This window comes from Nothobranchius furzeri, chromosome 13 (assembly GCF_043380555.1).
Source record: "Nothobranchius furzeri strain GRZ-AD chromosome 13, NfurGRZ-RIMD1, whole genome shotgun sequence".
NCBI lineage: Eukaryota > Metazoa > Chordata > Actinopteri > Cyprinodontiformes > Nothobranchiidae > Nothobranchius > Nothobranchius furzeri.
In genome coordinates this window covers 51,944,310-52,016,174 of record NC_091753.1, presented here as the reverse complement: position 1 = coordinate 52,016,174, position 71,865 = coordinate 51,944,310, and the positions used below count along the sequence as shown (strand labels likewise).

The 71,865-nt window shown below is 43.0% G+C and overlaps 3 protein-coding genes across 3 annotated transcripts in view; 1 reads left to right on the top strand and 2 right to left on the bottom strand.

The window, feature by feature from the left end:
• Positions 1 to 8,310, bottom strand: part of igsf10 (immunoglobulin superfamily, member 10) — a 12,127-nt gene extending 3,817 nt beyond the window's left edge. The window contains exons 1-7 of the mRNA XM_015955394.3: positions 8,114 to 8,310; positions 7,290 to 7,570; positions 5,362 to 5,491; positions 4,810 to 5,200; positions 3,766 to 4,527; positions 1,901 to 3,637; positions 232 to 1,788 (exon numbers count right to left, since the gene is read on the bottom strand). Coding sequence (XP_015810880.1) covers positions 232 to 1,788; positions 1,901 to 3,637; positions 3,766 to 4,527; positions 4,810 to 5,200; positions 5,362 to 5,491; positions 7,290 to 7,492 — 4,780 coding nt within the window. The 5' untranslated portion in view covers positions 7,493 to 7,570; positions 8,114 to 8,310. The remainder of the gene's footprint in view (positions 1 to 231; positions 1,789 to 1,900; positions 3,638 to 3,765; positions 4,528 to 4,809; positions 5,201 to 5,361; positions 5,492 to 7,289; positions 7,571 to 8,113) is intronic.
• Positions 8,311 to 37,910: 29,600 nt separating this feature from the next.
• aadac (arylacetamide deacetylase) lies at positions 37,911 to 46,518 on the top strand. The gene is made up of 5 exons (XM_015951064.3): positions 37,911 to 38,226; positions 39,494 to 39,722; positions 40,102 to 40,171; positions 41,973 to 42,144; positions 45,667 to 46,518. The coding sequence occupies exons 1-5, from the start codon at positions 38,086 to 38,088 to the stop codon at positions 46,291 to 46,293; spliced, it is 1,239 nt and encodes a 412-aa protein (XP_015806550.1). The 5' UTR covers positions 37,911 to 38,085; the 3' UTR covers positions 46,294 to 46,518.
• A 13,696-nt stretch (positions 46,519 to 60,214) lies between these two features.
• LOC107380644 (succinate receptor 1) lies at positions 60,215 to 65,258 on the bottom strand. The gene is made up of 7 exons (XM_070543264.1): positions 65,235 to 65,258; positions 64,430 to 64,514; positions 64,279 to 64,339; positions 62,011 to 62,067; positions 61,907 to 61,912; positions 61,400 to 61,497; positions 60,215 to 61,222 (listed from the first exon to the last, which is right to left on the bottom strand). The coding sequence occupies exons 1-7, from the start codon at positions 65,256 to 65,258 to the stop codon at positions 60,294 to 60,296; spliced, it is 1,260 nt and encodes a 419-aa protein (XP_070399365.1). The 3' UTR covers positions 60,215 to 60,293.
• Between the last annotated feature and the right edge of the window lie 6,607 nt (positions 65,259 to 71,865).

Sequence of the window (71,865 nt, the reverse complement as noted above, 5' to 3'; positions counted from 1 at the left end):
GTCATGAATAAACCATCTTGCAAAAGTGTTAAATTGACCACTTTAATGTCATTTCTTGTGAAAATGTGTTCATTTTCCTGCAACTGTGCGTATTCGACGAGTTTGCCAAATTCAAAAGCCCAATCACACCTTAAAAATGTTTTTAAGACTGATTTTATTTATTTATTTCACCAAAAGACTTATTTTCATTTATTTAAAAAATGTAACTCAAAAGTATGACATTTACGTTACCTGTGGTTGAAGAGAAGCGTTTCCAGGTAACAACAGGACTTGGATTTCCAACAGCCTCACACGGCAGGAAAGCATCTGAATTTGATAAAACAGTGAAGCTAGCTGCATTTCCCCCAACTATCCTTGGCTTGCTTGGCATGGGCTGTGCGGTGGGGTTCAGCTGAGCAGTACTGGTAGTTGTAGATATCATTTCAGCAAGATGATAATAAGTAGGGGAATTAGTTTTCTGGATGTCTTTGCTGTATGAAGAGTGAACACCATGCCGTTGCCCTTCTGTGAAAATGGTAATTGTGTCAAAGTTAATGGGTTTATCGACGCTGCTTCTGCCGGCACTACTTTCTGCAGTAGGTCTGACTCTCCTTGCTGGTGATCTGTGAGGTATGCCACCATTGCTGCTATGCATTGGTGGTTTAATGTTGCTGTGTAATCTGGTCTGAGAAGTTGTATGAGGCAGTTTTGTGGTACCTGGCATCAATGTTGTAACAGATGAGATAATAAATGGAGTATCAGGAAATAAATCACTAGAAGTCCAACCATTTTTGCCATACAAGTCAGTCTCTTTTGTTTGCTCCGTGGAAGCAGGTTCTGTGGTTATGTCCGTTTTTCTGGGTGGCATGATTCTTGGTTTGTAAAACGAAACAGCCTGTTGTGGTGGCGCTTCTTCAATTGTATTCTCCTTTGTGGTAACCTCTACAGTTGAAGCCACATTTGCCTTTGAATTTACTTGAGTAAATTCAGGTTTCCTGAAGGGCCTCCTTCCCCGAAAAGGCCTCCTTCTTCGCTCCTGTTGTCTTCTGGTACCAAGCCTCTGTGAAATTATAAGCACATTCTCAGAAACCCCCCCAGAGCCAGAGGATAAGACTTCATCAGGATCAACTGAATGTGGTTTGACAGTAGGTGGCGAAGGCAAGGAGGGTAATCCTGGTGGCGATTCAGAAGTGGCGGTAAATCTGTTAGGATTAGATGAACTTGTAGTAGTTACAGGATGGTAGTTAGGACTCCTCGTTGGAAGCTCAAAATCTGCCGATGCTAAGCCTTCAAAGTCATCATCTAATGAACTCTCTTTGCTCTGCGTGATTATGAATGGTGGCAGAGTATCATGTTTGGGATGTTTTATCGTGCTGGTGGTGTGCATGGCAGCAGGGGTTGTGGTCCGTAATCTAGTTAAAGGTGTCGTGGAGGTTTTCAGTGGAGTTTGTGGTTTCTTTAGTCTGCTTAGTATCTTTTCTTGTTCTCCTCTTCCGAATAACCTATTCCATGGAATCCTTCCACGAATCACCTTTGATGTTGTCGTAGTGGCTGTTGTGCTGGTAATTGGTCGTGCTTTCTTGGTGGCAAAAGGTGGATTGATTTCAGGGGCATCAGCAGACGTTATGTACTCATTGGAATCATCTGAGCTTGACTCAGTATGGCTGAAGGTGGCTTTTGCAGTGGTAGAAACATGTGGGGCAGGAGTTTCCGTGTTCTGTGTTTTGCTCATAGATGGACTGGAAAAAGCTGTTGGAGTAATGAGCTGCACATTAGTGGTCGCCATCTCCCTTTTGTCTTTGGCGCATTCTAAGAAAAGATGAGAACAGGCACAGATTAATAAATCACAAATAGAGCAATAAATATTAGAAATATGTAGCTCAAACCTAAAAATGTATGACACCAGAGCAAGCTGTCTTACCTGTGGTTAAGTAAACCTGATATGGCAAAGAAGTGTTGTCTCCTTTCTTCATAGTGGAGTGTCTAAATCTATTGATGAATGACTGGATGTCAGTGATCCGGTTGGGTTTAACGATTCTCCTGCGACTGTGCAAGATCCTCCTGCCGCCTCTTCCTTTGCCATCCTTGTGTGGAATTATTCGGATCTGTTGTTGTGACAGAATGGTGGATCCTGCCGAAAGCTGTGGGGATTTTATCGTCTGAGTTGTGTGGAAGGTGATCTCATCCTCTTGCTTCTCTGCAGTGGTGATAGCTGTAAACGTAGTTCGGCTTTTTGGATCCGTGTGGATGAAAAGCTCCACTGGGCCATCGCTTATTGGCGTGACGTTGGGGTCTGTCGTGATGGTTTGTGTCGACCCTGTCTCTGCAGGGAGTTTGCCTGAAAAGCTGAGTTGAGTTTCTTGTTCACTGTCTGTCGTACTAAACTTAAGAGTGACCAGATCAATGTCTAGGGTTGACTGAATGGATTCTTCAAGTCCACGATACTCAACCTGACCTGGCAAATGTACAACTATCTGCTCTTTTGACGTGGAATCAGACTGCATGTATGCTTCTGTTGTTGGCGAGTTTGCATTCTCCTTCATGTTACTTGAATAAATGTCATGACTGAATGAATTTGCCATGTCGGCAAACGTTTGTGCCTTTGTTGTTACTGAAATCTCATCCTCTCTTGTCTTTGTCCTTGTTATTATCATGGCACTTGGTTTAACTTCCCATGACACGACACTGAGATGGTTCTCTTTAAGCCCCTCGCCAGAGCCGATTTCATCATTTAAAATTATTACTGGGTTTTCATGCTTTACCCTCTCACTCATTGAGCTCATCTTTAATATTGATGCTCCATGTGCTTTTTTCATGAATTCAGCGAATTTCTGTGGGTCTACTTTCCTGGAGGCTTTATCAAGCCCCCTGCTACTCCACATATGTCTGCTGTGAACCCCCCCTCTTCTCTGTCCCAGTCTACCTTGGGAATTTCCTCGACCCTGTGATCTCAACCTTGGGAAACGACGATCTGACGTGATAGTCCTGGATTTCTGACTGGTTTTCACATTGGGACTTGGGGAGGTGAGCTCACTGAGGTTGACTGTATGCTCTGCTGGGCTAGAATCTGTCTTGACCTCCGTTACCATCCCTGATCCCTCATTGTCCAAAGTTGTGGTGGATTCAAGGTTTTCTTCAGAAAGTATCACCTGAGAAACAAGCAGGTCAACTCCCAGGTAATTAGCAACCAAACACCTATAAAACCCTCTATCCCTCACTGTTAATCCCTGAATCAACAGTGTGCCATTCTTCTGCACTTGTCTATGTCCTACAGACTTGTCCAGTACTGAATGGTCAGGGAGAACCCATGAAATTGAGACCTCAGGACTTCCAAAGGAGCCACAGTCAAAAATAAGATTTTCACCAAGTGACTTTGAGAGCCGAAGACCGTTAACCTCGGACTCTTCCACATCAGGAGAAAGAACTGTCACCCGAAATATGAGAATATCCGCATCCAGGTAGTTTGTGGCGATGCACCAGTAGAGGCCGGTGTCAGAAATATCGGCACCTCGAAGAGTCAGCATCCCTTCAGCAGAAATTATAATCCGCCGGTCTTCACTTGAGTAAGGAGCTCGGACTTTGCTTCCATCTGGTAAAATCCACTCCAGGAGAGGTTTAGGCTCACCCTGGATTTGACAGCTCAATTGTGCCACACCACCTATGTCAAAAAGTATTTTGTTTAACAGAAATTAAGGTATTCGGATTACAATTACAAGATTTGAAATAAAAAAATGAATACTTTAAAAATGTACAAACTAACCAAATAGCGAAGGATTTTGCTCCCACCTGTAATGACAGTGTGTTCAGTCTTGGTTTGATTGTCTCGTTTAATCATCGTCCAGGAATAGTGGTCCTTTTTAGATGGTTTACTCTCAACTTGTAGGTTGACCACAGACTGGTACTTAATATGCAGAGCCGAATAGGTGGTAGTAGTACGGTCAAGCTGGAGGCTCACGTCTTCCTGCATTAACCAATCAGGAGAGGCTTTAAATTCAGCCTCGATGTTTGTGGTAAATTCCTTCTCTCCATCCTTTACTTGACTATATCTGTAGATCATTTCAGGTGTTCTGGCCACCATTGAACCTCTTTGTAGCCTCATGGGAGAGTCGCTGTAGGTGGCCAGGATCTGCCACAGCTGTTTAATTTGTTCATAGTCAACGTTACAAACAAAGTATGTTGTTATACCAGATGTAAGCACTGTGACATTTTTCCCCTCTTCCTCTTTAAAGGATTGTGTCAGGTTTTCAAACGCAGTAGGCCTCTGGACCGTACAAGATAAACTGGCATCATTGTGAAACTGGTCAGTCAAACTCATATGTATGGAGCCTAATGGGGCTATAAAGTCATTGGGGGAAACTGGTGTGAATGCCCCCTCTTCCAGGCTTATGTTTTTGTGCTTTAGATGGGGTTCGATCCATGGTTTGATACAAGTAAAGGCGTCGCTTTGGAGCTGGGATAGAGGTCTGCTGTGGTGAGGGGCTGGATTTTCACAAACAGGACACAGCTGGCCTCTTGGATGTCTTCTGTCTCGCTTGCATTTCAGAACACCTGGAAACAGTTATCAAGTGGTGTAGCATTTAGTTGGCTATGGGGAGGAAAAGAACATTTATAGTTTTCACATAAGAGGCCAAACCGAATCAAAACTGAACTGAAAAAGATGTGAAACGGTAAAGATTACTACAGTCATGCAAAATTAGTAAGTTATGCTTTCCTTTCTATAAAAGCAAAGTCAGGAATAAAAGCTGCAAGTCGTGTCTTTTACCTCATGTAAGACAGCATGCATCAAATCAAAGAGCAAAAGGCTTAAAACCACAGATGAAAACCTCTCACCATCATTCTTTTGTACCCACGCCGACAACCACTTCATACGACAATCACACATCCAAGGATTGTCATTGAGGAAGAGGTTCTCTAATTGGCTGCAGCCTGAGAAAATATCTTCTGGCAAAGTCTCGAGGAGATTTTCGGACAGGTGGATGGTTCTTACTGTGGACCATTTGAAAACCTGGCTGTGTCTCATGGTGATGAATGTGTCTGAGTGGAGCTGTTGGAGCTGGTTCCCCTCCAGATGGACCAGTTGCAAGTTGGTCAGGCCGTAGAAAGCCTCTGGGCTGATAAAGTCAATGTGGTTGTGGTCCAAGTGTAGTCTGAGGAGACTGGTGAGGCCTTTAAAAGTCTCTTTCTTGATTCTCTTCAGTCTGTTGTTTGACAGCTTGAGGACCTGTGACAGACCAGTTAAAAGAAAACGAGGCATGCATTGTTTTAGACTCAACCATTCCCTTTATTTCTGTATACAACCATGCACATCCTGTTATTTAAAGTAATATTGTAAAATAGACAATGCAGTATAATTACTTCAATGGGAAAAGGACAGAGTTTTACCTGTAAAGATCTGAGTTCTTTGAAGGATTTGTCTTCAATGCCGTGTATACTGTTGCTATGAACCATGAGCAGTTCCAACTTCTCAAGCTCTGAAAGATCTGTTTCTCTCAAGAAAGTTATACGGTTGTACCTAGCACAAAAAAATCCAACAAAATACAATAAATCAACTTAGTCTCATAATTAACATGTTTGCTAAATATACAAAAATATTCCGACTTCTTAAAAAAGCTACAACACAGATTTTCTGAAGAGGTTTTCGAAATAAAATGTCTTCGGTTAAAGCTGTTATGGCAAATTTAGGAAACAATTTCAACCTAGAACAGCTGACACAACCAAAGTTAAAGGCGTATTGCCAATTCAATACACTGACATTGTCCTTTAGAGAATGTATATTAATATAAATATCTGACATGTGAACGTTTTACTGTGCGACTTCAACCGCTGGTGCATCTAGATTATAATCATTCTGTATTTTAATTCTTTCATAAATAAGTGGTGTAAAGCTACATTATTTTGAAGGAGACGCTTCAGGTAAAGGTCCTGACTTGAACTATCAGCCTGTCTAAGGCTTTACTTCTCTGACAGGCAACAACAGGCAGGACTACACAAAACCACTGTCCTGAGGGTGCATTCGCACTCGTATTAGCTTCATTTCATCAGGGATGTGAGCAGATTTGTAAACGCTGGTTTGTAACATGCATCGACTTGTCAAAACTGAGATGGAAATTGTGGCATCAACAAGTCAACTTCATGCTTTGATGTTGTTCTGCTCAGCAACTGAACAAGGCTCAGTCACAGTGCTGATTGAAATCACCTGATTTAGTTGCTGAACTGAAGAGAAACACGGCATGTGGGGCGACGGTGGCACAGGAGTTAAGTGCTCGCCCCGTAATCGGAAGGTTGCAGGTTCGAGCCCCGCTCAGTCTGTCGCTGTCGTTGTGTCCTTGGGCAAGACACTTAACCCACGTTGCCTGCTGGTGGTGGTCGGAGGGACCGGTAGCACCAGTGCTCGGCAGCCTCGCCTCTGTCAGTGCGCCCCAGGGCAGCTGTGGCTACATTGTAGCTCATCCCCACCAGTGTGAATGTGTGTGAATGGGTGAATGACTGACTGTGTTGTAAAGTGCCTTGAGGGGTTCCAGGACTCTAGAAGGTGCTGTATCAAATACAGGCCATATACCATGGAGATGACTTGTTGATGCCACGATTCCCCATCTCTGGAACTGACAGCCAATCACACCAGCATGTGGCTGCAAATGCATTGGCCCTGTTTCAGATTTGGGTGTTTAAAACTGAAAACTGAAATCATATCAGCATCACTCGTGTGCATTTTCTTTAGTGAGCAGAACAGGTTTAAATCCAAGTGTTTAAATAAATCATCTTACAATTAAATGAAGCCTTTCAGTCTGAAATGGAAGTCTCTCTGTAGCTAGCACACAAAAAAGCCACCCTTTTCTTGATTTTCTCGTGCCTCTACGTGCACAGGGTCTATCATGCTAGCAAACCCTTGCAAAACAAACAGACACGTCTTTTAAAAGCCTCCAGGAGCAGCTTTCTGTAGCATTTACAGAACAAGAAAACACTTGGAGTAGAAATGGGAGGCCAGCCAGAGTGTCAACTTTTCTTTTCCTGCTCTAATCAAATTCTTGATTAGCTTGCCAAGGTAGCAAACAGCCAACGCTAGCGCTTGTTAAATTGCTGCAGAAATGACCGTGAGGCCATGTTATCTAGTAAATCAAATGGTTTTAACATTGTAAACAGGTTACATATAGCCTGGACCAGGTAAGAGATACACAGTAGCCAACAGTACTTTCTTTGTAAAGCCAATGTTATTATTAAGCTACTTATAGACTGTGGTTGAAACCATAGCCTGTATCCTTCCTTATAGTTTGCAGCTGCCTAGTCTACCAAAAGCTGGAAAGAAAACGTACCCGAGATTAATCTTTTCCACAGCTGGAGGGAAGTGGTCAGGTACCGCCGTCAGCTGTCTGAAGGTGCAGTGCACTTCAGTGGGAACATGACAGACGCACGATGTGGGGCATTCGGCACATGACAGCTGCACGACTGTCAGCAACAACAGAGCTGTTAGAAACCACCCCCGCAGGTATGGAGCGCTGCAGCCACACTCACTCATTGTGCACAGAGCATTCGTGTGGATGGGGCTTCAGCAAGGAGATACTACACTTTGACCCGAGCCATTAATGCAACCTGCCTGTGGAGAAAGAATAAACATCACAAAACGATTCCTTAGAAATGAATCGTTGCTGTGCAATTCAAACGTTGAATTTGACATGTTTTAAAGGGAAAGGTACAGAGTCACGACACCTAAACTATTTTAAAGATGTCCACAGCGATTGCTATAAAATCTTGTTTGTGCAAAATGTGAAAACTGTTGCTAGCAGAGCAGTTATTGATTACCAAAACAAACATGTCAGCTGAACTGCTTATTGCAAGTCATCGTTGTGTATTAAGATTTTCATGTGTTTTAAGTGCAAATGTCACAAAGAATAAAATTCTATCTAAAGCTGCAAACATCTGATAATTAGTGCAGAAGAATCAAAAAGTGGCTTGAGAAAAAGAACAAAGTGAAAGTGCTCCGATTTTGGACTCGAGCGCCAAACAGAAGTATGCAAACTTAGTCACCCTCCACTGTGCATCAGCAGAAGAGCAAACACAAACATGAGGCAAGAGCACTCATACAGTCATGCAAAACCTGCGAAAATGCATTAATACTAACGCAAGTAGCTTTCCTCACCACTATTTCACAGCTGCAGAAAATGGGCTTGCAGTGCATGTGTAGTTGCAAAAACCTGAAAGAAAAAGCTATAGTTCCTCATTCAGCTGCAATAGTCCTCCAGCTGGATCTCTTAGACCAGTCCTCTGTGTCTGAAAAGCAGATTTGGGACCAGAGTCACTGCTGTTGATGCCTGCAGCTGAGAGCAGGCTTCGGTCTCCTCCACCCCCAGCAATACGCTGTAACGCAATGCTGAAGCAACTCCAGCTATGAAACACTCAAGGAGTCAAGTTGCATGAAATCCCACTGATGTGACTGACTGCTAAAGGCCAGTAAAGACACCGAATTACTCTTCAGTTGAAGTAACTGAGAACGAAAGTGAAAATGCTGCCAAGACAATAAAGCCAGACCTAAGGCTTAGAAAAAAGTTATTACATAGTTTTATACAGAAGCCTGGATTTACTGAAGGAGTTATCAGATTGCTTCAGAACATTTTGTTCATTATTTGGTTGAAATATTTTTGCACTTTACATGAAAAGTGACTCAATACTTCAGAAACTATATAATCTGATTAAAAACCACACTTTGTTGTGATGAACAAATGTTGCCCTTTTTTCACCGAATGATGACGTTTTTATGTCCTGTTTTGGGTTTTTATGTATCAATTCTACAAATAAAACAAATTTCTTTCCACTTCTTTAAACTAGTTTGTGAAATGGTCTTTGTGTCTTTTCCCTTGCACGGTGCTTGGTTGTGAGATAATGTTTTACACTTTATTTTGGAAAGTATCCATCAAAAAGGAATGCTTAGTTACAATGCATGAAATGGTGCTTTGTTGTTTTCTTTTAGGTCACAGTCCAGGTTGTGAAGCATGGCATGTGTCACTGATGTTTAGTTGCACATCTGGACAACATACCAGCAGATGTTGACCAATTTTTTTCTCTTTTTTCTACCCCTCTCTTTGCCATCAGTTACTGTATAATCCAAATGTTTGCAAAAGGTCACGACAAGCCAATAATAATAATAATAATAATGATGATGATAATAATAATAACAATAACAATAATAAATAATAAATAATAATAATAATAACAATAGTAATAATAATAATAATAATAATAATAATAATAATAATAATAATAATAATAATAATGATAGTAATAATAATAAAGATAATGATGATAATAATAATAATAATAATAATAATAGTAATAATAATAATTAAAAAGAAATAAGTGTATATGAAAAACTCCTGGTTTCTTTAAAAGAACATAAAAACATGTGCTGGGACTGCACCATTACACCATCAGTCACCCCCTTTTACAACATAATGGTCTAATCCTTGTATTTTATACATCAACACAGTTGTACCCTGTGTTGTGTAAGAAAATTAGTTTCTCATCTCCAAACACAGCTGCTTCATTCACAAACGACAAAAACCTGACACTACGTTTGAAGCCATTTGAGAGCCCAAAGAGCATCACTGTACAAGTAATTCAGGGGTCAAAGATTTCAGGACTTAAGACACACTGGGATTTCTCTCTTTACTGTCCATGTTTATATTTAATGCTATTGCTGCCATTAAAGGTGCAATAAGGAAGAATTTTACAGTGAAATAATCACAAAACAGACTAATGTCTCAGTCTTGTTGCACGGAAGGTTACATTAAAAACAGATTTCCCTTTCGCCAAGCTGGGTTAATAGGTATTCATCTTTGGTAACAATTTGCAATAAAGGTCCTTTTATTAATGTTACTTTGTGCAATATTAAGCATTTATAAACTATGACTTAAAGTATTAACAACTACTTCATATTAATTTATTATATTAAAGCTGTTATCCAGAGTTTTTCATGTACTGTGATATAAGCCTGTCCCATAGAGCCCAATGCAATATGAACTGGGCCCGTCAGCACTAACCAATAGCGTTAGCGTACCGCTTACGTACAGACAATAATCACAGAGCATGCTCCAGCGTTTAAGGAGGTACCTCGGTTGATGGAGAGTTGGTGACCTTTCTCGTGGACAAGTCTCTAAAGTATAAGTATATGAAAACACAACATAACATGAGCACAATAATTGTAAAACAATATGTTTTAGCTCTGTTTTATTGGCTAGAGGAGTGCGTTTATGAACAAGAGGTGTTGCTTTCGGCCTTAAATACGGAAAGGTAGGTAGGTCATGATGCGATATGCTTGTCAGCCACTAGATAGTGCTATTAGATAAAAGAAAAAACGCTAATAACGGGATCCATTGTTTATTAATGTTTTATAACGACCTAAGTAACGCTAATAAATGAACCCTTATTGTAAAGTGTTACCTCTTCTTTTAAAAAGGCCAAAGGCGGATTAGTCATTGTTTAAGAACCGTGAGCCAGCAGGTTTGAAAAGTCTGCACTACGCAAGGTAGCTCTATTTATATAGCATGTTCCATACGCAGAAGCAGTTCAACATGCTTTACACTAGCATTTGCAGCAAAGAGCAGCAGAGCTGTGGACAGAATAGAAGACAGTAAACAGGAGTGGCCCAGAAGTTATTTCTTCTACCCCTGAGAGGCCACGGCATCTTTTTGTTTTACTCTGGTATCGTATAAAGAAGGCTAGAGGCTAATGTTGAGCTAACAAGGCTAATGGTGAATTTGAAACACATAGTCAACAACCCTAACCCTAACCCTGTAAAAATATCTCAAGATACTTTTTTCAATCACCAAGAACTCCATGTTACAGTGAAACATGCTTATCTACTTATCGACTTACTGTGTCTGACTTGTCTTTGCTCATCACCTCGAATCTTCGGGCGCTGTAACTGGGAACAGTTGCTGACAACAGACTGGTTTGTTTAGAAACATGGATTGCAGTACCCAGTTATGACCACTGGATGTCAGGCTTACATCATGCACCTTTACCGTTATCCTTTATTTAGCTTCTATAGAACTGCAGACTTGTTCTTTTGGACTCGTCGTCGTCGTCGTTGTCTTCCTCCGCTTATCCGGGTCCAGGTTGCGGGGGCAGCATCCTAATTAGGGAGCTCCAGACCGTCCTCTCCCCGGCCACCTCCACCAGTTCCTCCAGCAGGACCCCAAGGCGTTCCCGGACAAGATTGGAGATGTAACCTCTCCAACGTGTCCTGGGTTGACCCGGGGGCCACCTGCTGGCAGGACATGCCTGAAACACCTCCTCAGAGAGGCGTCCCTAACCCTAACCAGATGCCCAAACCACCTCAACTGACTCCTTTTGATCCGGAGGAGCAGCAGTTCTACTCTGAGTCCCTCCTGAATGCCTAAGCTCCTCACGCTATCTCTAAGGCTGAGCCTGGCCACCCTACGGAGGAAACTCATTTCAGCCACTTGCATTCCCGATCTCGTTCTTTCGGTCATTACCCAAAGCTCATGACCATAGGTGAGGATTGGGACGTGGATCGACCGGTAAATCGAGAGCCTGGCTTTCACGACAGATCGGCTGAGCATCCGCATCACTGCAGATGCCGAACCAATCCACCTGTCGACCTCCCGATCCCTCCTACCCTCACTCGTGAATAAGACCCTGAGCCCTGAGATACTTAAACTCCTCCACTTGAGGTAGGACCTCTCTCCCGACCCGGAGTTGGCAAGCCACCCTTTTCCGGTCGAGAACCATGGTCTCAGATTTGGAGGTGCTGATCCTCATCCCAGCCGCTTCACACTCTGCCGCGAACCTACCCAGCAAGAGCTGAAGGTCAGAGCTGGATGAAGCTAGGAGGACCACATCGTCCGCAAAAAGCAGAGACGAGATTCTCCTGCCACCAAACTCGACACACTCCACACCACGGCTGCACCTAGAAATTCTGTCCATAAAGGTTATGAACAGAACGAGTCCAATGACTTCTTTTGGACTCATTCCACCTATTCTGGTTTCTTCATGTTTAAATAAAGTTTTTTTTTCTACTTTGACCCACCGTGCTACACTTGCCTGAGATGTGTGGTTGCACTGATTTGATGCATTTATAATCTACATAACTTGATTAAAGCTGATTAAACTAAACAGGAAGTTACATTTACATGTTTTCCTCGCTTTGCTTTGTCTGCTCATTTTCTTTAAAAGGGCTCAAGGTCCTTTCTCCCCTTTTGACAGTCCTCACCAAATTTACTTTCTAATTTCTGCACGGGCTAGAGATATTAAGGCTCTGGGCTCATCTTTCACATATTATGCAAACAGGACTTAATTCAATTATGCAGGATTTCTAGCTTAATCTGCAAGCAAAGCAGAGCTTTCCTTTAAGGCAGACACACAACACGGTTAATTATGCCTTGATCCAAGTCACCACTGCAGCAGAGTTAAAGCAGTAAGAGGATTACAGGGGTGGGGGGGAAGATGATGGGGCAAGCGGAGCTTCCAGGAGGTTTTATGAGTATGCGTTTGCATGTGCTGTTACGCGGCCAGCTCAATAATGATTCATTTGTTTGTGAATCTGCTGATCACTACATTTGAATCGGGTCCGTATGTTTTCCAGCCAATGAAACCATTTCCCCTTTTGACTTTAATGTGCTCCATATGAGCTGCTTTGTCTTTGTCAAGAAATATCTTTTGAAATGCTCTTAGAAAAAAAAGGCCTACTGTTTTTTATTTACTTTCTACGAGTATAGTTTTGTTCAGTTCTTTTTCTTCGTATTGCATCAGGAAATGTAAACGGCTCTTTCTTTGATGCTGCTTTCTTCTGAGAAGTGACAGCGAGTGTGGATGTTAAAAATCACAGCTAGCCGGGAGAATCTGAGGAATCTGGAGACGGCTACAGCTCTGGCGTCACTTCCTCACACTCGCTGCTGCTGAGTTATTCCTCTCTGGGAGATGACCGATGGAGTACTTCTGAAAATTATCACCCAGCGTGAGGTCTTCTTTAAGTCCTTGGCTTTTTTCTGATTATATTTAAAAAATGTTTTACTCAGGTTTCAAATAATGAAATGATCGGTAACGCTTCCTTTTACAGTCTCCTAATTACTAAGTACTTACATGGTAACTACATAGTAAGTTAAAGTGTATTATTGTTTCTGAGTTCTTAAACAGTTATTACCATGTAACACAGGTTCAATTCTAGTTTTTATTTCATTAATCATTCCCAGTAAATACTGTTTTACACAATAATTACACGTTTTTACAATTATACACTTTAATTACATAATACTACACTTTAACTTACTATGTAATTACCATGTAAGTACTTAGTAATTAGGGGACTGTAAAAGGAAGCATTACCAATGAGCTATACAGAGGCATGGTCAGCAGTCTACAGCATTTTGTGTCACAAATCTAGAAATAAATAAGCAGACAGAGCCTCTCCATTAAGCATCAGCAGATCATTATCTGCTGTGGCCCCCATTCCCCTGAGCCTGAGATCAGTGGACTCAGTGGTCTCCTTTAAAAAGCAGCTGAAAACCCACCTGTTCAGGCTTTGGTGTGACCTTCATCACCTCCCTCTCCTTATTCTGCTGTTTCTACCAACTCTGCCCATCCCAGGATCCACTGATTTCCGTCTTTCCCATTAATCTTCTCTTTCACTTTCTTTACATTTGTAATCACTATTTCTTTATCTTATTTTAAACACATTTCAATCATTTTCTTGAAGAATTTTTTTATATTAAAATTTTTTGTTTTTTTGAAGTGCCTCGTGATTTTTATCTTGAGAGTCGCTAAAGAAAAGATTGTTTTCCTTTCATCTCAGTGACTCAGAATGAAAACGGAGAGGGAGGGAATATTTGAGGTTTGAGCACATTTGGAATTTGTGAAGAAGAAGGAATTTAAGAATCCAGGCCAAGGAGACAGAAGATGTTTGGTTTCTCTGTGAAGTTTAGAATCAGGGTAAAAGGACCTGATCGGTCCACTTTGATAGCTGAATTTTTTTTTATAGATTTTTCCAGACTAGCTTAGACGGGTAGTTAACTAGGAAACATCTAGTTAATGCCTATTTTTAATTCTAAATTAAATATTCTCTTGGAATTTAGTTAAGGTTCTATCCTGGCACTCGAGTTCTTGTCATCGTCATCTTCCTCCGCTTATCCGGGTCCGGGTCACGGGGGCAGCATCCCAACTAGGGAGCTCCAGACCGTCCTCTCCCCGGCCACCTCCACCAGCTCCTCCGGCAGGACCCCAAGGCGTTCCCGGACCAGATTGGACATGTAACCTCTCCAACGTGTCCTGGTCCAGGACGCTCCGCCCCCAGGCCAGCCTGTCCAGTGGTCAGCACCCAGTCCGGCGGCACCAGCCAAGTCGGCGGCCCCTCCTGCAGCGGCTCCGCCTCCACTCCAGAAGTCGACGCCTCCGGTCCAAAAGTGGAAGGTTCTGGTCCAGAAGTCGACGGTTCTGGTCCAGAAGTCGACGCCCCCGGACCAGAAGTCGACGCCCCCGGACCAGAAGTCAACACCCCCGGACCAGAAGTCGACGCCCCTGGACCAGAAGTCGACAAAGGTCGACGCCCTTTCCAGTCCAGAGGTCGACGCTCTTTCCAGTCCAGAGGTCGACGCTCTTTCCAGTCCAGAGGTTGACGCTCCTTCTTGTCCAGAGGTCGACGCTCCTTCGTGTCCAGAGTTCGACGCTCCTTCGTGTCCAGAGGTCGACGCCCCTTCGTGTCCAGAGGTCGACGCCCCTTCGTGTCCAGAGGTCGACGCCCCTTCGTGTCCAGGGGTTGACGTCCCCTCCAGTCCAGAGGTCGACGTCCCCTCCAGTCCAGAGGTTGGCGTTCCCTCCAGTCCAACGTCTCCGCCGTCTCCAGTCCATTGGTCGATGCCGTCTTCAGTCCCGTGGCCGTCTCCAGTCCATTGGTCGACACCGTCTCCAGTCCATTGGTCAACGCCGTCTCCAGTCCATTGGTCAACGCCGTCTCCAGTCCAGTGGTGAAGCAGGCTCCAGTCCAGTGGTCGACGCCGTCTCCAGTCCCGTGGTTGATGCCGTCTCCAGTCCCGTGGTCGACGATGCCATCTCAAGTCCCGTGGTCGACGATGCCGTCTCCAGCCCAGTGGTCGACGACACCGTCTCCAGTCCATTTGTCGACGCCACCGTCTCCAGTCCATTGGTCGACGCCGTCTCCAATCTATTGAGCGATGCTGCCGTCTCCAGACCATTGGTTGACGCCATCTCCAGTCCATTGGTCGACACCGTCTCCAGTCCAGTGGTCGATGCCATCTCCAGTCCAGTGGTCGACGCAGTCTCCAGTCCTGTGGTCGACGCAGTCTCCAGTCCTGTGGTCGACGCAGTCTCCAGCCCAGTGGTCGACGCCGCCGCCTCCAGCCCAGTGGTCAACGACGTCGCCTCCAGCCCAGTGGTGGTCGACGCCGCCACCTCCAGTGGTCGACGCCATCTCCAGTCCAGTAGTCGACGCAGTCTCCAGTCCCGTGGTCGACGCCGCCTCCAGCCCAGTGGTCAACGACGCCGCCTCCGGCCCAGTGGTCGACGCCGCCGCCTCCAGCCCAGTGGTCGACGCCGCCGCCTCCAGCCCAGTGGTCGACGCCGCCGCCTCCAGCCCAGTGGTCGACGCCGCCGCCTCCAGCCCAGTGGTCGACGCCACCGCCTCCAGCCCAGTGGTCAACGACGCCGCCTCCAGCCCAGTGGTGGTCGACGCCACCGCCTCCAGCCCAGTGGTCAACGACGCCGCCTCCAGCCCAGTGGTGGTCGACACCGCCGCCTCCAGCCCAGTGGTCAACGACGCCGCCTCCAGCCCAGTGGTGGTCGACGCTGCCGCCTCCAGCCCAGCGGTCAAAGACACCGCCTCCAGCCCAGCGGGCGACGCCGCCGCCTCCAGCCCAGTGGGCGACGACCAAAAGTCTAGGACGCCTCCTCCAGCGTCTCTGCCTCCGGTCTCTGCCGTTCCTGCCCTCGCCAGACGAAGGCCCCCAAAAGCCCGTCGTCGCCTCCTCCTCTGCCACAGATGCAGGCCCCCGGACTCTACTGGTCCCTGCCACCTCTCCATCGGTCCCTCTTGGCCCTCCCTCCGGGTCCCCCGCCTCCCACCCTGCTCTGTGTTCCTATGGGCATCTGGAATCCGCCCTTTGATGGGGGGGGGGGGGGGGGGGGGGGGCACTGTCACACCCTGTCCTGTCCCCCCATTCTGTTCAGCCTTGTGTCTCTGTTAATTGCTCCCACCTGCCTCTCGTTTTCCAATCACCCAAGCTCCCAGCCCTCTTGTATTTAAACCCCTTCAGTTCTGTGTCTCTTGCTGGCTCATTGTTCCCATGTCCCGCGTGCATTTGTTATTAAAACCTTTTATGTTACCCAGTTTGTCTACCTGCCTGATTCCTCCCCAGCGTGTGGATCCTTACCTCCGTTCCACTCACCGGCACGTCGTGACATTCACATGTAGTTTATTTATCACGTGTCATGCACAACCACTCCTAGTAAACAAGAGGGAAGTCAAACATTAGGCAAAAACTGCTTTCAGGACAAAAAAGTAATTAATGTCTTACTGTCTGGGATTTATGTAAATTATGTTTGCAGATGTTCCAGTTTTACCTTGTTTAACTTGATCTCAAAACAAAAGCCAAGGATTTCAAACCCTGCAGCCTCTCAGGTAATAGATTTACAGTTATGTTATGTTTTGTTCCTCTTACCAGGTCTTCGCTCATGCACCCCTGCTTTGCTGCTGCCTGGAACGTTTGACTCAGCTTCTGATAACGTGCCAGTTATTCTCACTGCACGAAACAGATAAACAATCAATTATCTTTCAAAAAATGTTTTCTCATTCTCCAGATTTTGCAGAGAGGAGCAATTGTTTTGCTATAAATGTTGATGTCATTGTTTGTCAGTTGCAAAACAGAAAAATACCTTTCATGTTTGTATCTGCGTTGATGTGATTGGTGCACAAGACTTGTGCATGTCTGATCTCATTCTGGTAAACATCACAGAAATACACACTCTCATTTAGGAGATTTGCAAACTTCTTTATTTTTCTCTGTGATTGCAATGAACAGGTCACCATAGCAACCCAATAAAGCACCAATCTGACTAGGACCCAGTCACATGCTCTGAAAAGGCTGGCAGTGAAACAAGTTACAAAACGTTGTCTTTGTTTGTAAGGAAGCTGCTCTGTTGAAGAAGATTTAAAAGGCTATTTTCATTTATTCTGTTTAGAGTGTTTCTCTGCTTCATGCTCAGCAGTTTTCTCAGACATCGTCTGTCTGCATGAAGGAGCTGCTCCGGTTGACTGGTGCATCCCAACCCCTCACCAGTGCTCAAGGAAGCTGCATCATGACCAAAAGAAAAAAGATTTTAGATACAAGCGGCTGAAATGAGCTTCCTCAATAAGATGGGAGATTGCTTCTTCTTCTACCTTGAAACTGATCGACTGAGGTTGGACATATGATCCGAATAACTCTTGAGACATGTCTCCACTACCGGAACTTCAGGGTAACTTTACAGGAACTTCCTGGGATGCGCATGTCTCCGTTGGACCGGGCTGACCGAACGGTCGTTTTCCCGGCCATGTTCAGGAACCTTTGGGGTCAAGGGTAGGGACTCGAAATGGCCCGGTGGAGCAGATGTGCAGAACATCTGGTTAATTCACACTGATTGGTTGTAACTCGGTAGGAAATAAAATCGACAGATGTTGTCCAAAACAACCTGCAGTAGTAAAATTAGAAGAGGTGATTGTGAAGCAAAAAATAAAAAATAAAATAATAAGGCACCAATCGCGCTGCTTCAAAATCGCAGTTACTAAATTCCCATTACTTATGTATTTTTATTTGACGTGACATTAGAAAGGAATTAGAATGTTTGTGATTTAGTTCCTTTACCTACCATGTTTAACTTTATCGTTTGTTGTGATTTGTATTTTATTTTATGTTTTGTGTGTGTGTGTGTGTGTGTGTCCCAGTGAGTCGTGGTGGATGGCTGCTATACTGAGCCAGGATCCGCTGGAGGTTTCTTCCTGTTAAAAGGGAGTTTTCCTCTCCACTGTCGTTAAATGCTTGCTTAGTATGAGGATTGCTGTAAAGACTCTGACACTAGTCAGTGACTCGATGCAACCTGCTGGGTTCCTTATACAGGAAACTGTTTACTGATTGGCTTAATGAACTGACCTGAATTGGAGCGATTATTGTGTGAAATGCCTTAAGACAGCTCTTGTAAATATAATATCGATAGACTTTATCCCTCATTCACACACGTCTGTAATAATCACAGCTGGGTACAGTTTTGGTCTTTTCTCAGCCACGACTCAACCTTAGAGGTGAGCTCAGACATGTTCTTCAGCTCAGTTGGTAATGACTTCCAGACTTTAGCGCCTCTGTGTGAAAAGGATGAAGTTACGTATATCCTCTCAGTCCTGGTAGTGGCTTGGGACTGCCCAGGAGGAGGCAGAGAGTGTCTCTAGGTTGAAAAATGTCAGTTTTCGTGTTACCTCCAGGATCCTACATTGGATGAGTAGATGAAAACCGATGGATATATGAGCTGAAGAAGAAAATGAAGATATTTTCTACTGATTTTTTTTCTCAAATCCCTGATGCTGGGATCTTACTGTAAATCAAATTATCTAATGACTGAAATTGTTTGTCTCCTGGTTGTAAGGATTAGCTGAGTCTGAGTCACTTTCAAAATAAAAGGACACTTAACCCACTGTGCCTGCTGGTGGTGTTCAGAGGGACCGGTGGTGCCATGACAGCTCAGATCTGTGGCTACATTGTAGCTCATCACCAGGGTGTGAATGTGTGTGTGAAAAGATGAATGACCTATTGTGTTGTAAAGCGCCTTGGGGGGTTCCAGAACTCTAGAAGGGGCTGTGTCAAATACAGGCCATTTCATTTTCTCGTTTGAAGGTAATGTGAGGAGAAAAGTGGCCACATGATGTTTAAAAGTGAGAAAAAGACTAAAACTACATTTAAAGCAGGCTATGAGAGCAGCTTGTGATCCGGCTGCTGTAGCCTGACAGTGATATACATTATGTGCTTGTCTTTTTTCCACAGAACGAGTGGTTTCATTGATAGAAAACACAAAGATCTCCTCTGTGAACTCAGTAACTTCCTGTCATGTGATCCACTATAACTCTGACTGACCCCAGCAGCCGCAGCCTTACTAACATGAGCAGCGTTCTGCAGCCAAAACACGTCTTCAAAATTAAGTTACAGAACAAAAGACTGATCATCCAGAGCTATGAAAACTCTTCTTTTACCTTATTTTCCTCCCCAAATAAAAGTCCCTTTTATCATTTGAGTTATAAAGGGCTCAGGTAACGCGACGCATTCATTAGCTCTGTCAGTTGTGCTGTTAGTGGAGAGTATTCTCCCTGTTTGTGTGTCACAGCTCTCTTTTATCTGCACATTAAACTCACTGAAAACACATGTGAGTTGATTCAGCGAAGGGAAATGTCAATAATGAGTAACGGCTTCACCAGTTTGTTAAATAAGAGCCGTGGCGAAGCTGTGTGGGCGTTTCTGCACTGGTGACCTACAATTAAATTAATGTGTGGAAACAGATTAAATCAAAGTGTCTGGGAAGGATTGCTTTATTCAGGATTTTATTGTTATTGAAAATTATATAATTAAAGGGGACATTTTATACAAAACTAACCTTTTGCTTGAGTTTACATGGCTGTGTGGGTCTCTGCTGCCTCGATGAACACTCCAAATGTGAATAAAACCAACATCCATCCGTTTTTCTGTCAGTGTTTGGTTTTAAGAATTATTTTCCTAAAACAAGCTCTTCCAAAAAGCTGCTTGTGATGTCACAAACAGGAAAATTAGAGGACTATGACCTTGCACGTGCAAGACAGAGCAGCTGGTGGAGGTGCAGCAGCTCTATTCTGAACCCGTACTAGATAATGGAGCTTCTCATCTTATAGCAGCTTGAGTGGAAGATGGGTGGGTGTGGCAAGCTACAGCTTGATTTCCTAAAACGACACTAAGCAGCTTTTAACATTTTAACCAATTCTTTAAAAAGAAATGCCCGGTGATTGTGTAGGTAGAAACTTTACTAACTTCACATGGGACTGCACTCTGCAGCCCTCTGCTGACCATTTACCTGCTTTACTGCTGTTAGCTATGCTCTGTGCTGGTAGCTAATGTAAAGGCCAGCTGTAGCTTTTTTAATCAATAAATGCACAAAAAACACAAGAAGAAAAAAATATAGTTTTTTGTTGGCATCATGGCAGAGCCTAGAAGTAAAAGTCAGAGAGTAATGGTTTTGGAGGTGAAGCAAAAAGCTGAAACCAAAGTGAACATTGGTGTGGCCTACTCTAGTTTGAAGAAGCGAACGGAGGCTACTAAATCACTGATGATGACCTGGCTTTGTTGCTACTGGACTTGTAATAATATTTTCATCCAACAGTGTAGAAATTGGAAGTTTGTGGCTTATTTAGTATCAGCTGGCTTGTGTTAGTGTTAGTGCTAGCTACTGCAGGCTACCGTTACATGTGTAATTCCACTTTCAACCAGTAGAGTGGAGACCCTGGAAACTGTTCAGTGTTATTTTAAAGTTGCAGAGCGCTGAAAAGGCTCATTCTGGAAGGTACTGAAAATATCAAGAATGAAACAGCTGAAATGTAGTTATGTTAGAGGGATTTAAAGCAAAGAACTGAAACACGTTTTATGTTGACCAGAGAAGTTTCATAAGTTAGCAAACAAAGATGGTCAAACTAGTGAGCTATAAGGTAGCTGGACCAAGTAAACAGTGACTTACTGCTTTTTTAAACAACAGCAAAAAATAAAAATTAAAATAAATAAAAAACTGAAAAAGAGAGCAGTTTTACCTCAACCAGTTCTTCACTATTCATTTAATCCATCTGGATTATAATTAAATACTAACAAGAAGTGAAACAAGTAGTTTACTCTGTTGCTAAATTCCGCAGGAAATAACCAAAAATGTATACATACATAACTACAATGTAAAACTGATGGATGTTTATAATGTATAAAACAGCATTTGCATTAATTACTATTACATTTTAGAGATTAGATATTTTGAAATGACTGTAATCCACCTTGGAATCAATCCCAGTCTCACTAGCTGTTAGCTTGTCAATCTATATTTCTTCAAACTGAGGTCATTTGAGGGCTGTTGACTCCAGATTAGATCCACAGAAGCCAACTTTAAAAGATCTGAATGGTTGTAAGTCACCAGCTGAACTCTTGTTATAGACGTTAGCTAACATGAAGAACTATGGAATAGCTTGGCAAAGGCTCTCTCTCAAACATTATCAGCTACAAATTTCATGAGTATGATGGACCTGCAACTTGAATGAAGCCTTCAGTGTTCCTCCTAGAATTTAGCATCCATAACGATGAGCATGTCGTGGGGAATTTGATGATGCCAAAGTTGTCAAAATCAAAAATGTGGCTCAGTGATCTCCTTCAGTCCCACGGGAGTCTTCGTTTCATCTGTATCCTCAGAACTGGCCACGGTTTTCCACATCAGGATGCTCCGTGAGCCCAGAAAACAGGAGATTTACGAGGCACAGACGTCTGAAGTGGGAAGAGATGAGTCAAACTGTTGTCCTCCATAACTTTTCCCTCACCTAACCAAAACCATCATCTGCTCTGACTTTCAGCAAACAGGTCGACCCGAGTCACGCCTCTGCACTTTCAACTCTGGAAGTCCAAAAGTTATTAGGAAAGTTCGATAATCTTGTAAAAAATAACTCAGTTTTATCGAAGTGGGGTTCATTTGGGGAAAAAGTCTTTTCGACAATTTTTATTGGGAATTTCTTGTTTTCTTCAGCACATGGGGTTGTAGATCATAATCTTCAAACACTTTCTCACAGTGAGCCAAACATCTGACCTGAGACGCTCCTCATGAGACATTTCTGTTTGGAAGTCTGAGGTGATGAGATGAATGCCGCGGGTTATGCGGGAGTGTCAGTCCAAAGTTTCTGGGAGCACTGAAAGCTGATTCACACACTTTTGATCTTTCACCTCCAGGGGTTAGCAAAACAGAGCTTCGGGGGCTGTGAGTGATTCTCCAGACCAGAAAGTTTGGATGAGACGTGACGATGAGGTAAGACGACATCTGAAGTTCCCAAAGCAGTGAAACAGCTTGTTGAAAGACTGAATAATCCCTGAGATTTTTAGATTTCAGAAACCTAAAGGACATGAAATCCTCCTGAATGACACATTTAATTTAAAAAATAAATGTCTGAACATTTGATGAACCCATGATCAGCATCCTGATTTTCCCCAAATGCTGGGATATTTTAGAAAAATGAATCTAAAACTAAAACCAAGCTTGAAAAATCTTATTGCAACATTGTAAAGTCTATAAAAATGTACTAAACGCAAAGACATTGCCATAGTTGTGGGAATACATTTAAAATATTACATATGAAAAATGTGTTTAGCTAAAACTAAATTCTAGGAGGAAAATGGGAAAGGCTGTGGGTTAATCCAGAATACATGAATGTTAGATTCAAGTGACGAACATCTGTGTTAAATATGTCAACGCGCCTTACCCATCGTGCACATTAGAGGTTCATTAATTCACGTTAACAAATAAAGTTAAACTACAAAACATTTCTGCTCTTTTTTGGACCACAGTGATCTCCCTTAGAATATACATTATAATAAACGCTTCATCTACTTTTACTTTAGTGATCGTTTTTTTATTTTTATTGTACATTGCCTCAGTGATTATTTTCGATCTGGACCATGCTTGTTTTAATTGTTTTGTACCCAAAAAACTTGAGATATGCAGGTTTTGATTGGGAGACTTTGGTGTTGTAGACGTTAATTTGGGACAGAGCGCCATCTGCTGGAGGGACGTTTAATAACTACTAAAAAAGTCAAGAGAACCAACTTTATCCCAAAAGTTAGTATAAAATGTGAATTTCCTATTTTAGCTTTGTTTCTGCTTTGCTATGTGTTCATATAACCTTTGAATAGAATAACAAAAACATTCATATGACTAAAATACACAAGTGACAGGCAGTTTTACATCTAGCTGTTATGTGGAGGGACATCATTTGATCCTCAGACTTTAGTTCAGCCTCTTCAAAGTGAATTGATTTATTCAAATAAGCCATTTGCTGGGCAATTCTGCCTTTATTGGACCCATCCAGCAAACAATCCTTTGGATTTAATAACTAACGGGATCTCCTTCGGCAACAATAACCTGACTTAAGCACTCCCAGTAGATGATGATGCACAATATTAAGGAGGAATGTTACTGAACAGAACTGAACTAGCACTAGCTAACTGACAAGCTTCAGATATATATGAATATAGTCCTGCCATGACCCACAGGGAGAGCTCAGCCGTGGGGCAGGATCATTGGTTGTCTTTCAAAGTGTCTCCACATGCTATTGGACAACAAGCAAAGACATGCTCATCGTTATGGATGCCAGTCACTGGGACAGTCTGCCATACGCTGTAGAAAGAGACACAAATACGTCCTTTTTTAAAATTAAGGACGCAAATACCTCTGCTCTTGACTCGAAGAAAAGCCCACAAAGTTGATGCCAAAGCTGTTTCAAATGAGCTGTGACCGTCTTTGATGTTTGGCTCAGTCAAATGAAACTGATAGGACCTGTGATTGACCCACTAAACAGGTAGGGACCTGTGACTGGCCCACTAAACCGATGGGGTGCTATGATTGTCCAACCAAGATTTCTAGGTTATGAGATTTTAGGTATAAATTTAGATTTTAATTTACACTTCTCCACATCGAGAGGAGCCAGTTGAGGTGACTCTGGCATCTGGCCAGGGTGCCTCCTGGACGCCTGCCCTGGTGAGGTTTTCCAGGCACGTCCAACCGGGAGGAGGCCTAAAGGTAGGCCCAGGACACGGTGGAGGGACTATGTCTCTCACTTGGCCAGGGATTTCCCCGGAGGAGCTGGCCCAAGTGGCTGGGGAGAGGGAAGTCTGGGCCTCTCGCCTTAGGCTACTGCCCCCGCGACCCGACTCCGGAGAAGTGGATGAAAATGGATGGAATGATGGGATGGATGGATGGATTTACACTTCTTGAGATCAATGTTTGTGTGTAGGGATCAACACATTTATGAAGGATTACTAGTTTTTCTTTCTGGACATCTCAACAGCACATCTCTTATTTACTTATTTTCTAGCACTAATTAGCTTTCTGTACTGAACCAGTAGCAAAGGTTCAGGAACCAGCGATGTGTGGTGGTTCATTGGAATAGTGCAGGAGTAATCCCTCTAGTCCAGATCGTCTAACTCTTGCCTCCCTGGAAGGCAGAACAATAAGAGAATATACGACTCACATGTAGACATAGTAATAAACAAGCAAGCTAACAATTTTTGAGATTTTAAGTCGCCACCTCTTTAGTAGTTACATCATCAACGGGCCTTTTGAAAGCACACATCAGTGTTTTCACCCAAAACTCTAAAAGTCTATTATTGATTAAATCAAACTACCGTTTAGGGCATTTGGGTGGAGAAACTCATAAATCATACCTTCTGCACTTTCTCTTGTACACATTGTCAACATGCAGACTTTATCAGAGTTTAACCATCCTTAAGGGCGTAGATTATGTCTTGTGTGGCTGTAGATTGTTAGGGGTTGATGAAACATAAAGAAATCCTGAATGTCCACCAGAGTTTCCACCCAAATCAGAGAAAGTACCATGATCTGTTCTGAACAGACGTTTCTGGTACACGTTGTTCCAGTCAAACATGTAAAGTGAAGTAAACAGCCTTGGGTGTCGTGTCTGGTGATAGCAGAGCGAATCTTCATGTGGTAACGGGGTGAGAGGCCAACCGCCCTTATGACAAAGTGTTGCATAGGCAACAAGTGATAAAGAGCTTATCCTCTGCTGTTTCCTCCAGCCGGTCCCATGATCCGGAGGAGGAATGATACAGATTCCTTCTGGTTCTTTGGTAACAGGACGATCAGATACGGAGATCTGCCGAATGCTAACCTTAAACATTGTTACTGAATCATGGAAGCTCGTGTTTTGAGTGTTCCAAGCAGTGCGTCAAATTAAATGCAGCCCTGTGAGAGTTTGGGGCATTCTTATGACATTCCTAAAAGGTTTTGGAAAGCTGCAGACGCCTGGCTGTGAGTAGCTAAATCTGTTTTATTGGTTTGTTATGAGCTGCTATATTTCATTTGAGAAACAACCTCTCAGAAACCTGAGGCAGAACACGCCGTCCATGTGATTGTTGTTGACTTTGAGAAGATCAGCAAAAGATTATTGAGTTCCATTCAAGAGCCAAGTGTTCCCTTTCTGTTATGTACACAAAACGAGTTTATCAAGCTAAAATAAGCCCACTGGGTTATGAGAGATTATGAGGTTATGAGAGAAAATAAGAGTCTTACTAGAATCAACAAGTCTGTTTTATTAATCCCAAACTGCTGGCTGCAGCACTGGGCTCTGATAACTGCTGTTTCAGATTCATTAAACCCGATAATGAAGCCTTTGAAAGGTTGAAATGAAGAACATTTTATTAAATCCCTTTTATTAATGTGAGTGATTACTTGCTGTGAGCACATCCTCTTACTTCTCCTTTATTACTTTTTCTCATCACTTTTTCTTCTTGAGTTTGATATTTAGGCTTAAACTTCACAAGAACAATGATCAGCCGTAATATTACGACCACTAAACAAAAAAAAACTTCTGAGCTCATGTGTTTTTTTCATACATGCACATGTTACTATCTCACCCAGCAGCAGCAACACAATCCAATACTGGAGAAATTGGAGTGTGTACCCCACATCAGTGGGAATGATGGAGGCAGGTAGGTCAAAGGTGCATGAAGTAGAAACGACTTCCGGTGGTCAAATTTGGGTACTGCAGTCCATGTTTTAAAACAAATCACTCTGATTTGAGCTAGCATGCCAGCTAGCTCAGTGCTATATTTATTTATACTTTTCTGTCAGCTCGAGTGTGCAGTCGCACACAAGCATTGATGGAAAGGTTTTCCCTTCGGACTTCTCCGTCACATGGGGACTGTTGCAAAGCAATTCCCCACCAGGACGACAGAGGGCGTGGCGCTTTTCTGGGTATCCTGCCAAGCATTCGGTCCAAGATGGTAAAATGGCCTGTATTTGATATAGCGCCTTCTAGAGTCCTGGAACCCCCCAAGGCGCTTTACAACACAATCATTCATTCACCCATTCACACACACATTCACACACTGGTGGGGATGAGCTACAATGTAGCCACAGCTGCCCTGGGGCACACTGACAGAGGCGAGACTGTCAAGCACTGGCGCCACCGGTCCCTCCGACCACCACCAGCAGGCAACGTGGGTTAAGTGTCTTGCCCAAGGACACAACGACAGCGACAGACTGAGCGGGGCTTGAACCTGCAACCTTCTGATTACGGGGTGAGCACTTAACTCCTGTGCCATGGTCCATTTACTGTTGTGTTTATATTGTTTTAATGTAATTCAGAGACTTTTTAAAACGGACAAATTTGTCCCTCATTCTCCTCCACCTCTTCATGCGATCAGCACCTCTAAACCCATGTTTCAACCTGTTTTGCATAGCACCTTCTTAGCATTCTACAACCCCCCCCAAGGCACTTCACAACACAATCAGTCATTCACCCATTCACACACTGATGGTGAAGAGCTACAATGTAGCCACAGCTACCCTGGGGTGCACTGACAGGGGCGAGGCCTGCCAAACACAGGCGCCACCGGTCCCTCCAACCACCACCAGCTAGCAAAGCAGGTTTAGTGTCTTGCTCAAAGACACAACAACAGCAAGACAAGAACTGGGATCTAACCTACAGCCTTCCAATCACCGGACAGCCCGCTCTACCTCCTGAGCAACTGCTGCCCTCAGCAGCTTGCTGCGTATCGTTGTACTCCTTGAGTGATGGATGCATAAACATTAGCAATTTTGGACTTTTTACATAAGACGTTCTTCAACCTGTTTCCGTGTCTGCCGCTAAATATCTTTTTATTTGTGGGTGTTTCTCAATGTGAAGGAACCTTGCCTTGATGTCTTGGCCCCACCCCAGTTGCCTAGGAGATACGTCATCAGGAACCACCAAGTCGAGTCGTCTGTTCTTTGTTTGCTAGCCGTTTAGCTAGCTGAACAAAGGTACATGGGAGGTGCCTTGTAGCCTGGCCTTAGTAAAATATTTCCCAGAATACACCGCTGTATTTTCACAAAGATGGCACATCAGGAGCCAGCAGCTACTTATGGGTAAATTTCAAGTTTCAAGAGACATCTAATGTAAGTGTAACTATCGGGCTGAGATCTAAAATGCTTTTTCATATTCAAGCAGTTATCTATTGTTAGTTAGTTGCAACTTCAGTGGCTAGCAGGTAGTAACTTGTTTACAAATTTCATTTAACCAATTTTTACACAATTTAAAAACTAAAAGGCACATTTATATACATATATAAATGTGCCTTTTATACATATATATTTATACATATATATATATATATATATATACTTTTATATATTTATAATATATATATTTATATATTTATATACATATATATGTAATATATTTATACATATATATTTATATACATATATAAATGTGCCTTATATATATATAAACGTATACATTTAAATTGAAACTTATACATATAAAATATAACGTTACCTCAAGTGGAGGAGTTTAAGTATCTCGGGGTCTTGTTCACAAGTGAGGAGAGGAGGGATCGGGAGTTCGACAGGCGGATTGGTTAGGCGTCTGCAGTGATGCGGACGCTGAGCCGATCTGACATGGCGAAGAGGGAGCTGAGCCAGAAAGCCAGGCTCTCGATTTACCGGTCGATCTACGTCCCAATCCTCACCTATGGTCATGAGCTTTGGGTAATGACCGAAAGAACGAGATCGCGGATACAAGCGGCCGAAATGAGTTTCCTCCGTAGGGTGGCCGGGCTCAGCCTTAAAGATAGGATGAGGAGCTTGGACATTCGGGAGGGACTCGGAGTAGAACCGCTGCTCCTCCGGATCGAAAGGAGTCAGTTGAGGTGGTTTGGGCATCTGGTCAGGATGCCTCCTGGACGCCTCCCTGGGGAGGTGTTTCGGGCACATCCTGCCGGCAGGAGGCCCCCGGGTCGACCCAGGACACGTTGGAGAGGTTACATCTCCAATCTCGTCCGGGAACACCTTGGGATCCTGCCGGAGGAGCTGGTGGAGGTGGCCGGGGAGAGGACGGTCTGGAGCTCCCTAGTTGGGATGCTGGCCCCGCGACCCGGACCCGGATAAGTGGAGGAAGACGACGAAGCTGTGGTCATGTGATGTAAGTCTGTTCCATTTTACCGTTTTCTTTGACCAAGGAAGGACAGTGTCCTCGTAAGCAAGGCGCCTGGCCTCACAAGACATCGCCTTGCAAGGCCAGGCGCCTTGACACTGAGAAACATCCTAAATCAGGCTTAAGTTACTTTTAGCATTGCTAGCTCAACGTTAGCCACTAAGACTCTTTACCTGATGTTAAGAGCACAACAAAATGATGCCTTGGCTTCATAGGGTCTAAAAAATACACAACAGTCCTACTTTCAATTAACGCACATATGTAATGCATCTTTCCAATAGAGATTGTAATCATTTATGTACGCAATAACGCATTATTTAGCATTTCACTTGGACATTTTTGGATAGAGGCCTTTCTCTGCCTTCTTTTCTAAATTCCCACACAGCAATGTGGTAATTCCGCACTGGTGCGGATCAAGGATTCAAAAAGGCCGGAAATCTAGTTCAATGTACCCTTCCTTCCAACATGATTGAGACAGTTGACTGTGTTGTGATTGTTTTACAGTACAGTTCTTCCATATTTCCTCTTTAATGAACAGACATAGGAGTGTGGGAAACATGAACATACAAAAACAGAATGGGACTGATCGCAGATCACCACAAGAAATTAGAAAACTCAAACTCCAGGTGAGAACATCGTAAATCGGGCAAATGGCCCACTATGCCACAAAAACCTGATGCTGACCTTTTCATTTCCATTCTACTGCAGGTCTAATCGTGTAGTAAAGATAATATCACAGAAACCCGCGGTCACCTCCGAGATATAATTTATTTTCATTCACTGCGTTTCCTCTACAGACATATACTGTATGTGTGTGTGTGTGTGTGTGTGTGTGTTGTCCCCATTAAGAAAATAACTTAATAAGCATAATAATACACACATGAATGAACTTTATTGATTAGCAGATTTAATAATGCACTATTAAACTGAACTACTTCTGACCCAAACTCATGTTTGGATCTTTACAATCTGGTTTGTTTATTAGCTGTTATGGTTGTAAAATGCATTCTTTATTTTTATTTTAGTTTTTTGGGGGGAGAAGTTACACTTTTGCTCTTCCCGCATATGAGTTTTTCCACAAAAAATGGTTACCAAGCCTGAAAGTGATATTTCCTATTGTGCATACAGCATGAATTCATTTTTTAGGTCCATTTGTTGAATTTTTTTGGTTAGCAGTAAGCAAAATTGGTGTGTGTGTGTGTGTGTGCATGCGCGCACATGTGTGTGTGTGTGAACATTTCTCATTTTTGACATTTGATTTGAAAATGCATTTGAAATTCTTGTCTGACTCTTCTTCCCAGTTTAAAGGACTGGAAAAAAAACAGGTTTTAATGATTATTTCTGTTTATAATCGGTCACTCTGAGTTTTTCATACAGGCTGAACATGAATAGTCTCCTACACCTATCCTCAGAGTTAGCTTCTGATATGAAATCCATCCATCCATCCATCTTCTGAACCCGCTTTGTTCACGCAGGGCCGCGGTGGGGGGGCTGGTACCTATCTCCAGCAGTCAACGGGCAAGTAGGCGGGGTACACCCTGGACAGAGAGCCAGTCCATCGCAGGGCAACACAGAGACACACAGGACAAACAACCATGCACACACACACTCACACCTAAGGACAATTTAGACAGACCAATTAACCTAACAGTCATGTTTTTGGATGGTGGGAGGAAGCTGGAGTACTCGGAGAGAACCCACACATTCACAGGGAGAACATGCAAACTCCATGCAGAAAGATCCCAGGCCGGGAATCGAACCCAGGACCTTCTTGCTGCAAGGTAACAGCTCTAACCACTGCGCCACTGCACAGCCCTCTGATATGAAATAGATGGTGAAACTCTAGGATTAGTAAATTCCAACAGATCTACGTCACATTGTCACTTAACATACATGGACTCACCCATCTTGGCTCACAATAACAAGAGTTCCGGAATCAGCAGAGAAAGTCTCAGCTAGAAGCTAATCATTAGCAATAGCAACTCCACCACCCAGCAGAACTCCTTCAGGTTTGTGCAGAGCAAACTGAGTCAGTGGTAGAGACACATCACTGTTAGCCAATCAGAAAATAAGACTCCAAGTCGTGTGAAGCTACTTTCTCCTCTGGGTGGCTTGTACTTCCTGATTCAGGTGAATCTGAGCAACCCGAGTGCAACTTACAAGGCTTTCATTCCCTACTAGAGGCCACTGCAAATGTGTTGATTAAATGAGTGTTCTACATCTTTAAGTTAACCTGTTGCAAGTTGCTTTTATCTCTTGGAAAAATTTAAATGTCAGACTTTAAAATCCACCCATTAAAATTGTGTATTTTTGACCACAAAACCTATTTTGAGAATCCTAACGAGATCAGAGCCCGACAGAAAGGAACCAGAGAAATGATTAACGTGGTGTTATTTGTGCTGCATGAGAAAAGGTCATGGAGATTATCATGAATTCAGGCTTTACTGCAAGAAAAGGAAAAAAAAAGAGACTGACAGGAGTTAAGAGTCTCACGGAGGTCAGACAGATACACAAAGACACTGATAAGCAACTCTGACAGGGGAGTGTGCTCACCCTGAGCCCCACTGCGCTGAAGCTGGTGACTCACAAGTTTCCAGATGCTTGTTTTCAGACACTTTCTTCCTTAATTTAAACAAGTCTGAAAAATAAATTCATTTACTTTATCAACCACAAACAGCTAGAAAAAAACTAGTCAGGGTCATTAGTTTTTGTCAGACACAGAACAAAAAATTGTATTTTTAAATATTTGAAGGGAATTTGAAGTGCATGTGGCATCAGATTTATGCTTACATTTGTTATATTAAGGCAAATATTGTCGGAGGTTCTTATTTTGTTTTTGGTATATTCAATTTCTATGTTTAAGTTTAAAGGGGCATTATGGAAGTTTGACAGTCAAAACATGTATAGAAATAATAAATGTCTTCTTCATACATTCTCCTGCAATGCCCTGGTCCTGTAGAATGAGCCCTGGCATTTTTACAGTGATTGCCTGTTTTTCTGTTAAATCACAGAAAAAGAGAGATGCTCGGGTCGAGCAGGCTGCTTCATGCACGTTCACGCTCAGGCATCGCCCGTAGCATTTGCTATCAGTAGCTTTAGCAGCAGAGAGAGAGGTAGTGCCAACTCAGCGACTGTCGCTGTTCCTAATGCCTAGTGATGAACCTAGCTACATTTCTGAGGACCCTTAGCTACTTTCTGTAGAACTTTCTTCTAGATATTTCCTGCAAATTAGCAACAAAATAGCCATTTTCGCTCCGAACCATTCTTTGAACGTTGTTTCAGCTGTCATCAAGGATATAAATGTTACAGATGTAAAGGATGTCACTGGTGCTTTAGCTCACCTAGTAAAACGTCGGACTCCTGTGCAGAAGTCCTGGATTCAATTCTGGATGCGAACATAGTTTATTTAGACTTTCTTTTTTACATAATATTTAATACATTTTACATAATATAAGTATACTTTTTTACAGTAAGACACCCCAAATTTTTATTTGAGACTTGCTGAACGGCATTGCATTCACAGATAAAAAAGATGTGGGTTCAACTTTCATTTTGGAACAATTTTTCAAGCAAGGGAAGGGAATGATCTGAGCATGCAGGAGGACTGACCCATCATAAACCTTTGTCGGCTGTGCTGAAGAGAAAGGTACAGAACCAAATTATTTAATTAATTAGCAGCGTGTTCTCCTGTCTTCTGTCCTCCGGGCCACACACACACACACACACACACACACACACACACACACACACACACACACACACACACACACACACACACACACACAAGGGACTGTCTCAGCTGTTATCTTCGTTAAGGAGTGTGCACATACAGCATGCGCACCTCGTGCACGAGCCTACTATTGAAGCTGCCGATACGCTTTTGGCCTGAGGGGGCAGTCGTGAGCATAAAAATTACGGAGTTTTGAATATACTTAATACTTAAGAGCATTGTTATAATGTGAAAGCTGACCCTATTATTTCTATACATGTTTGGCTGTCAAACTTCCATAATGCCCCTTCAAGTTTGCATTGTTACAAAGCACATTTCTTAATCATTGTGTCAAAAAAGTGTTTTTCTCCCTCATTAGCCTGGATTAGGGGCTGTTCAAATGCCTCTTGCCAAGCGTGTTCCAGCAGGGGCTTTGATAATTACAAAGTTTAAAAGTTTGCGGCTCCATCTCATAATTGACAGAAGAAATGTGGACCGAGTTTCCTAATTAGAAGAATTGGATGTGCCTTTGTAGATGTGTTGTCCGTGTGCTGCAGGGAGGAATGAAATGCATCCCATCTTCTTGTACGTGTGGTTCAATGATGTTGTCCGCTGCAAATAATGTAATGCATGAACTCATTTTGACCCACTTCGCTGCTCAAATTCCTTGTTCAAACTGTTTTGTATCTGCTTGAGTTATCCCCGCATGCAGCAGGTGGTCAGGCCGCCACGTGGCTTTCTCCACGAAGATGAGGACAACATCTCCACCCACCCTTCCTCTAACACCCGTTCTCTCTCGCTAAGAAGAAGAAAAGTGTGAAAAAGGCTTCATGAAAGATTTACAAGCAGGCCGAGGTGGTTTCCCCAAGAAGCTGAGCAAAGGCTGATGGTTATAGGCAAATGGGAGTGAGGGAAGTCCAGGGAGGATCCCAGAGTGTCTGAAGTATGATTCTGTATTCATAGAAGGGATTTAGTATTCTGCTGCTCAGCAGTGAGCAGTCTCACAGCGGTGTTCGCTCTCTGCCGCCCTGGATTTTGCAGATTACATCTTAATAGTTTTATGCCTGGAGGTGGAAAACACTTGCCTGCTCCAAACCACCAACCAATTACAACTTCCAGCTTGATGAAGAAAGTTTTAGCAGGTCATCCCATAGAGGTTAGCGCCCAGTCACGTGTAGACATGTGATTGAGGATTGTGAGGTGAAGCGTGCTGCAAAGGCTGACTACCATTCAGCACTCAGTTAGCTGGTGTAAAGGGTTAATTTTACATCTTATTTAATGAACCATAAGACATGAGATTCCATAGTAAATATGAAATCAATCTTATGGATCTTTGGGTACTTTTAACCAGAAGATTGGAACTTTTTATTGCAGGGATTATGTAACAGCTTCGTATTCACTCAGAGACAAAAGAGAGAGAGTCAAGTTTTAAAAGTTTAAAGATTTATAACTAAACAAATTAAAACTAGACTAACTTTAAACACTAAAAGTATGGCGTAACTAAGGTGAAGTGAGACGGAGAATGGTGTAGCGTGGAATGTTGTTCAGAACCAGCAAATCCGGAGAAACGATTAGTTCTGATGGGAGTGAAGGTTATGTCTTCACGCTAAGCTTTGATTTGGAGATTCATAAACACATAAGACGCCATTTTGTCGGTCTACGGACCCTAAGTCCCCGTCTAGATCAGGAGGTGTAAAGGTCCAGCTCGGACCTTTATGGAGCCGAAGCCTGTAGACCAGTCCAGTCTTGAGATACTTCTGGGTCACGACAGTTATGTTGGCATCTAACAAGACTTAAAACGGGGTCGTAATGGTTCAGCTTTTATTCTCAAAGGAACCGTTGCAGCAGGTGGAACAGCAACAGATTTTATCCAGCTTGCCGTTGGTTCTTTTGGCTGAAGAGGAAAGTTACGGATTGGCCACTCCGACAACTTCTCAAGAACGCTTTGAACTGGCGTTAAAGATGGCGTGGGCATAGTTTTATAATTTGGATGTTTTGATTTACGGTCAAATGAAAAGAGGACAGATTTACCAAACACCACCAAAACCACGCCTCAGTCAGATCTGTCAGATTCTGATTGGATCAGTAAAAGCAATGTGTGATGTGGCTTAACCTTACGTGTGATCAGTCTCTAGTGGAAACATTTAAAGTTATATCTGTAGGATTATAATATCAAGTAATTAATATTTTCATTTCACAAATTGGTTCACATTTTATTATTGACTAATGCTTTGTTTGATTAGCTTATTAAAAATAGAGTTCTTTGATTTATTAAAAAGAAAGAGTCCTTTGTCTTCATTCTTCTCTTGAGCTGGAAAGGAAAACAGTTTAGACGCAAATGCTTGAGACCTTGAACAATATCGCATGCAGATTAGTTCTTGCTGAGGAGAGGGGGGGAATGACTTTTAGGTGGAAAACAGTCATTTCATTCCGTTACACTGGTGAATCACAATAAAACTAGTAAGGAATGGAGTACGAGCAAAGTCAGTCAATCAATGAATCAATGAATGAATGAATCGATCAAAATTCTATTTGTAAAAGTGCTATACAACAACCGGAGTTGCTCAAAGTGCTGGACAATGGTTAAAACACAAGTTAAACTAATATCAGGAAATAATAATAGCTAAAATGCAAACCACCTTACTCCACAAGTGGTACCAATTCTCAGGTGGCAAAAGCCAATCTGAATAAACGCATCTTTAGTCCAGCCTTAAACAAAAACAGGTACATGAAGGAGCATATTTCCAGAGGCACAGTTCCAAAGCTTCAGTCCCATCACTGTGAAAGCTCCACTTACTCAATCAATGGATTGTCAAAATGGATTCCATTCATCTTTTTGTCCAAAACTATGTTGGATAACACCTTTAGTGTTCCCAGACCAGCCTTTAGATTTGAATAGTTCAACAAAGCTTTGGTCCTCTGCAAGGCCGCTTTTAGGTGGGAAGTACTTGAAACACTAACCTATGATGGTAAATGGTAAATGGCCTGTATTTGATATGGTGCCTTCTAGAGTCCTGGAACCCCCCAAGGCGCTTTACAACACAATCAGTCATTCACCCATTCACACACACATTCACACACTGGTGGTGATGAGCTACGATGTAGCCACAGCTGCCCTGGGGCGCACTGACAGAGGCGAGGCTGCCGAGCACTGGCGCCACCGGTCCCTCCGACCACCACCAGTAGGCAACGTGGATTAAGTGTCTTGCCCAAGGACACAACAACAGCGACAGACTGAGCGGGACTCGAACCTGCAACCTTCCGATTACGGGGCAAGCACTTAACTCCTGTGGCACCGTCGCCCCAGAGGAGAGGAGGCCCATGATGTCACAGGTCTAAACCACCTCCAGTGGCTTTGATGAAGAGAAGCATTTATTCTGCTCTTAGATATTCCTGAACCACCAAGGTCCTCATTTTATACAATGGAGAAACAGTTTTGTTGATGGTTTCCAATAAAATGAATGATTTCTGTACATGTTTGACACCTTCAAGCTGGCCATCGACAGTTCATAAAATTTTTAGCGGCTGGTAAGGGGCGGAGGGTCTCCAGGTTGGTAAGCAATAGATTGCGTAACTTTATTTTGCAAACGATGCTGTCCTATTAGCATCTTGAAGCCGAGACCTACAGCAGGCGACGATGGCACAGGAGTTAATTGCTCCCCCCATAATTGGAAGGTTGCAGGTTTGAACCCCGCTCAGTCTGTAGCTGTCGTTGTGTCCTTGGGCAAGACACTTAACCCAACTTGCCTGCTGGTGGTGGTCGGAGGGACCGGTGGCACCTGTACTCGGCAGCCTCGCCTCTGTCGGTGCGCCCCAGGGCAGCTGTAGCTACATCGTAGCTCATCCCCACCAGTGCGTGAATGGGTGTGTGAATGGGTGAATGACTGATTGTGTTGTAAAGCGCCTTGGGGGGTTCCAGGACTCTGGAAGGCGCTATGTCAAATACAGGCCATTTTAAATGTGAGAGGGTTAGTTCTTTAACCCTCCCACTGCCCTAATGCAGGGTTTCCCCCAGAAAATGAGTTAAGCCTGGCGAATTTGGCCGTCGGGGGGGGGGGGGGGGGGGGGGGTTGCACACGTTCCGCTGCCGTTTCTCACCAGTATCAGCTGATGGAGGGCTCTAGTTTCGTTGCGCCGTTCGTGTCAGCGGACACGGTAGGGTCGGGGAGGGGGGCAGGGCATGACGCTTAGGCTAGCGGGTGGCCAAGCAAAGCCTGGCGGACCTCAATGTTCATCTTGCCTCGCGGGGTCACCCATAAAGACAGTGGGAGGGTTAAAAATGTAGATTTCAAATCAGAGTTGGGAATGAACCTTAGTCCCAGGTGGAGGAGTTCAAGTGTTTTGGGGTCTTGTTCATAACTTAGGGTAAAATGTTTGGGATGCAGGGGCAGCCTACTGAAGCTTAGCAGAGCAGAATGGAGCGGGATATCAATAGGAGGACTATGGCGGACCTCCAGAGATGTGTTCGCTTACTATACTAATCTGTTATCATTAAGAAAAAGCTGAGTTAAAAAGTCAATCTGTTGAGTCATCAACAGATCCAACCCTCATCAAGCTATGGATGATGGAATGAGATTGTGAATCTCTTTAAGAGCATTGTAGCATCCATCCATCCTCTGTCACTTATCCGGAGCCAGGTCACGTGGGGCAGCAGCTTAAGCAGAGAAATCCCCAGACCTCCCTCTCCTCTAGCTCACCTGGAGGGACGGCAGGTGTTCCCTACAAGACACGATCTTTTAGATTGCCCTGAGGTCTGCTCCTGATGAGGTATGTCTGAAACACATCTTGGGTAAGGCATTTAGATGGTGTCCTTGCCCAGAGATGCTGCATGTTGATAGGAAGGGCAGGCAATTGTTTTTTAAGCATTTTTACCATTTTAGCAATTGCTTGGGGGCCTCTGAGGTGCCGACAAACTGTGAACCAAGTTAGAACCTCAACAGTAGTGAGACAGTGAAATGCTGTGACAAGCACTGTTGGCTGTCTCACACTCCCAAATGGGGTCCTCCCCCTCTCTCTCCCAACTGCTCAACCATTTCCTTGTCCATGCACCCCCTCCTCGGTGTGACAAATTATGCACTTCCTCGTCGGCACTGAACAGCAAATTTTGTTTTTGCTTGGGAGGGGCAGCGCTAACTGCAATACACCCTTGCTGCGCCACTACCAGATGTCCAAACCACCTCAAATGGCTGTTTTTGATGAGGAGGAGCAGCGACTCTGCTCAGTACTCCTCATCTTATCCATCAGGGTGAGTCCATTCACTCTGTAAATGAAGCCCTCTTTAGCTTTAGATGTTGCTTTTTCATCAATCTTGCAAAGTGAACAATGCACCCAAAGCTTCTCTGCCGGCTCGTGCCCCCTCGTGGCCGGCGCCCTAGACTCTGCCGGCTTTTTCTCCATCATCACCGGCCAACTTCTGTCTGCTGCTCCGTCTCCGCTGTTGACTGTAGCAGTTCACGCTCCTGCCTCCCTGAACTTGTTGCGTGCATGATTTTGGGCTGTTGGACATGTTATTCTGGGAAAGCTGATCCTAAAGCAGCTTTTGTGACTCCGACTGGCTTCACTGTTTCCAAAACAGAGGAACTCAGATCAAGACTTTCAGAATTACGTTTCCTCCAAAAGCTCAATGGCACTGGACAAAACTTTTTTTTTCTGCTGAATTTAACTCCCCTCATGGCCCCTCCTGCAGTGATTGATATGCACCAGAGTCGTGTTGTTTTACAGTACGTCCAACCCAGGAATCCGACACCAATCATATAATTAGCTTAGCCTCCTTGCAACCACAGCTGTTTATCCTCACCGCTCTTCCAAACTACCGTCAGCGTGTTCTTCGCAACAGGACCGGATGCGTGTTTTCTTCTAAACTTCAGTGCGTGACGAAGCACCTGAGGTCAGGTGGGACGGCGCTGCTGCCTCGTGAGCGCCCAAAATGCGCGCGCCTTCCACATCAGAGCTGACACTTCAATTAATTCCGCCGCTCCGCGAGACAGCCATGCACTGCGGGACGCGCACACACGGCGAGGAAAAGCCCCGCAAATGCACACCGATAACCATCAAATGACACCGAGCACGTGCTGGAAGCTTTAACTCCGCTCTGTTTTGAGCTGTTCGGGACTTTTTCCACAACTCTGCGCAGCCCGCAGACCACGCAGCGGTAAAAATGAGGCCGGGCGGCATCGTTTTAATCGTCGCTTTCTGCTCCTTTACCGCTTATTACATCTATGAGCCAATTCCCGAGGAGATAGAGGAGAGATGGAAACTCATGCTGACCAACTCGTTCTTCAGAACTCTCAGTCACCTGGTAGGATCAAACGCCTCTCATATGTAGATTTGCCCTAAAAATCATTGACTTTGAGTTTTACGCACGAGCGTGTCCAAATGTGCTAAATGTTTATTTTAATTATTAAAATGTGATTTGATTCTATAGATGCATTAAAGCATGCGCGGGTATCTATTTATGTGTTTGTATTTTGCTGATGTAGATATGCATGCTGGTTGCACCAGATTATGTCAGATGCTAATCCATAATAATGTGTTGTATAGTCCTGCTCACCTGCTCTAATAATAGATCCTATTAACTCACCTCCGTTTATGGCACTCAGATGTATGTGCTTATACGGCCCATCCAGCAAATAGGGCTCTGTTGCTCTGAAATAGAAAAGATCCACGTCAGGTTCAGGCAAAATGATGTTGCAGTTATTACAAAAAATAAATAAATAAATAAATAAAAAGAAAAGTGAACAGAAAACGTTTTTTATTTATTTAACTAAGCATCTGAATCCTATAAGGGCCATGCTGCACAGATTTATAGAATTATTAATGTTAGAAAAGGAACAGAAATAAAGTGCTTATTAATTAGAATGATTAGATTTCCTGTCATACATTTTATTGCAGACCCAACAATTTGCTGGTGGAGTTTCTCATATATTCTCAAAAGCTATTTCCCAGTTTCATTTAGTTTCTGGAGATCATCTCAGCTAAGGTCAAGTTTGGGAGCTAACTGGGAACACGAGAACATCTTTGAAGCATGTTGGTTAAATTCAAGCAACACATTTTTCCCCACAGAATGCAGCAACCTGACAAAAATCCTGGCGCTTTTGCAGAAAGAGCTCTCCTGTGGGATGCAGCGACCGATTGGAATTGCATTCAAAAGTTTTATATTTTTCATTTGATTTGACTGAAAGCGAATCGGTGATGCAGCGGAAAGGTGGAGCTGTTGGGATGAGTGTGTGATTGTACATGGTGTGACTGGGTTTGTTGGGGTCAGAGTGAATGCACATCAGCTGATTGGATCATTCAGGCCTTTCTAAATCAACCTTTAATTGTGACTTCTCAAGCTTGATAACCTTAGGGAGCTGCTGACCTTTTCCTCGGCTACATTCATGTAACCACTCGTGTTTTTCCTGTCTTCGCATCTCCAGACTTTTCTACTTTGAATTTTGCACACAGGATTTATTATTTTTTTCATGTAAACTAAACAGCAGGTTAATATTAGAGTTTTAAAGTGACTAAATCTGTGACGCACCCACATTTCTACATCATATCATCGTTTTTTTTTCTTTTTCCAGGCGGATCTTAGTGAATTAATGGGCCTGAAGGACTATATGGGGGTAATGTATGCCATTACTTTCTTAGAAAGGATTGCACCTGTGTCTGATGAGTATGTTGAGGTGACAGAAGAGACGTTGGATGGGGTGGAGGTGATGCTGTACCAGCCGAAGCAGCAGCGTGGCAACGCTGATCTCAGAAGAGCTGTTATTTACCTGCACGGCGGAGGATGGTGTCTGGGGAGTTCTCGTGAGTTTCTGTTTCCTTTTTATGGAGTTTAAAGGAAAGTGTGACTGGATCATCGCTGCTTTTATTTTGTTTATTTTTGATTGACGTGCTTTTAGCAAGACTTAACTACTGAAATCAAAAATTACAAGTGCATTGTAAACGCTAAAAAACTATACAGCTTTTAAATTCCTGATTGAATCTGTCAGCTGAAGATGTGAGAAGCTCTAAGTGGAGTCATCAGTGTGATGATGTGGGTTTAAGCTTCTTCTGAAATCGAAACAATCACACAGCGAGCCCTGCGGGACTGATTCGCCTCTCTGTCTGCAGGCGGTTCGTGTAGGATGATGTCGTTTCAGGAACAATTGCTGTGATGTTTGCTTTAATTTCCCTGTCTGTGCAGGAATGAGTCCGTATGATCTCCTGGCCAGAAAAATCGTCACTGAGCTGAATGCAGTAGTCCTTTCTGTAGAGTAAGTATTTGTTTTTTCCCAACATAATTATTACATCGTTCTTTAAGAAAAGCTGTTTAAAGCCTTAAAGGTGTGGAACACTGAAAAACACATTTTTAATGATTATTTCTGATTATAATCAGTCACTCTGAGTTTTTCATGCAGGCTGAACATGAAAATAGTCTCCTACACCTATCTCCTGCATTAGCTTCTGATAGAAAACAGACGGTGAAAGTCTAGGATTAGAAAGTCCCGACAGATCTGCGTCACACTGTCACTTAACATTCATGGACTCACCCATCTTGACTCACGACGGGGAAATTTGTTGTTGATTTAGAGTCCAGGAAACAACAGAGAACATCTTGGCTAGTAGAAACTAATCGTTAGCATTAGCAACTCCACCTCGCAGCAGAACTTCTTCAGGTTTGTGTTGTTTGTAGACATAAATCATCAATGTTGCAATTCAGCGGCGGAGTTGCGTTGCTGTTATCCGATCCAAGGCAAGATGTCCAAATATCAGGAAAAAGGACCACAGATCCCACCGTCTGAATCTCAGCTGGGATGTGAATCACTTCTAGTTCCTGAAACAGGTGCACCAGTGTTTTTCTTCCCCAGAGTACAACTTACAAGGCATTCATTCCTACTAGAGACCACTGGAAATGTGTTTATGAAACAAGTGTTTCGCACCTTTAATAAAGCTGGAAATTGGCATTTCAGTTATTCAGATTCATTCCATCTATCCATCATCCATCCATCCATCCATCCATCCATCCATCCATCCATCCATCCATTTTCAGCTGCTTATCTGGAGTTGGGTCGCGGGGGCAGTAGCCTAAGCAGAGAGGCCCAGACTACCCTCTCCCCAGCCACTTGGGCTAGCTCCTCCGGGGGAATCCTAAGGCGTTCCCTGACCAGCTGTGAGACATATCTCTCCAGAGTGTTCTGGGTCTTCCTTTAGGCCTTCTCCTGGTTGGACGTGTCTGGAAAACCTCACCAAGGAGGCATCCAGGAGGCATCCTGACCAGATGCTCGAGCCACCTCAACTGGCTCCTTTCAATGTGGAGGAGCAGCGGGTCTACTCCGAGCCCCTCCCGGATGACTGAGCTTCTCACCCTATCTCTAAGGGAGAGCCCAGCCACCTTGCAGAGAAAACTCACTTCAGCCGCTTGTATCCGCGATCTCGCTCTTTCGGTCACTGCCCAAAGCTCATGACCATAGGTGAGGGTAGGAACGTAGATCGACCGGTAAATCGAGAGCTTCGCCTTCTGACTCAGCTCTCTCTTCACCACGACAGACCGGTACAACGCCCGCATCACTGCAGATGCAGCACCAATCCGCCCATCGATCTCACGCTCCATCTTTCCCTCACTCGTGAACAAAACCCCGAGATACTTAAAGGGACTCTAAGGAAGTTTGACAGTCAAAACATGTATAGAAATAATAAATTTCTTCTTCATACATTCTCCTGCAATGCCCTGGTCCTGTAGAATGAGCCCTGGCATTTTTACTGGGATTGCCTGTTTTTCTGTAAAATCACAGAAAAAGAGAGTTGCTCGGGTCGAGCAGGCTGCTTCATGCGCGTTCACGCTCAGGCATCGCCCGTAGCATTTGCTATATATATATACATATATATGTGTGTGTATATATATATATATATATATATATATAACAAACAATATATATGTTGTTAATAACTAAATATCTGATAACATTTTTGTTGAATAATAAATAAATAAAAATAACACCTTCTCTCCATCTAAGACAGCAAAAACATATTTACTGTTGATTACATCATCATGTTTGTGGTTCTGGATTTTGACAGATACCGCCTCGCCCCCGCCCACCACTTCCCTGTCCCGTATGAGGATGTTTACCGTGTGGTCAAACATTTCCTCCAGATGGGGGTGCTGGCCCGGTTCTCTGTGGACCCAAGGCGTGTTGCTGTGTCGGGGGATAGTGCTGGAGGGAACCTTGCAGCTGCTGTCTCCCAGCAGGTAACTGAATCTATTTTGGCTTTATAATCAAGAAGCGGGTCCAATTATTATGTTTTTTCTTCACAGAGCTATTTGAAAAAATAACAAACGCAGTGTCTCCTGGAACCACAAGATCATCTATTATCCAACTATTTGTTTTCAATTTCGGACACGGGGATTGCATCTAATTTCATTGTACTCGTTGCAATGAAAATAAAAGTTATTCTATTCTATCTATTAGCTTTTGCAGTGATCGGCTGCCAGATTTGGGAAAAGTAATAAAGTGTTCACGCCTAATATAAAAACACTGGCTGACATTAATAATGTAGAACAACTGTTTGAGTGTTTATCTCTCAGAGAGAGAGGTTTGTCATAATCGTGGTCTGTGAGGGAGGATCTTAAACTGTTGTCCTCAAAGAGTTCATGCTGCTTGAATCTTGGGTCAAACCTGTTCCTGATCACAGCGCAGCTGCTGAATGTTCTGAAACCAGTAATTAAACCCAAAAAGTACCAAAAAGAACAACAAAGACTTTCAGTGGAAACACAGATGCCAAAACATATTTTAGAAACCTTTATTTTGAGTTGGTTAATGAGGTAAAGTTTAGTTTCTGGTGACAAAAGGATTCCAGCAACAACACATCCCACACTGCTAACAGATTGTTTTATTTTAGAGAAGGGTAAAAATAGAAATGCATAAAGCCCAACTGCACAAAATTAACTACATCACGCCAAGTGAAAGGAGCTTTTATGGCTCTCTCTGCTATCGGGTTGCCATATAATCAGCAACCAGACCATTATTGCCATCACTGACGTAAAGATTAATCTGCAATAAAGTAGTGAATATTTGCGTGAATGCATTGCCTCCTATTTAATAGCTTTCGGTTGCTAATGAAGAAAAGTATAAATATTTGCACGTCTTGTATTTCAACATACAAGCTAATAAAGAAGAATTTTCTTGGTCATGTGGTGGACAACAGGGCTCATGAAGAGATAACATGAGGAATTGAAGAATAATCCTCAGCAAGGCCGCGAGTTCTGCAAATAATCTCGTTGGAATTTAATTTTGTAACAGAGATCTGGGTTAAGGTTTTTAGTCCATTCTCAGATACAATCTCCTGACCTTCACATGGATCACAACCAAGCTCTACTGGAATCGCATGTAAATGACTCAAAACATGATTCCAATGGAATGATTTTGTATCCACACACAGATCAAAGAACCTGAGACACCAGGTGTCCAATGTCAGTGATGGTTAAATACAACTAAAACAGGAATCCTCAAGATCCAAAGACTAAACTTTGGTTGTTCTAGGACATGGATCTATCTGGCATTCATTCAAAGTCTTGATAGTCCCAGTAAGCCCAGGAACGTTACAAGTGCGCTCCGACATCATACATTGCTTTCCTCTCATCTGACAAAGGCTGTTAGCAGTGATCATGCTAGCGATGTTCTACAGTTAGCATACCGGCACCAACGCTGCAGACACTGAAGTGGGTTGGGTGATGGAAATTTACGGGTGTGTGTCTACGCCCATGATGTGTTATTGACCCTTTGCACCGACATCACCTAATCACGTGGGTCCACCATGGTGGACAGCAAAAGCATGTAAACAGTTAGCAACACAATTACTAAACAAAGGGAAAAGTAGAGCCTGAAATTGTTTTTGCAATCAAAACAAAAACAAAACTCCTCCAGCATTCCTTTAACTAGTTCATGCCCAGTTCAGTTATCAGAAGAAGTAGCGCATCTAGCGGTGGCTCATAGATAGCGGTATGTTAGCTTACCAACGTTAGCTTACGTTCTCTCTGCAGCTGTTCACCGATGTAAACATGTTGCTGACTTTGCCTAAATTCACCCCGCTGGATTTATAACTTTATGTTGTAAACAGCGTTTCACTTTACACCAAAGCTGATTTTTAAAAAGTCCGGATCCCTACCAGCTTCTGTTGCTGGTGGCGTTACCGGGTTCAGCTGCTGCTCTCACACCGGAATGAGAAGATCTCTGAACGCCGACGCTCATATAAATAAATAAATAAATAAATAATGTAATTTTAACACACATAATCACACATCGGAGCTTTAATATTGTTAATAATTATCTCACTTTACACTACAGTGGAAGGCGAGCATCCTCCAGGGTGAAATACCCATCCATCAAGATTATCAATAACTAGTAAAAACACATCACATTTATCCCTGTCCCTGTCTTCCTCGTGAAATAAATTAATGTCTGATCTCTGAATTGTGTGTACTGAAACTCTAATTTCCCTCTGGGATTAATAAAGTATCTTTGTTGATGTTCGCTGCTAATCTGAGGGCTGCTAGTCCGCTTGACGCGGCAGTTCATCTCCATCCTCAGCCTTCATCAAAGTTATTAAAAAAACAAAAACAAAACTAGTTGAGTTTACATCCTTGTCTGTTAGTGCACACACACACACACACACACACACACACACACACACACACACACACACACACACACACACACACACACACACACACACACACACATATATATATATATATAAAAATTATTATTTTTTATTATTCTGAATATTTCTAGGGATGGCCACCTCTTGGGCACCTTTGATGTTCATATTTCAGTATTTTCTTTTACAAAAGTGAAACACAATAGTGGTTTGTCCCTTGAATTAGGTGAAAATTAAATTTTTTTTGGGTGATTGTTGTAGAAAAGGACTCACCCCTTCTTTCTACCGGAGCCGTCAGCAGCACGTTACTTCTTGAAGTGGTCAACACCAGCGACTACACAAATGGTTCTGGAATCAAGTGAAGATCAACAGAAAATGTCAACAAAAAAAAAAACACTTTGAAAGAAAACAACACAAGACCCCCAATGTTTCTTTGACAACTATAAAGTCTGACAAGAAAGAATGACTCGCTTGACTAAAAATGTAACTAAATGAGAGCTGGTTTAAGACTTAAATGTAGTATTATATCTGTAGCACCCACGCTGTCATGGCCTCTTCAGACTCTCTGACCATTCCAAGTTACTCTTCTAGACATGATTATACAAGTCAGTCTGGATAATGGAAAACACACGAACTTTAGACGCAATCTGCTCCAAACATTTACTACTCCTTATTATAAAAGTCCAAAACAGTTAAGGTACAGATGGGAAACTAGTACTTTTGATTTCTTGCTGGACCTTTTGACAGAGTGCTGGAAGAAGGGGCTCAAAGTCAACATGATGGAAATCTGTTTCAGATGCTGAACTGAGAATTCACGACGGTCACCAACTCACTAAACATGAAGTTATTTTCCTCTTTATCACAAGTAATGCTTTTATGGTGATAATTGTGCTTTTAGGTCCAATTAAATTACTTTACGTTCAGCTTGAGAAATTGGACTTGAGGAGTGAGAGCCTGTGCTAACCATCAGATGCGTATGTCTCACAAATTTGGCAGCCCTGCTATATTTTATGCAATCTTTCAACAGCCATTTCCTCTTCTTGTTTCTTTGAAACCCTAAACTGCATTCGGTTTTCCTTTAGATGAAGTTCATTTGTTTTGGTTTTTGTTACAGTTGCAGAAAGAGCCTGGACAGAAGATCAAGTTAAAAGCTCAAGCCCTCCTCTACCCTGCCCTGCAGGCTTTAGACCTCAACACACCATCATACCAGCAGAATCAAGACATGCCCATTCTGCCACGTACTCTCATGGTGCGGTTCTGGAGTGAGTATTTCACTAGTGACAAGACCCTCTTTAGAGCCATGATGGCAAACACACACAACAGTCCTGAGACCTCGAAGCTTCTCAAGTTTGTCAACTGGAGCACCTTTTTACCAGAAACTTATCATAAAGACTACAACTACAGTACTCCTGCTGTGGCACAGGAAGTGGAAGTGAGGGTTGATGGGATAGACGAACCTTCTCGGTCTTTTGCCGACCCCAGGGCATCGCCCTTGTTGGTCCCAGACACACATTTATACTCCCTACCCAAGGCCTACATTCTGACATGTGAGTATGACGTTCTCAGAGATGACGGAATGATGTACGCCACGCGGCTCCACGCAGCCGGTGTCGAGGTGACGCACGAACACTACGACACAGGATTTCACGGAGCCCTGATGTTCACCGTGTGGCCAACGGACTTTCTGATTGCACGCCGCATGACAGCAAACTATATTAAATGGCTCAAAGAAAATTTGTAGGAACTTTGGCTATTCCAGTTTTTCCACATAGTGATGCAAATGTTTGGTTCTGTATATATGACTTTTCCTCCCTGTTCTAAAAAGAAGTGTTCTTTTTACTTTTATTTTTTGACTTTTACAGCATCAACACAAGCAGCAAACAGGATTTTATGTATTTTTTCCTTGGCAATATTTTTTCTGATGGCAAGTATAGAAACTCAAACTGTAAAAACCAAAACTGGGGTGGATCGGGGGCACGTTATAGCAGGGAAGTGGTCTTTATGCAGTGTTCCTTTACAAGGGCCACTTCTCATGGGAATATGGTCTTACTATGATAGGAAACATGTGGCCAGTTTCCACTATCGGAATTTCCAGGATGTTTTACCAGACCTTTGAGGCATGAGTGTGTCTCCTTTCCACCGACCCGGCTCAAATGAACTATTTTCTGGGCTATTTCAGCAACCAACAGAGTACCTGAACTTAAGTATGTACTTGGAGCGGCCTGGTAGAGTCCGCTCCAAGGGTGGGACTTGGGGTTAACTCATGCTGATTGTAACTCTGTAGGAAATGACATTGGCAGACGTCGCCAAACAACTGACATTTGTTGGCGAAGCAGAAAAGAAGAAAAATAATATAAGCAGTGTTGATGCTCAATAATCGCTGCTACACTGAAAAATGCAGTGGGAATCCACGACAATACCATAATTCATTTCACTTAGTGGTCTCAAAGAGAGCTGTAAAAGATGGTGCTTCACCTTGTTATTGAACTCCGCCTTTACATCACATAGGAGCTCTCCCCATCCACTAAATGGGTTAAATAACGGTGTACTTTTACAGAATCTTATTTTTACTGTGGACACCTTCTGTCATTGATCACTGACATCACTCACTGTAGAAGGAGTGGTATGCTTACATCTTAGGAAAATCCTGAAAGGGCTGAGAGGACCAAGCCATCATATCTCTCATTCACTTTTCTCCCTCCCAGGAATTTCCCAGAACTCCTATAGTGAAAACATGGCTATAGATAAGCAGGACTTCGTTAGTTTTTCAGCTGGGTATACTTTATTGATGGTTTTGATCGTGCATAAAGCCGGGCGTACACTGTGCGACTTTTTCACTTTTTTGAGCCGATTTTCCACTCGTGCGAGAATCCACGACATCGGGGCGAGTTTTGCGCCGAGCGGTCGTGTAGTGTACAGGGGGTTACGAGAGGCGATTAACACCACGTGACCAGCTGCCGATCAGGAGTCGTGAGGTCGCACGGACTTCTGGAGTGTTTGATATTTCGCTCGTCCCTCGTGAGGGTATCGCACTGTTGAAGCGGCGCTGCGAGCAGCTGAGACCCAAAATGTATCAGAACCGCTCACGGCCCATGCGCAATCCTGCATCAACGCCGCTCGCTATTTCCCTAATAACACACGCTGTTCATTTTTGTTTCTACACGTTTTTTTACTCACAAAGATTGTCAAGAAAGCGTGTTTGTCGTGTTCATGTCAAATTAAACTGATCACAAAACACAGATTCACTTTCTTTATTTCGTTTTCCTCATCCAACCCCCATAAATCCCTGTGTGTCCTCCTGCAGCACTCCCGAAGGACAACAGGCAAGACAAAAAAGTCTGACATGTTGAGTAAAAACTGCTATTTTTAGCATATTTTTAGGGCCGACGTGTTGCTACCAGACGTACAGTGTGAGCAGTCAGGTCGCATGCGAGAACTGGGTTGTGCAGTGTGAGCACATGACTCGTGAGATCTGCCCTGCGAGGAAGTCGTACAGTTTGAGCTGAAGCTGAACGCTGCGAGTGAAAAAGTCGCACAGTGTACGCCCGGCTTAAAGCATCCATTGTGCTGTGGCAAGGACTTTATTCCAGCAGCAGGGTCGTAAACAAAGCATGGTGGCAATGGTGGTAATGGTTTCTTGGCACCAAACATTTTATGCTTGCATGCATAGAGCTAGCATGATCTTATAGAGCATACATAAAGTAACACAGTAAAGTAACCAGTAGCCCTACTGGTTGAAAGTGGAAATTACAACGGTCATAAACACGTTGCAGCCTGCTGAAGCTCGTGTTAACAACAAACTAACACTAACAGGAGCCAACTAATACCAAAACAAACCATGAAGTAAAAATATCCATGCTGTTGGACTAAAAACATTACGTACAAGTCCATTAGCAGCTAAGCCAGGTCACCATCGGTCCATGATTTTGTAGACCGTGCCAATGTTCATTCTGGTTTTAGCTCTTTGCTTTGTCTCCAAAAACATTACTCTTATGCTTTAAATTCCAGGCTCCGCCACGATGCCAACAAAAGGCAAATGTCTTCTTTTCTTTCGTCTTGTGATTTTTATTGACAATCGGAAAACTGAAAAGCTAACTACTAGCACCGCAGCTAACAGCCATGAACAGGTAAAGAGCTCCCTTCATAGAGCGCCTACCCGCTCTACAAAACTGTTAAGTGCAGTATCTGGCCAGTTGAGGGCTATTGAATCCAAAAGGTTCAAATGAAGGCAACTGGACTTCTTTGATTTCTTGAAGAAGTTTCGCTTCTCATCCGAGGAGCTTTGCCTATTCTGACTGGAATATGGGAGAGTCAAGCTTATAAACTGTAGCTGTCTATTGTTATTTAACGAGCCAAAACTACTCTGGGTACCCCGCCTCTCCATCCCCTGATGAGTCGTTGGCCTCTGTTGAATGGGGACAAATACGAAACAGGTCAAGTTTCTAACTCAACAATGACCGAGATCAATGTTAAAGCTGTAGCTTTAAGTTTTTATAACTATTCAATGGTACATGAATCCTAGCTTAGTCTAAGATAGGCCATACCAGATTGGGTCTGGGATATCGTACGATCATGTCTGTATGGGTTTAGATCCTTGTGGGAAAGGGTTTCTTATGGAAAGACCATGTGGTAAAATATCGATGTAGTGTGTGTTGATTATTTGGACATTTTTTTCTCTCTGAAGGAGATTTTGCTAATTTCCTGTGAATCATTCATATTATAATTGGTTGTGAAGACCATAACAGGGTCCTAATCCAGTGTGATGGGAGTGCAAAGCTTATTGTATTCATTTTGGCATCAGTATGACATCAAATTATGCCTTCAAGGATTTAAAGAATTCACCATGAATCTTTGTAAGTCAGAGGGGGATATTAGAATTTTTTTATATTCAGTATTTTTGGCCGAAGGCCGTTTTTGTCTCCGAGTTTACTTACCGGTACTTATGAAACCTAACACTGCTTGGATAGGTTGAAACAACCTTGAGTCAGTTGTGATTACTGTTCTAAATCAAAAATTGGCAACTGGAAGCCATATTACAAAGACTTCTTTGTATTTTAATAACAATGAATCAGTTTCATGTTTTCATTTACGTTCCGCCAGCATGTTGCTGCCAAACTAGATGATGACGCATTTTTGGAATAATGTTAGCTTAGTGTAATGTCGAAATATGGCAAAGATGAAGAAGATTTGTGAAGAACATCAACAGTTATTACAACTTTGAGTATATATATATATATATATATATGTGTGTGTGTGTGTGTGTGTGTGTGTGTTCTTTTTTAGCTCATGAGTAGTTTATTAGATTTGAAAAAGTCATTTTAAAACAACATAAAGGAAAATGAAATATAAAAATCTTTTTTTGGAAACTATTGAAGGCCGTTGAATATGTCGATTGTTATCTTTAACCTTGCCTCCAATGCAGATCTGCTCTAGCCAAACACACAAAGGCTGATCACATAAAGGACCTGTTGAAACATCGTGCTTGTTGCATGGAAACCAGCTCAAACAAGATTTTATGGCTTGTTATTTGAATGTATGACCATGTCTGATTTGTATTTCTATGAGGATAATTTGTTTATTTTGAACAACAAAACCATACTAATCATATTTTATGACTGATGCGCATTTACAGTTTTTCCTAAAATATTTTTGGTATAACATCATTCTGTCACGTTTTACATGAAACCCTTGAAGTGGTCTTTAAAAAGAAAATGTCATGTTTGGATAACACTCAGTTGCAGTTAATATGACTTTGACTTTAGGTTTGCTTAGATCTTTTTTAGAAAGAGTTTTATTTGTATATGACAATATTGCCACTTTCCAATTAGATTTTTTTTTTTGGCCCAAAACTTCTAAATAGGCCTTTGTACATCTGTTTCCCTGGTGAAAAGCTTTCTTGGCATTGTTTTCAGATTTAGTGTTACATGAAAATAAAATGAATTTACTCGAACATTTCCTGCTTGTTATCTGTACTTTAAGCACATTTTACAAGAGTTATAAGTGTGTAACATAACATAAGACAAGGATCGGATTTTTCATTTAAGAGCTTCCCTTTTGCATGCATACAACAGATCGCAGCGCAACACCCTAAAAACATACTAGGTGAGGTTACAGGTAAGTTAATGCAGCCAAGTTCATAAAGTTTCACTGTGTTAATGTGATGAGTTGGAAAAAATAAAGCAAGGACTTGTGTAGATTTTATGCTAAAATCTCACAGAAATTGTTCTTTGCAAAAATAAATAATGCTATATTTGTTTCACTAATTTTCTTTTGCACTTTAATCACAAATGATCTTACCTTGCTGTTTACAGGTGAAACTCCCCAAAATTAGAATATTATGCAAAAGTTAATTTATTTCCAACTTGAAGTAAAACCCTGCTGCAAACACTAGCATAGACCTCTTGAGGGTCGCAGGGGCTTTTCTGATCGCAGTCTGCCTGGGGTCCCTCCACTGATTTCCCTTTTTCCTATTCACTCTCTCTCTTTCCTAACAGTTTTTTTAATCACAATTGTCTATTTTTGGTCATTTTAAATATATTTTTAAAAATTTTCTAAATGCTTTTTTATATTTTTTGTTTTTGTGAAGCGCCTCATGATTTTTATCTTGAGAGGCGCTATGGAAATGATATTTTCTTCTTCTTCTGGGGCAGCTCCTGGATCTCTGAGACTTGGAGCTCCTTCCTTCTCTTATGCATCTTTGTGGGGCAGATCTGTGGCCCCTCACACTCCCTATTGGACGCTCCTATAGAGAAACCTTACATATACAAGAGCACACAGGTGCTCACATGGTGTTCTCATAAGTATGAACTTGGGCACGTTCAACACATGTCTTAAGGCTGTGGTTGGCACTAATTGCACTGTGAGTAATTGTGACTGTTCAGTAAAACAATGTTGATTTTATATTTCCTCATCAGGTTGACGCAGTGATAGCTTGCTCCTGTTGTATTGTTGTGTATCCCTTTTCTGCAGGTCTAGAAGCAGACTCTTGTTCATCAATGATTGTTTATTTTTGTGCCCCCCACCCCACCCCCCTTTGTCTCTTCCTTTCTCTTTCACCTCTGTCTCCGTGTCTGGTCGGAATTACAAGCATTCAAAAATCAATAACATTAAAGTTTTAAGTATCAGGCGTGACATTAAAAGCAGACGCTTTGATGCTCCACCTGAGAGTAAATCTGTAAGGCTTGTCACCAGCATTCAGACATTAATTCTGTTTGCTTCACAGCCAGACAGGACACGGAGAAAATAAATAAATAAATATAATAAAAAAAAACTAGCATAGACCAGCAGAGTTGGTTACTAGCATTGGATCCTGGTGATTAAATGCTGGTTTTTCAAGCAGCGAACTTACTGTATATATGAGATAGACTTGTTAAAGTCAGATATTTCAAGCCTTTATTCATTATAATTGTGATGATTATGGCTTAAAGCTTATGAAAAACCTCATATTCAAAATCTCAGACAAATATTGTGAAAAGATTCAACAATCTAGACCTAAAGTGTCACATTCTAATCATCTAATGAATCCAGAACACCTGCTAAGGGTTCCTGAGCCTTTAGAGCACGTGTCAGACACGAGGCCCGCAGGCCAGATGTGGACCACCACTTCATTTTATGTGGCCCGTGAAAGAATCAAGTGTCTTAAAAGAAGTTTGTGCCCTTCAAAGCGCACATTGGCTATAAACTACATATATATATATATATATATATATATATATATATATATACTACCCCCCCCCCCCCCCCCGTTTAGACACGGCACTCATGCTGCAACACGCAAGATTTTTTATTTATTAAGCCTAAAAAATTTTTTTACTCAGTAACGGATATGATTTCAAATGTTGCGAATTACAATTCTTTTTTTAAAACCATACTCAAGTTAAAGTAAAAGTACAGATTTTAAAAACGACTTCAAAAGTATAAATATACAAAAACTACTCAATTACAGTAACGTGAGTAAATGTAATTCGTTACTTTCCACCTGTGGTAACGAATACCACTGATGTGTGCTTTATTTAAAATCGACTTGCTCATGTGTAATTTGGTTATTCCACATTCAGCGTTACTGCAAAAATAAGTTTGTTTCCAAATGAAAAGGTTCAAACGTTCATATCTGTAGATAAAGGAAAATGTGCACATTTACCGTCACTTTAAAAAAAATATTGAGTTTGGCCCGCGACTTAGTCCCAGTTTTTCATTTTGGCCCAGTGTGAATTTGAGTTCGACACCCCTGCTTTAGATGGTCTCTCAGATGGAAGACTGGAATAAATGGACTTTTGCACCATACTGCAATTTTTTAAGTTTCACTTGTATTTTCATTTAGTTTGCACTAGCTCATACCCCTACATTAGATTTTCTATTTTCAGGAGAATTCCAGATGGGTTCCAAGTATCTGAGAGAAAATTTGTTTTTCGTCTTCGTCTTCGTCTTCCTCCGCTTATCCGGGTCCGGGTCGCGGGGGCAGCATCCCAATTAGGGAGCTCCAGGCCGTCCTCTCCCCGGCCTTGTCCACCAGCTCCTCCGGCAGGACCCCAAGGCGTTCCCGGACCAGATTGGAGATGTAACCTCTCCAACGTGTCCTGGGTCGACCCGGGGGCCTTCTGCCGGCAGGACATGCCCGAAACACCTCCCCGGGGAGGCGTCCAGGAGGCATCCTGACCAGATGCCCAAACCACCTCAACTGGCTCCTTTCGATCCGGAGGAGCAGCGGTTCTACTCCGAGTCCCTCCCGAATGTCCGAGCTCCTCACCCTATCTCTAAGGCTGAGCCCAGCCGCCCTACGGAGGAAACTCATTTCGGCCGCTTGTATCCGCGATCTCGTTCTTTCGGTCATTACCCAAAGCTCATGGCCATAGGTGAGGATTGGGACGTAGATTGACCGGTAAATCGAGAGCCTGGCTTTCTGGCTCAGCTCCCTCTTCCCCACGACAGATCGGCTCAGCGTCCGCATCACTGCAGACGCCGAACCAATCCGCCTGTCGATCTCCTGATCCCTCCTACCCTCACTCGTGAACAAGACCCCGAGATACTTAAACTCCTCCACTTGAGGTAGGACCTCTCCCCCGACCCGGAGGTGGCAAGCCACCCTTTTCCAGTCGAGAACCATGGTCTCAGATTTGGAGGTGCTGATCCTCATCCCAGCCGCTTCACATTCGGCCGCGAACCTACCCAGCAAGAGCTGAAGGTCAGAGCTGGATGAAGCTAGGAGGACCACATCATCCGCAAAAAGCAGAGACGAGATTCTCCTGCCACCAAACTCGACACACTCCACACCACGGCTGCGTCTAGAAATTCTGTCCATAAAAGTGATGAACAGAACCGGTGACAAAGGGCAGCCCTGGCGGAGTCCAACCCTCACTGGGAACAGGTCCGACTTACTACCGGCTATGCGGACCAAACTCACGCTCCTCTGGTAAAGGGACTGAATGGCCCTTAACAGAAAGCCACCCACCCCATACTCCTGGAGCGTCCCCCACAGGGCGCCCCTGGGGACACGGTCATAAGCCTTCTCCAAATCCACAAAGCACATGTGGATTGGTTGGGCAAACTCCCATGCCCCCTCCATCACCCTTGCAAGGGTATAGAGCTGGTCCACAGTTCCACGGCCAGGACGAAAACCACATTGCTCCTCCTCTATCTGAGATTCAACTATCGATCGGACCCTCCTCTCCAGTACCTTGGCGTAGACCTTTCCAGGGAGGCTGAGGAGTGTGATCCCCCTATAGTTGGAACACACCCTCAGGTCACCCTTCTTAAAGATGGGGACCACCACCCCGGTCTGCCACTCCCTAGGAACTGCCCCCGATGACCACGCAATGTTGTAGAGACGTGTCAACCATGACAGCCCTACAACATCCATAGCCTTGAGATACCCAGGACGAACCTCATCCGCCCCCGGGGCTCCGCCGCTGTGTAGTTGTTTGACTACCTCAGCAACTTCTGCCCCCGAGATCGGACAGTCCATCCCCAGGCCTCCCAGCTCTGGTTCCTCCTCGGAATGCGCATTGGTGGGATTGAGGAGCTCCTCAAAGTATTCCTTCCACCGTCTGACTATAGCCTCAGTTGACGTCAGCAGCTCCCCATCCCCACTGTAAACAGTGTGAGCGAGTTGCTGCCTTCCTCTCCTGAGGCGCCGGACAGTTTGCCAGAACCTCTTTGGAGCCGATCGATAGTCTTTCTCCATGGCCTCACCAAACTCCTCCCACGCCCGAGATTTTGCCTCGGCAACTGCCACTGCTGCACCCCGCTTGGCTATCTGGTACCTGTCTGCTGCCTCCGGAGACCCACAGACTAGCCACGCCCTGTAGGCCTCCTTCTTCAGCCTGACGGCTCCCCGAACCTCTGGTGTCCACCAGCGGGTACGGGGGTTGCCACCACGACTGGCACCGGCCACCTTACGACCACAGCTAGCAACAGCCGCCTCGACAATCGCAGAGTGGAACAAGGCCCACTCGGACTCAATGTCCCCCACCTTGTTTTTAATTGTTTAAAAATCTAGCAGCATGAGCTTGGCCCTGCAAGTCAGTGAATGAAACGGAAAACCCTGTTCTGACAAACTTTGGAAATCCCGTAAATGCAGAATGCGATTGGTCACATCCCAGTAACATACTGGCTTCACTTAGCCTGGCAAGCCAGACTAAATAAATGTATTATTTAGTCTGGCAACGCTCCATTGACGCCTCACGGTTGTGGGAAGGTCTCTACTGTTGTCTTTCAAATGATCTCCGCATGCTACTGGACAATGAATGTGACATACTCGCTGCAACAGCCATCGGTACATGAGGCGGTCCGCAGTTGAAGAAGGAGAAAATACATAATCCCCCCCCCCCCCCCCCCCCCAAAAAAAAACACTTAAATACATCTATCTCCTCCTGATTCTGATGAAGCCCAAGTTCTAATAGTCCAAAATTGATGTAAAATCCGTTTCAAACGAGCTGTCGACATCTTGGTTCACTCTGTTGCATCATCCCACCCACCGGGCATATAGAGTGCCCTGATTGGCCCACAACGCCGATAAGGCTCTGTGATTTGTTCACTAAGCAGATAGAGCACTACGATTGGCCCACCATTATGGACCAATCACAGCTCTTAATATGTTTGAAACCCCTCTAGAGAGCTGTGATTGGCCAACCAGAATGCTGTTAGGGGCTGCAGAGGTTCCAGTGGAGCGTTCCTAAACCAAACTTTGCAAAGCAAGAATTTGGTCTTGTTCACTAAGCTAGGCGTCACTGTGTGCCCAACACTAATATTAGCATTTCTATTTCAGAGGAAGGACATGTCTCCCCATGTAGATGAATGAAAATGTATAATAGGTGCTGGGTATGATATGACACAATTAACCAAAGCACAATTGAGGATGATGATAATATGACATGAAACTAAAGCACAACTAATAAATACTTTCTGGCATTATTTTCTTACAACTCTGCAGTCCTGCTTTTCTATACAGGGCAGGGCACTAATCCCATAGTATTAGTCAATTAGAATGTCACATGAAAGGTGACGCTCATTTGGGTTCATTTTTATGCACTACTAGTTCTTTTTTATTGTGAAACTTAAAGATTTTAGCACAAATTTTCTTTACTTATTTTTTTGCTTTGAGATTCATTTTTAAACAGTGATGGAGTATGGTGTGGCTTGGCATCATGGAAAAAGTGTGGAATGTTGTTTGCTTTAGTCTTTTACAATTTTTCATTTTTTAATCGACCCCATAGTGACTGTCAAGGGTCCTTTAGTGTTTAGTCTCCATGCTGCAACAAAATGTTTTTTTTTTAGAGCACAAAACCTCAACAAGATGAAAACAACAAAAAATAACTTTTATCCAGCTGGAAGGCTGAAGTATCCACTGCGTTTTAGGGACTTATAATAATTATGCCAACTGAAAATATGAAAAAAATGCAGTTTGATTTTATTTCCCGGTATAAGACTTAATTTGCAAAAACATGTCCGAACATGTACAAATCAGCCTAATCCTTTAATTTGTCTTGTTCATGTCATTCACCCATTTATGTCTTTTAGCTGAACTCCTGACACTTCTTTAGAAGCCGTAGAAAAATTAGCTCTCTCATGAAGAAACAATAAGCTATATCGATGACTCACTATAAAACAACTTTACGCAAATGTCACTGCAACATTCACCAGTCATGAAACAACTTTACTTTACTTTCTAAAACAATGTGATAATAAATCAACTGCAACTGAATATTCTATACCATAATAAATACAATCTAATATACACCTCTTGAGGTACATACTTTTTTGTGCAATAAAATACATCTGAGATTTATCACCATTAAATGTGTAATGATTTAAATTACAGGTTATTTAATGAGCCATAAGGCATGGGATTCCATAGGAAATATGAAATCCAGCTTACGGGTTGGTGGGGTTATTTAAACCAGAAGATTGGAACTTTTTATTGCAGGGATTAGGTAACAGCTTCGTATTCACTCAGAGACAACAGAAGAGAGAGAGTCAAGTTTAACAGTTAAGAATTTTATTACTAACAAATTAAACTAGACTGACTTTAAAACTAAATGTATGGTGTAACTAAAATGGATGAGACGGAGAATGGATGACATGTGATGTTAATCAGAACCAGAAAATCCAAAGAAGCGATTTGTTCTGACGGGAACTGAAGGTGATGTCTTCGCATTAAGCTTTGGTTAGGAGGTTCATAAACACATTAGCCACCATTTGCTGGTCTACCTACCCTTCGTGGAAGTCCTCTTTAGATCCAGAATAGTGAGGTCTAGCTTGACTTTCTCTGGAACCAAGCCGGTAGGAAAAGCAGCGGTTGCCGACCAGTCCAGTCTGAGTTACTTCCGGGTCACGGCAGTTTGTTGGCGTCTGGTGAGACCCAAGCCTGGGTCTTGATGGTTCAGCTTTTATTCTGAAAGGAACTGTTGTCGCTGTTGGAACAGCAACAACTTTTTCAGCTTGTCGTTGGTTCTTTCGGTTGAAGAGTTTTAAATCAGGATTGGCCACTCCGTCACTTTCTCTGGAACGCTTTGAACTGGCGTTAGAGATGACGTGGCATAGTTTTATACTTCGGATGTTATGGTTAATTGTCGAATGAAAACTTACCAAACACCATCAAAACCACGCCTCCGTCAGATCTGTAAGATTCTGATTGGATCAGTGAAAGTAATGTGTTTTGTCTTTTAACGCTACGTGAGATGAGTCCTGGTGGAACATTTAAAGTCACAGTACCTTTATATTCTATAGGATTATAATAAAGTAATTAATATTTTGATTTCACAGATCGGTCCTATCTTATTTATTGACTAACATTTTGATGGATTAGCTTTATTAAAATAGAGTTCTTTGATTAATTAAAAGAAAAGAGTTCATTCTTCATGCTTCTGTTGAGCTGAAAATAAGCAGGTTAGAAGGAACGCATGAGACCTTGAGACCATATCTCATGCAGACTAGTCTTGTGCAGAGGAGGGAAAAAAACAGTCATTTCATTTCGTTACAAATGTATCACTGGGGTTCCACAGGGTTGTGTGCTTAGTCCACTGCTGTTCATTTCAGTGGCCCATGAATCTATAGCAGGACCAAATTCTAACCACACAAGTAAACATACTTCTTTGCAATTCTGGGTTACTTCTTCTTTTATTGTAATGTCAGTCTGTGTTGCATTATCATTTCCTGAATTTTGCACCAAATAAAAAAAAAACAAGTGTTGTCCTCTTCAGTTATCTTTTAACTTCCTGTCTCCTGGTATCTCCTCTGTGCCCTGCAATGGCACGTCTTGATGTGCCCTCCTGGTGGAGCAGGACAGTTGATGCAAATTGTTCTAGGGTTCAGGTACAACCTCAATATCATAGCCTAGTCAAATTCTAAACTACTGAAAAGCAGTCAGAAACGATAAGTCAGAAAAAGGTGGAATGCATTTTCCAGGTCATGGTCATGTTCCCGCCTCAAGTAGAGTAGTTTATATATCTCGGGCAAGATCAATGACAGGATTGGTGTTGCACATGCAGGGATGCAGGCTTTTTTGGGGGACAGCAGTAGCTCAGGTGGTAGAGCGGGTTGCCTCATGATCGGAGGGTCATGGGTTTGATTCCAGCTCCCGCCAGGGGGTATCCTGCTGTTGTGTCCTTGGGCAAGACACTTCATCCAACTTGCCTGTGTTAGTGGTGGTCAGAGGGGCCAACGGCGCCAAATGGCAGCCTCGCCTCTGTCAGACCTCCCCAGGGCGGCTGTGGCTACAAGTAACTTACCATCACTAGCAGTGTGTGAATGTGAGAGTGTGTGAAAGCGTCTTTGGGTGTCTAGAAAAGCGCTATATAAGTTCAGTGCATTATTATTATTATTATTATTATTATTTTACCACTGTTGTGGTGAAGAGAATGTTGGACTGGTAGGCAAAGAACTCAATTTACCGGTTGATCTACATTCCAACGGTCATAGTCACAAGCCTTGGGTGATGACCAAAAGAACGAGATCGCAGATACAAGCAACCGAAATGACTTTTCTCCGTAGAGTGTTTGGGCTTTCTCTTAGAGATAGGGTGAGAAGCTTGGTCATCCGGGAGGGGCTCAGAGTAGAGCCGCTGCTCCTCCACATTAACAGAATCTAGTTTAGGTGGCTCGAGCATCTGGTTAGGATGCCCCCTGAATGCCTCCCTGGTGTAGTTTCCAGGGCATGTCACACCAGGAGGAGACTTAAAGGAAGACTCAGGACCCACTGGAGGGACTATTGGCGTTTCCTCATTTGGCTCAGTCCAACCCGGTCCTGGTAGCATTGGCTCATCTTTGCCATGTTTTGTTTACATAGCCTTCTCAGGAATGTGGAAATCTCTGAGCATGACGATGAGGCAAGGACGCATGAAAAAGTCTGTGTTGTAAACAAAAGCAGCCGTGCAGTGCCGCTTTTGGAAACTCTGATATGAAGCACTGCCTTCGGCTCTCTCTCCCAGTGGGAGTGCTGTGTGCTCCTCACAGCAGTCTGTTCTTGTGCTGCCAAGGCTGGAGCGGCAGCTCCGAGCTGCAGACAGAGGAGATGTTTACTCCACAGCATCCAGAATGATGATGAATTGCGCATGCGGGAAGCCCCTGATTCTACCCGCCGATCGGAGGCTCCCCCTAAAGGTAGGCGTGGATTTCAGCCGGCCAATCAGTCTACAGATGTGAAGACACCATACCCTCAAGGTAGGTCCTTCCGAACCAGATGTAAAAGCACCTTTTCTTTCTCAGCTGGCCAGGGAACGCCTTAGGATTCCCTCAGAGGGGCTCGCCCAAGTGGCTGGGAGAGGGAAGTCTGTGACTTTCTGCTTAGGATGTTGTCCCCATGACCAGATTCCGGAGAAGCGGAGGACCATGGGTGGACGGATGGACTAGTGGATAGATAGCAGGAAGGATGGAGGAAAAAATTTTCCCACATGTTTATGGCTCTTCTCATTGTTGACCTTTTAGTGCAGCTGTTGTTAATTCTAGTTTAAAAAGTGTTCTCTTCTTTTATTGAGCAGTGTAAACAATTGGGTTATTGAAAATAATGGATTTTAAGAGTGGGATGAAGCAAAAATAAAAAATAAAAAAAAAGGCACTTTACACAAATGGCAAGTTTAATTACACAAGTGAGAATCTAATAAAAGGTTATCACACAAAATATAAAAACAAATCTTATTATTTTTTCCCCTAAAATAAACCAGTCATGAAAATTGCAAGTGCAAAAAAAGCTACTTTATATATTTTGCAAATATCAAAAAAAATCAAAAATAATTGTGCACACGTTTGGTTAGGCCGGTTCTTTCCTTAGTTGTATTTTTCTGGCCATGTTTCTGAGTTTAGCCATTAGCTGTTCTTTAAATTTGTCACCCATGAGGAAGTAGAAGACAGGGTTGATGACGCTGTGCAGAAAAGCCAATGGTCGGGTGATGATGTACGTGGCTTTAATGTACATCTTTGTACGCTCTGGCAACCCGCCCCGCGGCTGCCGAGACCAAATTCTGATGTTCCTCATCACATGGTAAGGAGTGTACAGGACCAGAAACATCACTGTGGCTGAAATCAGGATCCGGAGTGGCCTTTTGTAGGTTTTCCTGCGCTGTAGAGCTCTCTCCTGCACATGAAGCAGATGTGACATTTGTTTGGAGAAAACACAAAGTGCAAGCAGTGGAAGAATGTATCCAGTCAAGGTTAATCCCAAACTATAGCCTAAAGGATTGACGCCTCCTTTCAAACTGGCAAAATCCCTGCAGTTGCTCCAGTTTTGTCTCTGCAGGTCCTTCACCATCAGGGCAATCAGTGGAGCAATTTCCACATTGACAGCCAGCCAGCTCAGCGCTGACGTGACCACGGCTACGCGTGGCCGGAGCATGAAGTGGCCTCTTGCTGGATGCTTTACGAGCAGAAAGCGGTCAACGCTGAGCCAGACCATGAAGAGGATGGAAGAGTAAAGGTTGACGTGCAGGACGTAGCGGTTGATGATGCAAACGGCAGGTTCCAACACTTGGTTGTTTGCATAGAGATAGGAGAGTTGTGGCAGGGTGCAGAGAAAAACGAGGTCAGAGAGCGCCAGGTTAAAAATGTAAACATGACAGCTCTGCCACTCCTGTAGGCAAAACATGTAGCCGAGTACGACCAACAGGTTGGCAGGAAAGCCGACGCAGAACTCCAGGGCATAAAATGGAGTCAAATAATACCTCTCCAGCATCTTGTCTATCCCTGTGGAGTTGGACAGCTGCTGTGAAGATGTGTGAAAACAGGGGGGGGCGAAGAAAAGGGAGAATGGAAAGATGGGAAGAGAGAAAAATATGGGTGAGCCATGATTAAAACAACATTAAACAAGTTAAAAGATTAAGGAATAATTATCTAAATAAAAGATAAATAATAAGGACCTACCATTGTGTAGTTTCTGGTGGTTTCTGTTGGTGGGAGCGATGGAGGGGCCATGAGCCCGCGCAGCCTCTATTTTTACAACGGAGACAGTAAACAGAGTACTGAAGGTAATAGAGCCTTTAATATGACGGAAGCAGCCGGCCTTTCCTTTTATGGGCTCACTCAATGGCTTTGAGTGCAAATTAGATGTAGAGCATAATAAAGATCCAACAGTTTATTTACTTTTGTTCTTTATGAACCAGAGGACTGTCGTGTCATTATTGGCTTTCTATTGCAGCGCTGCTACAGAATATTCAGGTAACGTTAGCTTCTACTTGGTTAGTGAAACGACTGAAAACGGCAGCAATTATGTCATTATTTAGAAACTGTTGAAGCTAGTCTGTAAGTTTTTATTTTCTACTTCAGAAGTTACATTTTAGACTTTCTCTACACGGTTTTAAATGGTTTGTTTAGTCCTGAAAGCCAGCTGTAAAAACGTGTTTTTCACTAACACATTTTCATTGTGACTACCTGGAACTACAGACGTCATACATGAGGATATAAACAAATCAGAGGTATGAAATATCTTCATTATACCCAAACTTCTCAAAGCTGAAGAGTGTTAGGATTTGTACCTGTTGTCAGCCGTGATCCAAGCTGCGTCCTCTTGAGATTGAGTTGGACGACTCACGCTGGAGTTTATACCAAACTTTTTTCTCTGTATTGACTTCCCATTTCACAGAATGTGGTTTTCTACTCAGCTTCTTGGTTTTTTATTCTATTCCAACACCAGCTATTTATTGCTTCATTCTAGGGTTAGTATATATATATATATATATATATATTTCATTTCCATTTAATACTTGTTCAGCTGCTGTTTTGTATAGATATTTTTATTTCTTCATACATTCTTATACATTTACATACTGTGTATTTTGTTGTACAGTTACTTTATTCTCAACTTCAACTTATATATATTTTATCTTATTCCTTCCCAGCTAAATTTACCTTTTATTCTAATTTGTATTGTATTGTGTATTTTGTTGTAAAGCTATTCTATTATTCAACTTTAGTTCAGATATATTTTACCTTACTCTTTCCCAGTTAAATTTACCCTTCATTTTAATTTGTGGTGTACAGTTATTTTATTTTCAACTCTTAGGTCACGAGCAGTTGTGTAAGGCATTTCACTGCATTTCGTACTGTGTATGAATGTGTATGTGACAAATAAAATTTGAATTTGAATATTCTCAGCCATGCTGATTTCCTGCTCAGAAGTTGATCTTTGTCAGAATTGGTCATTTGGTGAGTTTACAGCTACATACTGGGAGTGTTTTTATAAGATGCGGTTAAACTGTCATTTCACACTTTAAAACTGAACCACAAATAGCTGCCCAGCGTAAAGGCTCGTGGTTCAGGTTATCTGCATCTATGCGTGAATCCTTGAAAAGAAAAACCTCTGACCTATTCTACAAACACTCTGACATGTGTGAGTTTTGTACCTTTTTAAATTTGAAGACATATTTAGCTAATTTTTCATATTTTAAAATATTTTTCTTGAGCCAGTATGTGTTAAAATGACAATTTATAGGGTTAATGAAATGTCACGCAGACCCCACCGCCCTCTGTGCCCTGAATACTGCACTTGCAACTTCAGAGTGCCGGTCTGATCTGTTGGACTTAAGAGAAAATTGAGCTAACATTTCTGTCGATGCAGTCTGGTTCCAGCACGTTTTCGATCATAAACACAGCTGATTTAGTGATGAATCACTCCTGTAGACGCTAATTGGGGCAGCAGTAGCTCAGGAGGTAGAGCGAGTTGCCTCATGGGTTCGATTCCAGCTCCCACCAGGGGTATTCTGCTGTGGTGTCCTTGGGCAAGACACTTCACCCAACTTGCCTGTGTTGTTGGTGGTCAGAGGGGCCGACGGCTCCAAATGGCAGCCTCGCCTCTGTCAGACCGCCACAGGTCGGCTGTGGCTACAAAGTAGCTTACCATCACTAGCAGTGTGTGAATGTGAGAGTGTGAAAGCGTCTTTGAGTGTCCTAAAAAGCGCTATTTATGTTCAGTGCATTATTATTATTATTTTATTAATGAAAGCTGGGGAGACATTTCAGCTGTTAGGTGAAGGTGTTAAAACGACAGCGTCAAGAAGAGTTTCAATTTTTGTTTCACATAAATTAATAACGGAGTCTAGGGGGTGCTAAAGGTAGCAGTAGCTCAACATGTTGAGCGGGTTGTCCAGTAGTTGGAAGGTCGCAGGTTCGATCCCGGCTCCGGACAGAGAATTCTGCTGTTGTGTCCTTGGGCAAGACACTTAACCAACCTGGCCTGCTGGTGGTGGTCGGAGGGACCGGTGGCGCCTGTGCTCGGCAGCCTCGCCTCTGTCAGTGCGCCCCAGGGCAGCTGTGGCTACATCGTAGCTCATCACCATCACCATCAGTGTGTGAATGCGCTTTGGAGTCCTCACTCTGAGAGGCCCTATACAAGTGTGGGTCATTTATCATTTAAAGGGCCAGAGAAGGAGAAAGAGCCGGCTGCTACCACTTCAACTTCAGGGCAAACTACCAGAGTCCCAGCCAGCTTGACTGAAGTCGTCATTTTAAATCCAACCGCTCGCTGCCATTGACGAATAAAGTTGTCAATTGCATTTTTTTACTGGGGGGCTGGAATGAGCCCCCGCACCATGAAAACAAACATCACAGCTTTGAAGCTGATCTTCATCCGCATACGTCACACGTCACGTTATCAAGAAGCAGAAAATCCATGTATTAGGAGATGGTTTTGGGACGCTGCTGTGATAAAAGTGTTTCAGCTAGCTACTAGCTGAAACATGTCAGGTAAACAAATAACTTTTACTAAACGGTGTAAGAAAAGAACAGAAACATGGATTGTCCCCTACTGCACGTGGATAAACAGCAAAGGTGAAGCTGCCAACACCGGCAAAGCTCTGAAGATGGTGACTGTGTTACGCTAACACTGTTAACTGATTAAGATTAAAAACTTTACTACGCTGCGTATTAAAGAAGAAAAACACAATAGAAATAAATTACAGGCTTTGATCTTCGAGGGGTCCTGCCAGGATGTTCCTTCCATGGAAGACTGGCAACTCCTGTGGATGTTTTCTACTTGGGAATCCTGAATGATGGACTAATAAGATGCTTCACAAACAAAAACTGTTTCTTTCTGCCATTATTGCCCCATACCAATCCTCCTCTATTTCCTGTTCTTCTTCTCTGCTCTCTTATTGTAAATAAAAACAAAACCAGCATTGATTTTTTTCTATTCTTTTTTCTGTCAAAAATTAATTCATTAAATGCGTCAGTAATTTTCAAAGGATTCCTCAGGAATACATTTGTTATCTACATTTCATGCTGTTGTATGTCCAAACTAATGGGACACGTTTCTTATAACTATCAAAACTCTGATAATAAATTCAATAATACTTTATTAATCCCAGAGGGAAATGAGAGGGACTGACCTTTGTCTTATTTGTTAATGTTATTTTTAATGTTTTCTTTTCCAATGGACTGTTGACTGTTCCAGTTTGACTTTGTTATCATAAAGAGTAGAAATACTGAGTCACAGTTTTCTAGAACTTCCTCCTTCAGGTCGTGGTTTAAATGGAATTTCAATAGGAAACAGTATGTTGTGTACGTGGCCAAAAGGAAACATCACAATATGCTTAAAAGAGAAAATCTGGTAGAAAATGCTACTCAAATATTCTTCTTTTGCTTCATTTGGTGTTTATTTTCTAGATAATACCGATTTTTGATTCTGCCTTAAAGGTGTGGAACATCATTAGCTTCTGAGATGCTGAAACTCTAGGATTCGAAAAGCCTGACAGATCTACGTCACACTGTCACTCATGGACTCACCCATCTTGGCTCACGACAGGGAAGGCTGTTGTTGGTTTAGCGTCCAGGAAACAGCAGATAGGAAGTAGGAGCCAACTGTTAGCATTAGCAGCTCCACCACACAGCCAAAGTCCTCCAAGCTTGTGTTATTGGTGGAGATAAAACATCAGTGGTGCAGCGCAGAGTCAGTGATAGAATCACATTGCTGTTATCCAACCCGAGGCGAGATGTCCAAATATCCAGAAATAAGACTTCAAATCCTGCCGTCAGAAGCTTATCTCTGATGTGGCTCACTTCCAGTTCCAGGAGCAGGTGCACCGGAGCTTTTTGACCCCAGAATATGACGTACAAGTCATTCACTCCTCCTAGAGACCACAGCAGATGTACAGATTAAACAACTGTTCCACATCTTTTAAAATGCACGTCGTCACTGTTTTTTCTCCTGTGGCTGTGTAACTCGTTGTGACAGTGGCGGCTCCAGAAATGTTTTTCTGCAGGTGCTATGAAGGAGCTAGTCTTTTTATTGAGGGTGCTATGAAGGAAGTGGTCATGCGTACCTATTGTTCTCTAAAACACCTTCAACACTAGCAGATACACATGCGTGCACAAAACCTCAACAACACCTGAAACAATCATTAATACACATCACAAACATATGAACAATCGCTGACTTTTCCATGAAATCATAAACACATACAGCCACACAGAAAACCGTCTATAGTGTTGCAAGGTTAGCTAACATTAGTGCAGCGGTTCCCAAACTTATTTAGCCGCGCACCCCCCTCTATGTCCCGACCATGTCGACGCACCCCCCAGCCCCCACATCAGGGCATGGCTATATATATATATATATATATATATATATATATATATATATATATATATATATATCAGACGTCAAGCTAAACAGACAGGGTTAAAATATATGATCGACCTTTTTCCCCATCACTTTCATTTTTTGAATAGTAATTAATAAACATTCAATACCATTACAATTTCCTTTGATTTAAAGAGCAAGTCACCCCTTACAAGAAGCGTACTTCACTCCCACTTCATGTTTGAAAAATGCAACAAATGCTGTTGCCTAGCAGACCTAGAGGGTGGAGCCACTAACAAATACACACACTCATGACATTGTGACATCATAATGTACCAGTTTATATCATTGCTTACCTCTTAGCCAATAGCGGTGGCAGATTTAAATTCAAATCCAGTGAAGAGTTTTTACCTGACAACGGCACAACACTGACAGTTTCAGGCAGAAAATTTAAATTTTAACTAAAATGCACTAAAGTGCAAAACTATTGACTACACGTGTCTGCAGCACAATTTGACACGCATTTATATAGTTTATCAGAAAAAAATAGTTGGTTTGGGGGTGACTTGCTCTTTAATTTTAAATAAATATTTAGAGTGCCCAGGTAGCACACGAAAGATGCAAGTTAACGGTTTTCTTAAACTAGGAATGTTTAACCTGCGGCCAGACCGCTCTCCTTCCTTCTGTTCGGCGTAAACCTGAACTGGTCATCTACTTGTGCGTAATCAAATGTCTATAGGGGAAAAGATGGAAAAGCTATAGCCATGAGGTTCACTTTTGCCTCAGACAGACTTATTGCTGTTTTATGGTGTGGCTGAATCTGCGATCCGCTGCCACGTGGACTGGAACAACAAATGCTGCAGCAACAAGAGCTGTGGTCAGGTTCGGAGTCACTGGCTGGAGCAGATCCGACTTTAATACGTCATCCCAAAATAGAAGCTAATATCTTAATTTGACCTGGAATGAAAAATGTTATAAAACCTCTTAAAAGTTTTTTTTATCATGGAGGAGGCAGCGCTAGCGCTCATTTCTGCCTTCAGTCTGACGGCGCGCCGGAGTTTGCGCAGCGTGCGCTTATTGAATCTGTGTGTGTGTGTGTGTGTGTGTGTGTGTGTGTGTGTGTGTGTGTGTGCGGCACAGCTCCATGAGCCGCTCCAGTCACCGCGTCTCATTATTGGCGCTATTTAAACCAATGTTGTAAAATTACTTCTGCCCAGCCCAGATGTGCTCACATGTGCACCCGTGAGCCGTGGTTCCGCTGGATCGCGTCTGACCTCTGACAGACGCACTCTGAACTTCAGATCTTCAGCGAGCTGTTAATAGCCTGACACGTTTAGAATGCTGTCCCACAGTCAGTGTGCTAATATAATAATATAATAATGCTAAAATGCTCCGATGGGAATCACTTCTTGATTCATTTTGTTACATCCACAATGTTCTGTGTGTGAGGTTTACAATGTCAGAACACCTGCATGAGACAGGGTGTTAATTACAATCTGCCAGAATGACTCGCCACCTTCAGATTCCTCCAACACCGATACAAATGATCAAATACGGAACATATCTTGCTATTGACAACGTGCGCAGGCCAGAGCGCTGAAGCTCGGCGCATTATTATTATGAAGCTAGGGTACATGCAAAGGACACACACATAAAATATACTTGTTTTCAATTACATTTATTGGGCCCACTTACTTTTTCTTCGGCCCACCCACAAATGAGTTTCTGGCTACGCTAATGGTGACATATGACAGACTTCTCTGAGCTCCGCAGCCATTACACTTTTCACCTCGTCCACCCCCTAGCGGCAGCTCTCGCACCCCCAGGGGTGCGCGCACCACACTTAGGAAAACCCTGCGTTAGCGTTAGCATTTCCAGCGGCAAAACCCTCGACTGCTGCGGCGGTTGAGGGTTGACTCTCTTCATCCAGATCCGTAGGTTTTTGTGGGTCTGAGATCACTTCCAAATATTCATTCGTTTCTGACTGAACCCGTGGAAATGTAGGCAACAAAAACCGATCCATTTTACCACTAGCTCTACCTTTCACTCGTTCGCAGGTGGAAAATGAGGTCAAAGGTTAACATCAATTTCCTGTTTTGGTTTAACTTTTTACTATCTATATGATAATTTACTGATTATTTTTGTTTTGTATGTTAAATATTATCACATCCACACGTTAAATTAAAATTAAATTGTTAAAAAAATATATCTAATATTTACTTGAGGGTGCAATGACTAATCCAGGGGTAGCCTTAAGCGCCCCCTAGTGCCCCTGGCACCGCCACTGCGTTGTGACTGTAATTTACGGATCCTAGGGACATTAGAGTATCTTTTGGAAACAAAAACTACAATTTATGTTCACCAGCAGAAAGCACACGATCTGCTGCTGGGAGACATGCGAGACAACGTCTTTAATATGAGTCCGTTAGCGGCTTGTTTGTTTTTGTTACTAGGGGATCAGGTGTAATCTCACTGCATTCTTGTTCATTATTCATGTTCAGATCTGTGCGGGTTAAGGCCAGCCATGGGGCAAGTATGGATATTTGACTTTAGATTATGTTAGAATAACATTTGGCTTTGCTTGGAGAACTTTTGCCCTTTACTTCAACCTTCGATACTTTCAGCAGATTTCACTGTTTCATTTCAGGGCATTATCCTTCATGGTGAAAATGATTGTAGGAAAACAATTTGACTTTTTGTTTTGTAATTTGTAAACAGCCTCTGTCGAATCTTATGTGGCGTTGAGGAGTGGCTACACATGTAACAAATGATCAATCAGATGTGATGATTCCATATAAATGTGAAATATTGACCTGATTGATCTTTGAATGTTTAATCAGAAGATTAGAGATGCTTTTACTTATTCTGGGACCATGAACACACCTCATATTAATCTAGACAGAGACACTAATTTGTGTTATGCAACACCACCATCTGGTGGCAGCCTGGTGTATTCACTGAGGTTTTGTAGGCCTATTTGTTGATTTACAATAATAGTATAGTTTATTTTTTCAAAGATTTGTTTTCATTTATTCACAATAAAAGCAAAATACAAAACAGGTAAACAAAAATAATAATGAAAAAGGAACAGAAAGAACTAAAACTTATAGTATATGTCCCCTTTAACTAAAATAAATGCAGTTAATAAAGTAATTTAACTTAGAACAAAGAGGTTTCTGGCCTGGTTTGTTGCTTCAGCTACAGTTGGCAGTTTCCAACTCCTCTATATTACAGATCTATCCATCCATCCATTTTCTGTACCCGCTTTGTCCACGCAGGAGGGTGGGGGGCTGGTGCCTATCTCCAGCGGTCAACGGGCAATCAGGCGGGTTACACCCTGGACAGAGAGCCAGTCCATTGCAGGGCAACACAGAGACACACAGGACAAACAATCATGCACACGCACGCACACACACACACACACACACACACACACACACACACACACACACACACACACACACACAAGGACAATTTAGACAAACCAATCAACCTAACAGTGATGTTTTTGGACTGTGGGAGGAAGCCGGAGTACCCGGAGAGAACCCACACATGCACAGGGAGAACATGCAAACTCCATGCAGAAATATCCCAGGCCGGGAAGCGAACCCAGGACCTTCTTGCTGCAAGGCAACAGCTCTAACCACTGCGTCAATGCGCAGCCTATATTACAGCCTATAAATTAATCATTTCATTTTTTTATATGTTTTTTGAAGGTATATATTGTTTTAGTATTTTTAATGTCTGTACTTAATTTATTCCACGTTTTGACTCCATATATTGAAACACAACGCTCCTTTATATTTAGCCAATGCTTTGGTATCTTGTATATTTTGTATCCTTTCAAATCGTAGGTGCCTTGTCTTTCCTTACATTTTATAATTGCATTTGTTGGAAGGTGCTTTGTACATCATTTTCAAGATATTATAATCTACCAGGTCATAGAATTTTAATATTTTTTATTTTATAAATAACTGGTTGGATGGATCTCTGTAACAGCTTTTTGTTATAATTCTTATTGCCTTTTTTTGCAAGATGTAAATTGGATGAGTTGTTCCCCAAATTTCATTACAGTAGTTCAGATATGGTATGATCAATGAATTATATAAAAAATATAGCAATTTGTTGTCTAATGACCATTTTAGCCCCTCTGACCACCACCATGTTGGTGGTGGTCAGAGGGGCTAACTGCACCAAATGGCAGCCTCGCCTCTGTCAGACCGCCCCAGGGCAGCTGTGGCTACATAGTAGCTTACCATCACTGGCAGTGTGTGAATGTGAGAGTGCATGGAAGCGTCTTTGAGTGTCCTAAGAAGCGCTATACAAGTTTGATGTATTATTATTATTATTATTATTATTACTCCACGTGATATTGCAATAGCTGTAGCTATTTTAGTTTTGACATCATTTACTGTACATGTAATTTCCGAGATAAATCTTCTTCACCGGTTCTGTTCATTACCTTTATGGACAGGATTTCTAGGTGCAGCCGTGGTGTGGAGTGTGTCGAGTTTGGTGGCAGGAGAATCTCGTCTCTGCTTTTTGCGGATGATGAGGTCCTCCTAGCTTCATCCAGCTCTGACCTTCAGCTCTTGCTGGGTAGGTTCGCGGCTGAGTGTGAAGCGGCTGGGATGAGGATCAGCACCTCCAAATCTGAGACCATGGTTCTCGACCGGGAAAGGGTGGCTTGCCAACTCCGGGTCGGGGGAGAGGTCCTACCTCAAGTGGAGGAGTTTAAGTATCTCGGGGTCTTGTTCACGAGTGAGGGTAGGAGGGATCGGGAGATCGACAGGTGGATTGGTTCGGCGTCTGCAGTGATGCGGACGCTGAGCTGATCTGTCATGGTGAAGAGGGAGCTGAGCCAGAAAGCCAGGCTCTCGATTTAGCGGTCGATCTACGTCCCAATCCTCAACTATGGTCATGAGCTTTGGGTAATGACCGAAAGAACGAGATCACGGATACAAGCGGCCAAAATGAGTTTCCTCCGTAGGGTGGCCGGGCTCAGCCTTAGCGATAGGGTGAGGAGCTCGGACACTTGGAAGGGACTAGGAGTAGAACCGTTGCTCCTCCAGATCGAAAGGAGTCAGGTGGGGAGATTTGGGCATCTGGTCAGGATGCCTCCTGGACGCCTCCCTGGGGAGGTGTTTCGGGCATGTCCTGCCAGCAGGAGGCCCCCGGGTCGACCCAGGACACGTTGGAGAGGTTACATCTCCAATCTGGTCCGGGAACGCCTTGGGGTCCTGCCGGAGGAGCTGGTGGAGGTGGCCGGGGAGAGGACGGTCTGGAGCTCCCTAGTTGGGATGCTGCCCCCGCGACCCGGACCCGGATAAGCGGAGGAAGACGAAGACGACACTTCTTCAATGATGACTCCCAGAAACTTGACTTCATTTACTCTCTTAATACTGATTTCATCTAATTTCATTATTATTTCTGTATTTGTTTTTCTATTACTGAAAATCATAAAAATTGATTGATCATAATAATAATAATAATACTCATCATCATAATAAAAAAATAATAATCATTAAAGCTAATCAATTTTGTGTTCAGTGTGGAAAATCTGCGTGTTACCAACAAGACCTGAACACATTCAATGCCAAATGCAATGTGACTATTACAGACTGGCTACTGTATAGAAAAGTTTACATATTTATACATGTAGATCCTGAAGTACATATGAGAGAGAGAGAGAGAGAGAGAGAGAGAGAGAGAGAGAGAGAGAGAGAGAGAGAGAGAGAGAGAGAGAGAGAGAGAGAGAGAGAGAGAGAGAGAGAGAGAGAGAGATTAGTAATGAATTTTAGGCAAATATCTCATG

What these genes read in the sequence shown, in the direction of transcription:
- aadac (XM_015951064.3), top strand. Translation starts at nt 38,086, where the DNA reads ATGAGGCCGGGCGGCATCGTTTTAATCGTCGCTTTCTGCTCCTTTACC. An exon ending in TCAGAACTCTCAGTCACCTG is followed by an intron (nt 38,227 to 39,493) that starts GTAGGATCAAAC and finishes TTCTTTTTCCAG; the next exon opens with GCGGATCTTAGTGAATTAAT. An exon ending in GCAGTAGTCCTTTCTGTAGA is followed by an intron (nt 40,172 to 41,972) that starts GTAAGTATTTGT and finishes GGATTTTGACAG; the next exon opens with ATACCGCCTCGCCCCCGCCC.
- LOC107380644 (XM_070543264.1), bottom strand. Translation starts at nt 65,258, where the DNA reads ATGGGTGAGTCCATGAGTGACAGT. An exon ending in GTGAGTCCATGAGTGACAGT is followed by an intron (nt 64,515 to 65,234) that starts GTGACGTAGATC and finishes TCCATCATTCAG; the next exon opens with GATTCCCAAGTAGAAAACAT. An exon ending in CCCCTCGAAGATCAAAGCCT is followed by an intron (nt 64,340 to 64,429) that starts GTAATTTATTTC and finishes AGCGTAACACAG; the next exon opens with TCACCATCTTCAGAGCTTTG.